Here is a 72,089-nt window from a genome sequence, read left to right on the forward strand (position 1 = left end):
TCTTTCAAAACACGCCCTCCTCGCCCGAAATCGCTCCCGCCCACTATTTGGGGAGAAGCAAAGTTACTCTACTACCCCCGACCCTCAGTACACACACCCAAGCCGAGAAGCCTAAAGGCAGGGGTAGAACTTTAAATCCCCCTCACATTACAGACAAATGCGTCCGTAAGACATGGTTCCCCTCCCCTCCCAATTCCCTCCCCATTCATACCTCGTGGGCGCCAAATAACCTTCTCCCCGGGAAGCTCCCTTCTCCCGAGACGCGAAACCTCAGGCCCTCCTCCATGGCGCCTCCACCGCACCAATTTCATAGCCGCCCTCCTCCCTAATGCCGGAGACAAAGTCCATTTGCCGTCGTGCACTCGCCCGTGTGCCTCTTACTCCGTGCTGCTGGAGCTGCCTTGATGACGGCCACGTGAACCGTACCAGAGCCGATTCACCCCCGCCATTGTTAACAGCACCAGAGCGGCTCCAACTTCGGATCCGTCCAGATTCCCGGCGCTGCTTCCCCGTAGCTGTCGACAATCACGACATCGCTATTTCTGCCACCGGTCGCCACCGCAACCGCGCCGGCCTCACCAACTCGGTAGCTGGACCTGCCTACTTCACCATGCCACCAGAGAGGTCGCACCCTCATCTCAAATCACTTTGTTTAGGCGTCCGTTGTCTGAATTTTTATTCTGGGCCAATCGATTCCCAATGGGAAGCAACACCCCTTGAGGCAGCGGAGCTCCTAGGCTGCCGGTTGGCTGGTGTCTAACGTAAGGGGGAGGGGCCGCAACTTCGTCGCGGAAGCAGCGCTTAGATGGCTATATTAGAGTTGCGTGGGTTGAAGGTACTGCCGCCGCCGGATCTAGATAACGAGGAGTCTTTGTGGATTGGCCCGGGGGCGGCGCAACCACGACAGTGCGGTGGGGTGGGGAGCGGGGTTTTGGCCGGGGCCACGGACAGTGGAGGCAGGCTGCTCTACCGTTGGTCGCTGGCTCTTTGGGGAAGATTCTGAACAGTGTTAGCCGGGAGGCACAAGACGACCATCAAGCCATCCGACGTAGATCGGACAGTACCAAAATAAAATAAAATCGTGTGACCCCAATTTTTTCTTCAGTCAACAGACGTGTGACCTCTCTCGTACCTTGCCGTTGATCTCTTAGTGTATTTCTTCAGATCAAAGAGATATGTCGTTCTTAACATGCGTTATCTGCATCACTGTCTTCTGACTCACCACAACTGCTCCAACAAGGGAAGCATACACCAGAAGGGAGCTATAGTCCACACTCAATAGTTCCCTGCATCGAATGTGCGTGCCCGACATGGACAACCACAACAACTGTAGGGCCATCGACAAGTCAGCACATGATGCTCACTCCTATGGATGGCGGCCAGATAGGTTGTACCCTCATCTTACTTGTGTGCAACATTTATGGCTTTGTTGTTCATCTAAGCATGGAAAATAGATTGTCTCATTTCACTATATATTCATGCTGATCTCTTACAGGTCTTGTTCAGGAGTTAACGTTGTACCATAGTTCAGCTAAGATACTTGTTCTTTAGGTAACGTTATTCCATAGTTATCATCCATCAGCTAATGCTATCCCACAGGCTGGTGATTATAGTATTATACCACTTCTTGTATTACCTATGTTGTTCTTTAATACTTTTGCGTGCCATCTAGTTAATCTCGAGTACAAATGATACATATTCTCTAGCTTCATCTGTGTTCTCACTTTAGTTTTTTAGACCTGTTGCTGCTAGTTAACCCCAGTCCTACTATTTATGTCGTCTCCTATAGGCACTCATTACATAAATCTAACTACTAGTTGTTGAGCGAGTCCTGGATAAGGGGGTATCCGGACAGCCGAAGTATATACTTTAGCCGGACTGTTGGACTATGAAGATATAAGATTGAAGACCTCGTCCCGTGTCCGGATGGGACTCTCCTTGGCGTGGAAGGCAAGCTTGGCGATCGGGATTCTAGATCTCCTTCTCTGTAACCGACTCTATGTAACCCTAGCCCCCTCCGCTGTCTATATAAACCGGAGGGTTTAGTCCGTAGAACAACAACAATCATACCATAGGCTAGCTTCTAGGGTTTAGCCTCTTTGATCTCGTGGTAGATCAACTCTTGTTATACTCATATCATCAAGATCAATCAAGCAGGAAGTAGGGTATTACCTCCATTGAGAGGGCCCGAACCTGGGTAAACATCGTGTCCCCAGCCTCCTGTTACCATTAGCCTTAGACGCACAGTTCGGGACCCCTACCCGAGATCCGCCGGTTTTGACACCGACATTGGTTCTTTCATTGAGAGTTCCTCTGTGTCATCGCTATAAGGCTCGATGGCTTCTCCAACCTTCAACAACGCCGTTCTGGGTAAGACTTTTCTCCCCAGACAGATCTTCGTGTTCGGCGGCTTCGCACTGCGGGCCAACTCGCTTGGCCATCTGGAGCAGATCGATAGCTACGCCCCCAGCCATCAGGTCAGGATTGGAAACCTAAACTACACTGTCGACATCCGCGGAGACTTGATCTTTGATGGATTCGGGCCCGTGTCAGGAGCGCTGAACGATCATGACTTGCATGACCTAGATCTGTAGTCGGACAGTATTTGGAACATCGCACCTGCTGCAGCTCCGGACTTTGCTCCAGAGCAGGTCGTGCCTTCCGAGGATGGGTGGATGGACCCCGCCCCAAAGGCCTCACACTCATCAGTGTTGGAGCCGAACACAGTCTCCTCTCCTAAGGAAATCTGTACCCACAGACCTCCAGACTCGTCTCCGGCCATATGTCCCGGACCGCGCGCATTCGTGCCCATCGAATCTAACTGGGCCCCGATTATGGAGTTCACCACCGCGGATATCTTTCAGCACTCACCCTTCGGAGACGTGCTAGATTCATTAAGGTTTCTCTCACTGTCAGGAGACTCTTGGCCGGACTATATCCGGCTCGTGTGGGATACGGATGACGAATAAAATCGCGTCCCACCCACCACCCACTTTGTAGCCACTGTCGATGACCTAACAAACATGCTTGACTTCAACCCCAATAACATCGACGGTATGGACGTTGATGCAGGGGACGATCTGGAACCGCCTCCCACGTGGCGCTGGACAGCCACTTCATCATATGACGTCTATATGGTGGACACGCCTAAAGAAGACAATGGTGACAAAAAGGACACAACGGAGGATAAACCCCCCCGACAAAAGCAAAAATGACGGCGCAGGCGCCGCTCTAAGTCTAGTCACAGTAAAAATAGCGATAACAACCCAAAACAAGATGACACTCTGGTTGACTCCAAAGGCGACAACGACCATAGGGACCCAGCGATGGAGCAGGATAAGCCAGGTCATGCCGAACACAGCCCGGAGCAGATGCCCGATCACAGCAATCCAGAGGGCCGAACTCATCATACTACCTCCAAAGAGGAGGATAGTCCGGTCGATGATGCATTCGTCATCCGGAAGAGCGTCGGGAGCAAGGTAATCTCCACAGAAGGGTCCTGGCCACGACGAGGAGCTTGAAGAAACAAAAGGAAAGGCTTAAAACTGTGCAGGATACGCTCAATCGAAGATGGAATAAGGTGCTGGACACCGAGGGAAAATGTGGCGATGATCGCCACACAAAGAGCTACCCAAAGCGCAAACTGCTACCCGAATTTGACGATGAAGCCGCAGCGCCCGTTCCACCAAGAAATAATACGACCACTCAGCCGGACCAACCACCTCATGGCCGCAATAGAACAGCCACCGACACCGCACACGATTTACGAGATCCCCTGGACAAGAAGGCCAGTGCAGCCAGATCCATCTACGGGTCCAGAGGACATGCTCCAACGCGGGATTATGGTCACCACAACGATCATAATGATCGAATACCAGTCCGGAATCAACACCAGGAGCAACAAAAGCCGATAGCATGTCGCAACACGGCCAGATACAGAGGGGCTGTGCACCCCCTATGCTTCATCGATGAGGTGCTGGATCACAAATTTCCACAGGGATTCAAACCCGTGAATATAGAGTCATACGACGGAACGACGGACCCTGGGGTCTGGATTGAAGATTTTATCCTTCACATTCACATGGCTCATGGGGATGACCTCCACGCCATCAAATACCTTCCCCTCAAGTTAAAAGGACAAGCTCGTTACTGGCTGAAAAGCCTCCCCGAAAACTCAATTGGAAGTTGGGAGGAACTTGAGGATGCTTTCAGGGCCAACTTTCAAGGAACCTATGTTCGGCCTGCGGATGCTGATGATTTAAGTCACATAATACAGCATCCCAGAAAGTTAGCCTACAAGCTTTGGAACAGATTCCTCACTAAGAAGAATCAAATTCTCGACTGTCCAGATGCCGAAGCCTTAGCGGCCTTCAAACACAGTATCCGAGACAAGTGGCTTGCCAGACACCTCGGCCAAGAAAAGCCGAGAACAATGGCATCCTTAACAAGCCTTATGACCCGATTTTGTGCGGGCGAGGATAGCTGGTTGGCCCGTAGAAGCACCAGCGACCCAGGTACATCCAAAATTCAAGATGGCAATGGGAAGCCACGACGCACTAGGCACAAACGTCGGAATAACGACAGTCCAGACAACACGGCGGTTAATGCCGGATTCAGGGGCTCTCGACCTGGTCAAGGAAAGAAGCCATTTAAGGGCAGTAAAGAGGGACCATCCGGCCTGAATAAAGTCCTGGACAGATTGTGCCAAATCCATGGCACTTCCGACAAACCTGCAAATCATACCCACCGAGAATGTTGGGTCTTCAAGCAGGCCGACAAGTTAAACACCGAACACAAGGGAAGCCAAACACCAAGAGAAGACGAGGATGAACCTCGCCAGCTGAACACCGGGGGCCAGAAAAAATTCCCACCGGAAGTCAAAATAGTAAACATGGTACACGTAACTCACGCAGAGTTCGTAGCCCCCCAATTCAATCCATGGGCGACTTGCCCGATCACTTTTGATCACTGGGACTACCTGACTAGTATCCGGCACGGAGGATCGGCTGCCTTGGTGCTTGACCCAATAATTGATGGATACCATCTTACTCATGTCCTAATGGACGGCGGCAGTAGTCTTAATCTGATATATCAAGACACCATCTACAAGATGGGGATAGACCCATCCAGAGTAAGTCAAAATAACGCCACCTTCAATGGAGTGATTCCAGGCGTCGCAGCCCATTGCTGGGGCTCCCTCGTATTAGAAGTGACATTCGGTTCTCCCGACAACTTCAGAAGCAAGAACTTACTCTTCAACATCGCTCCCTTCAGCAGCGATTATCATGCATTGCTTGGAAGGACGGCCTTCGCTTGCTTTAACGCAATACCGAACTACGCCTGCCTTAAACTCAAGATGCCCGGTCCATGCGGCGTCATAACGGTTAGCAGAAACACAGAGCAGCATGCGGCAGCTCCCGCTGCCGGACTCTAGGCAGCCTCTCCCACCAGAACGCATGACCGGTCATCAAGACCACGGGCACGGTTAGACGAGTCCAGTATACCATTTTTCACAATAGCTCGGATAAACCTGAGCTAGGTGTTGTACATGTGTCCCCATAAATAACACGAGGGGCTACAAACATGTAACAAAGCCCACAATTCGACTTGCCTCATTAATAGGCAAATATCTCGAACATCCATCGAGCATAACTAACTTTTCGCACACTTACTCTTTTTTTTGAGTTTTCGTTCCTACAGACACTACCAGTGTGACACCATTCCAGGGTACGGCACAACAGAGACAAAGGCGCAGACGTGCAGCAGGGCCCCGCCCACAGGTTTCTCTTTAGATTAAGCCCCTATGTAAACCTTGTTTACTGTCTTTTGTTGTTCGACATCCCATGGGTATTTCATACACCTATAAGGGATACTGGCGTTATAGGCTTTTTGCCACGACAGATCAAGGCACGTACCTGGAATTACAGGGTCAAGGGCGTTATTCAGCCCAATATATGTTATAAAGTCCGAATACCTTCGGGAGTGTTCGGCGTCATGAGTTTGGCCTTATATGCATCAGCTCCGAATCATGTCTTTGGTCAAATGTTGGGTTAGCCCGGCTCCTGGGTTTGCTGCCTTACGTTCCGTTCTATCGGATAAGGCGGCCAAAGGAGAACTACTACGATTGTGCCCTGGTTATTCTGGATGAGCACCTCGGTAGAGAAAGCCGAAAACTGACTGTCATGATACAGCGCGAGACTGGTCAACCACTCAAGGACTCATCGGAATCTATAGGATTCCTACGCATTAATGAAGGACCGGTTTCCCGGTCAAGTACGCGCACCGTTTCCGGACGTCGCAGAAGTACCAGGGGCTACATAGTAGCCCCACCTTTCAAACTCCTATGGCTAAGTGAAAAGTGTTACAGATATATAGTTCGGTTGCCTGGTCCGACGTGCGATCACCTCCTTAACAGACCAAGACGTTGGATCAAGTGTGTTCACGCATATTTTCTTGAATACCCCCGCATTATGTGCGTGGGGGCTGAAGCCAACGACTGCTAACTTTCACGTTATATGCATACATAAAACAGCCGCACAGGAGACATTATAATACTTTCAGGCAAAAGTATAAAAAAACAGCCTCTATAATCAAACACATAATTGTTTACAATTAATAGACTTGCCACTCGAACATGGCATTCTTTGAGCACTGAGCCTCTATTTTACGAGCACCTTCTATGACCTGCTCAAAATAGTGCTCGCCTGGGTCTTGGCTTTTCGTCGGACCCTGGGTTGCAACCTCGTGGCCTCCATATCTGCCCAATATGTCTTCACACGGGCCAGAGCCATCCGCGCACCCTCTATGCACGCCGACCTCTTCACGGCATCGGTTTGTGCTCTGGCGCCGAATAATTGTTGCACCAAACCAAAGTAACTGTCCGGCTTCAGTCCCTTTGGCCACAGATGGTCTATTACAGACCTCATTGCAAGGCCGGACAGCCTATGGAGCTTGGCTATAGCGGCCATCTTCTCACTCAAGGGTAAGGAGCGCGCCGCGGCATTAAATTGCGACCAGAACAACCTTTGTGTTTTGTTATCTTGATGGTCCTTGAACAACTTGGTCGCATCAGCCGCACTCTTTGCCAAGTCCGCATACTCATCTGCAGCACTCCATAGCTTATCCAATGGAGCATATTTTGGATCTAAAAACTTCATCCGCAACAAATAAGGATTTCTGGCCACGATTTCTCCGGCTTGTCGAAGTTCCTCCCGCGCGTCTCTAATTTCAGAGCGCGACTCCTTAGCCGAATCCAGCGCCTTCTTCAGGTCAGCTGCTTTTGCCTGATTCTCCTTCTCGAGAAGCTCATACCGGCCTACGGCGTCCCTCAGCTCCACAGCCATCTCGGCTATTTTTTCTTCACTTCGGAGATGAGCGGCCTGTTCGGCTTTCAAGTCTTCGGCCGCCTTTGGAGCAGCCGCATTGCTAGCCCGGGCTTGTTCCTTGGCTAGGGCAAGCTCCGCCGTCAAGGCCTGAATGGCAGCAGCTCCGCCTGCAGCCACATTGCATCATATTAATATTGCAACCTTCTTACAAATTCCTAAAGCAAATATGGATATAAGAGCGCATACTCTGCGACTCCTCGAATTGCTTGTTTACAAGTGTGACGTCAGCCTCCACCACGTCCATTTGCCACCTCAATTCGGCACATTCAGCGGTCTGGTCTATCACCGGACCCTTAGCAACCTACACATCAATACAAGTGCGATCATTACCTGGGAGTGTGATCCTCCGTTTGGCGCCATAGGTTGGCATCCGTAGTCTCATGGGCTATTATCTATACATAGCGCATTTATTGCGTGCGGCGCAACCAAAAGCTTCGTATTTTGTGGCTTACCTCAAAGCCTTTGAGCAAGCTCTTGAAAGCTTCGTTTAAACCGATTGTGGCGGAGGATATTTTCTCCAACACCGTACCCATTAGTGTATGATGATCCTCCAAGAGAGCAGCTAACTCCAGGAGGCCCGTCAGCGTGTTCCGCCGGACACCGGACTCTTCCAGACCCTTTTCATTGTCCGCCTCAGGAGCCGAATGCACTGGGCTCGGGGCGGCCAAAGTGTTAGCTTCCGGCCCCATTGGATCTGCACTCGTCCGTGATGATACCTCAGGGACGCCCGCCTCACGGGGCCGAGAGGTAGGTGGGGTTTCACTCTCCATCATCTCCGGAAGAAGATCCCCCGAAGACGAACTCTGTTGATAAGAACTGCTAGCCGGACTGCAAAAAATAGGTCCCTGTTATTACTCTCGGAGGAAAAAGCAATAGGCTTCTTGTTTATTAAACTTACAGCTCGGTGGAGGGCTGGCCCGTTAGCGGTCACAGTGCGGTAAGAACACCCTTCTGGGCAGGGCTCTTTGGTGAAGTTTTCTTCCCTTGTTTGGGCGCCCCCGTTTCCAAGTCTTCGGAAGCGGCCCTCATCTTCTCGCGGGGGGAGGAAACCTCATATTCTCCTCCCCGATTCTCCTCCTCCGTGGAGACGTTAATTCCCCCGGTTCAGATGCACAATGTGTGAGGCCCACTCCTGGCCTCCCCACTCTTCCCTTCATCTTTCTCTGGTAGCACTTGACCTAGCGTCCGTTTAAGAATCCTGGCCATTGCCGGACCAGGCGAGCCTTCGGGAAGCAGGGCCGGACACCTGATCCTCTCCACCTTACTATACCAATCCTGGTTGCGGATAGTATTCAGAACAATGCTACAACAAATATAAGCAAAGTGTTCAGTTATAGGATTACTTACTTGGGTATCTGGGCGATTGCAGCTCAGGCCCGCATCCTCGGTGGTGTCCGGACACTTTATTCATGGTCCGAAGAACAACTTATACATCCCTTCGGGCGTCATGGCGAAGAAGTGCTGAATGGTTCGCTAACCTTCTGGATTGAACTCCCACATCCGGAGAGGCCGACGTTTGCACGGCAGGGCCCGTCGAACTAGCATTACCTGGATTATTTTGACAAGGCTAATGTCCCTCTCGAGGAGCTCCCGAATGCGGCTTTGTAGCATCGGTACATCGTTCGCAGGCCCCCAGTTTAGTCCCACGTTGGCCCACGACGCCAGTTCAGGTGGAGGGCCCGAGCGGAAGGCGGGTGCGGCCGCCCACTTTGAGCCTCGAGGAGCTGTGACATAGAACCACCTCCGTTGCCATAAATCAGATACCTCTGGGAAGGAGCCTTCAGGCCACGGAGCATCGGAATTCCTGCTTATTATGGCGCTTACGCACTCTGCGTGTCGCCTCTCGATCATCTTCAGCTTCACATTGTAAGTCTTGAGCCATAAGCCGAAGTGGGGGTTAATGTGGAGGAAGGCTTCACACACGATGATAAACAAAGAGATGTGGAGGATGGAATCCGGAGCTAGATCATGGAAACCTAGCCCATAGTAGAACACGAGCCTCCTCACGAAGGGGTCAAGAGTAAGGCCTAAGCCTCGGAGGAAGTGGGATACAAATACGACGCTCTTATTGGGCTCGGGAGTGGGGATAACCTGTTCGGGAGCAGGAAGCCTGTGCTTGACATCGACGGTCAAATACATGGCCTCCTTGAGTTTGCAATATCCTCCTCTGTGACAGAGGAAGCCAACCACTGGCCTTGATGGTCGGATCCGGACATGATCGAAGATCTGGGGTGCTTAGGCTCGAGCTTTGGGTGTTGGAACTCAGGGTGCGAGATGCGCGAGCATGGAGATAGAGGGATAGGACTCAACTACTTTATAAAGGGGGGAAGAATATCAAGCGTCCCCAAACATGGTCGTCCGGGGCTTGCCTAAAAACACGAAGTCATGCCAACATGCACGGTTGGATTACCCGTACCCGTATTGATGAGGATCCCGTAGTAAGGGGGACACGATCTCTGCTTTGACAAGACATGCCAAGAAAACTGCCTCGTGATGTGTGCGGTAGCAAGTTGTAAAAATGGTTCGACTAAAAACCGGACCGTGGCGCGATGTCACTTTTCGAAGAGTTGTCAGCAGATTAGATTCGTGGATTATTATTCTCTCTACAGTGGTATATGGAATTTATCTTGCAGAGCCGGACACGGTCCTTGTGTTCGGAATTTATCTTGGAGTATTCGGAGATGGAACCCGCCTCGCAATTCCGAAGACAATCTACGCGCCGGACTCATCGTCATTGAAGCCTGATTTAGGGGCTACTGAGGGAGTCCTGGATAAGGGGGTATCCGGACAGCCGGACTATATACTTTAGCCGAACTGTTGGACTATGAAGATACAAGATTGAAGACTTCGTCCCGTGTCCGGGCGGGACTCTCCTTGGCGTGGAAGGCAAGCTTGGCGATCCGGATTGTAGATCTCCTTCTCTGTAACTGACTCTATGTGACCCTAGCCCCCTCCGGTGTCTATATAAACACGAGGGTTTAGTCCGTAGAACAACAACAATCATACCATAGGCTAGCTTCTAGGGTTTAGCCTCTCTGATCTCGTGGTAGATCAACTCTTGTAATACTCATATCATCAAGATCAATCAAGCAGGAAGTAGGGTATTACCTCCATCGAGAGGCCCCGAACCTGGGTAAACATCGTGTCCCCAGCCTCCTGTTACCATTAGCCTTAGACGCACAGTTCGGGACCCCCTACCCGAGATCCGCCGGTTTTGACACCGACAGTTGTCTTCCATGCATGTGAGATATAATTGCACACACTGATATATCCACAAGAACCTCACGGAGCAATGTAAAGGGCAATAAACATGATGTCAATGATACCCAATATGATGGAACATGTAAAGGCAGTTCTTCAGAAGACTTGCGGAAAGATGATGAATCCTCTTCACCCCACAAGGTCCTTGCTCTAACTTGGCATGTGATATGGGTACAACATGTGTATAATATCCTGGAGTGTATCTACTCTGTTGCAATGTCATGTGTTTAGCATGCTGATCATGCATGTAAATATGTCATGCCTTCCTGTTTTTCAGTACCTATTCCATTCATGATAACATGTTTTCAAATTCAAGTACTGTCATTCTACTCTATCGCAATGCCATCTGCTTAATTTGGGCATCATACTTCTGAATATCTTATGCATTGTTATTCATCAGTATGTACTTCATCTGTCTACCATACCATGTTTTCTTTACATTGAAGTGATGTTCTAGTGCTCTGTTGCAATGCCATCTTAGTTTCCCAATCATACACGTGTATGTTGCCTTAGTTTTTTCTGTACGTATTCTGCTAGCATACAATTTTACATTCAACTAGTGTTTTTTTGCCGTCTTGTCCTGTCGTATCCCTAGATCTTACACCATACTCCCTTCGTTTGGATTACATGTTGCCGAAATGGATAAAAAAGGATGTATCTAGAACTGAAATACGCCTAGACCCATCCATTTTTTTCCGGATGGAGGGAATACATGTCAATATGCCATGCCTTTCTATTCTTCAGTACCTATTCCATCTCTCTGGTGTAGCATGTTTTATAATTAAAGCATCATTCTTCTATACCAGGCATGCAAGGGGAAGACGACTATGTTAGAATATGAAGGGTTACAAACAAGGCCTTTGCAAAAGATCCAAATGCCAGGAGATAATAAACCAACTCCAGTTTTTATAGATACTGCTCCAGCACAGAGAAACCCAACTCCTACTGATAATAAGCAGATTCCAGTGGCCAAAGAACTAGTCCACTGCAGTCCAGCAAAAATATGTCAACTCCATTCTAAGAAGCTTGTGCATATCCTTGCATCATGAAATTTTATAGCATGTTGATCATATTTTCTACATGTTTCTTACCCATCTCTCTTTTAGAAAATAAGCTTAACAGATAGAAGAATTTCTGCACTGGTATCGTATGTGAGGAAAAATTCTTGCAGGAATTCTCTATGCTCCAATGCAGATGTAAGTACTTATTGTATATCACTATATTTTTACATCAGCATGTATTTTGTTAATCGGCGTGAATCCAACCTTTATCTGATCTAAATTTAATTGTAGCAAAATGTATGATTAAAGGCCACAATGTCGATTTTTGTAAGGAAAATTGCCTGGTAGTTTTGCATCCTGAGCTGCATGAGTGCACTATCTCATATCAGTGGGTTTGAATACTTTGGTTCTGCAAGGGGTTTTCAGTGTGTTTTTACTATGTTATCCTGTCGTATCCCTAGCTCTTACATCATACTCCCTCCGTCCGGATTACATGTCGCATAAATGGATAAAGAGGGATGTATCTAGAACTGAAATACGCCTAGACCCATCCATTTATTTCCAGATGGAGGGAATACATGTCAATATGTCATGCCTTTCTATTCTTCAGTACCTATTCCATCTCTGCTGTAGCATGTTTTATAATTGAAGCACCATTCTTCTATATAAGGCATGCAAGGGGAAGACGGCTATGTTAGAATCTGAAGGGTTACAAACCAGGTCTTTGCAAAAGATCCAAACGCCAGGAGATAATAAACCAACTCCATTTTTCATAGACTGCTCCAGCACAGAGAAACCCAACTCCCACTGATAATATGCAGATTCCAGTGGCCAAAGAACTAGTCTGCTCCAGTCCAGCAAAAGAATATCAACTCCATTCTAAGAAGCGTGTGTGTATCCTCACATCATGAAATTTTATAGCATTCTGATCATATTCTCTACATGTTTCTTACCCATATCTCTTTTAGAAAATAAGGTTAAACGATAGAAGACTTCCTCCATTGAGGTCGTATTCGAGGAAAATATCTTGCGGGAATTCTCTGTGCTCCAATGCTGATGTAAGTACCCGTTGTATATCACTATACTTTTACTTCAGCGTGTATTTTGTTAATCGGTGTGAATCTAACCTTTATTTGATCTAAAATTAGTTGTAGCAAAGTGTTAAAGGCGCCAATGTTGATCTTTGTAAGGAAAACTGCCTGGTAGTTTTGCATACTGAGCTGCATGAGTGTACTATCTCATATCATGCACATTACTGAATTGTAGTGCTTCTCTGGTTGTCCATTCATTCATTGTGTCAATGTTGCTTTCGTATTACCTTACCTGGCTGATGATAGCTGTGCCATATTGTGATAATTTGGTGTAGGCTAGTTGCCCAAACGTTCGTTGTGTCAATGTTTCTTTCCTATTATCTGACTTGGCCAATGATAGCAATGCTAGTGTGTTAATTTGGTGCAGGCTGCTGAAGATAAGAAGACGAACTCTGAAATCAGCAATGCAACATTGTTTCCTTCCAATAAATCTAGGTCAGGTAATATGTTAATAACTCATGATTAATCTATTTGGTTCCCCTCCTAATTTATGTTATGATGTAGTGGTCGAGACACTCTCCACTATTAATAATATAAGCCTGCCAAAATCGCCATCTGAAACTGTTCAGTATCCTCTGTCTCGAATGCAACGGAATAAATGTATGTTTGTGGGCCAATGAATGGGTGAAGCAATGATGTAAATTGTGGATGAATCAGAGGTGCAGAGTTGTGCGACACAACAACTGATCAATGTTTTCAGAGACAGTGTAGCAAAGCAGCAATAACTTGCCCACATGCTTATGGGCGTCATCAGTGCTGAGGTTGCAGATTGTGACATTGTAGATCGTTAGGTTCTGCTCATTTATTTGCACTGGCATCAATCTTTGATTGCCTACTGGATGTAATTTCCTATAATATATGCTGGATATGCAACCTTTTCCCTATATGTCGTACCTTTGCTTGATCGGTTTTGGTCCCGTGCATAATTGCTTGTCGTAATGGGCTCAAATTATCTAATTTGGCCTAAAGACATGTACGAACTTTAGTGGGCCCATTAAGTTCATGGGTCGTTACTAGGCCGAAAGTTAATGGTCATCCCTCTTACCTCCCGGCTTGTTAACAGGCCGACATCGAAGCGGGCAATAGGTGGGCCCAATTGATTTCACGGGTCATTAACAGGCTGTTACTAAGTTTGGGCTACATATGGCACAACTATCCTGTAGGCCTTTAGTAGGCCAAAAGAGACAGCGGGCTTGTACTGGACCATGAAGAGCATGGGCCGCTAAGAGGCCGAAAGTCAGGTCGTATTGCAAATGGCCCAACTATGTTGTGGGCCTTTAGCAGGCCGAAAGAGAAATCGGGCTTGTATTGGACCATGAAGGGCATGGACCGTTAAAAGGCAAAAACTAGGGTCCGACTACAAATGGCCCAAATCATTTATGGTATGTTAACAGGCCGAAAGGCACACATGGCCATGAATTGGCCCAACACTTAAATGGGTCGCTAAAAGGGCAAAAATCAGGTTTGACTACAAATGGCCCAACTGATTTATGGGCGGTCAACAGGCTGAAAGAGACACTGGGCCGGAAATTGGCCCAACACTTAAATGTGCCACCAAAAGGCCAAAACTCAGGTCCGACTACAAATGGCCCATCTGATTTATGGGTCGTCAACAGGCTAAAAGACACACCGGTCCGGAAATCAGCCCAACATTTAAATGGGTCGCTAAAAGGCCAAAAGATGTACATCCTGAAAATTTGCCCATCCATTGAATGAGCCGTTAACAGGCCGAAATATCATTGGGCTGATATTGAGCCCAAATATATAGCGGGTTGTTAATGGGCTCGAACTTACGATGGGCTGCGATTGTGTCAAATCTTTAACGGGCCGTTGACAGGCCGAATTGGCACATCTCGTATGGGCCGTGGGCTTAAATGGACCTGACACAAGTAGGCCTTATATGGGCCGGCCTGCTAATTTTTACAAGGCTGGCCTTTTTCATCGGAACGGGCCACTATTGGGCCGTGCCACGTGTTAACCTATCATAGGCGCCTCTTGTCCAGTGAGTGGATGACATATGTCCCAACGGCGAGGCAGCACGTGTTTCCTGCGGCCAATGATGATTTTACATGTGGAAAATCCCCATTGGTTCGGGCTGTTAACGGGTTATCGGATCCAAAACCGGACCCGATAGCTTAACAGTGTTCCATTACGGTGGATGTCACGTGTCGGTCACCCTTAACGAAAGCACTTCTGTGACGCGCGATTTATTGTCATGGAAGTGGACACTTCTGTGATGATAATTTTGGTAATGTCATGGAACACTTCTACAATAGCACATGTATGACTATATTGATTCTGTCATAAAACCGTCATGGATGTACATGCATGACAAAAAACGCGACCGACTATGACAAACACGTATCATCACAGAAGTGTATTTTTGTGTAGTGTTGAGACCTCCTCTTTCGCTTGGCTATCCGAGGAAAGATGTCTTACGAGGTGGGTTGGACAACGTACATAGTGAGCCTGCTGCTATCAGTGTGAAGATAAGCATTTATCTTTATTTTCAGGATTTAGTGTGTGTGTGCTTGTTCTTAAGGGAACGTGCAAATCACCCAATCATATCAGGATGGATCCAATGGGTGTGATTTTTGTCTGTATTGATCACTTACCCACGCTATAAGAAGAAGGGCATCATGGAAGAGTTTGGGGTCCAAAGCCACACCTTCTTTCCCCCATAGGAACAGAGGCCGGGAGCTGCCGGCAGGGCGATGCATTCAATCTGACTGATGGCTCAAGATAAGTACGAGACGTACTTGAGATAGATAATTTATGTATTTTGCTATTTCGAATACTTAAACTCCTGCGGTGCTAATTTGCTAATCCAAGCCTTATCAATAATACCAACATGCCGTCTGATCCAAGATTAGCAACCTCTCTTTCTCTCATAGAGGGAACCTCACTAACGCATTCAGGGCTCTGCAGTTGAAGCGTTCCTACCATCCATATATAGGGAATCCACACCGTCGGCTTGTCGACCAGGAATCGTCCAGGATCGGGTGGAAGGTCAGAGAAGCCAGTCTTTAGTGGTGCTTCCATGGCAGTTGGATAGTAGATCAGAGAGGCAGGCCAGTAGAATATGGAGTTGTTTTCATTCTCTTGTTATTCTTTTATGTCCATAAGTATTTCCGTCTTGGATTCATTTGGCCATTAGGTTTGAATTGCCTTCTCTTTCTATCTTCCATTTGAATTCCATGATTTATCCTGCTATTTGGAGAGTAGTTGATATGGTCTTTCTTGGGTTTGGCGTCCTTGTAAAACTTCAACTCTTCTGTTGCACAGACAGACTCAGCATCAGCAGCATCACCTTCTTCACACTCCAAAGCTATCTTCTGACTTCCATGCACTGTGATGGTCCCCTTGTAACCCGGCATCTTAAGCTGCAGATAAACATAACAAGGCCGTGCCATGAACTTGGCATAAGCTAGCCGTCCAAACAGAGCGTGGTATGGGCTTGTGATCTTGACCACTTCAAAGGTTAATTTCTCGGCCGTGGAATCATGTTCATCCCCAAAGGCTACTTCCAGCTCAATCTTGTCTATAGGGTATGCCAACTTACCGGGCACCACTCCATGGAAAATAGTATTGGACGGCTTAAGATTTTTGTCAGTCAACCCCATGCGACGGAAAGTATCATAATGAAGGATATTAATGCTACTACCCCCATCCATGAGTACCTTAGTAAATTTGTATCCACTAACTTGAGGCGCCACCACCAAAGCCAAGTGACCCGGATTATCAACCCGGGGTGGGTGATCCTCTCGACTCCACATAATGGGTTGCTCAGACCATCGCAAGTAATGGGGAACTGTCGGCTCAACGGCGTTCACAGCTCTCTTGTGGAGCTTCTGGTCCCGCTTGCATAGACTTGTGGTGAAGACGTGGTGCTTCCCGCTATTTAACTACTTCATATGACTTTGATATCCAGACTACTGCTGCTGCTGACCCCCTTGACCGGATTGTTGATTGTAACCACCCTGATTACCTTGATTGTAACCACCTTGATTACCTTGATGGTGTTGGTGACCCTGGAAGCCGGAATTAGAACCGCCACCTCCGTAACCCGGGCCATGAGAATCGCTACCACCAGAACCTGAGCCGCCGCCCGACCCATGATTGTTCTGAAAAAAATAGAATTTTTTAACTCCCGCATAATTTGACAATCTTTCCAAAGGTGAGTGCATGGCCTTTCCTTTGTGCCATGTTTTGGGGAGGGTTGATTTAGTAGGTGCTCAAGATTGACACCTGATCCACCTGTCCGAGGAGGTGGCTTCCCCTTACAATGTTGACCATTATTCTGAGTACTAGTACTGGCCACAAAATTTGAATTACCATCGGCCTTGCACTTACTGTTGTCCCCCTGACTCGCCGGGTTATGCTGCAAACCCTTTGTGTTGCCACTCTTCTTTCCCTTTCCCGGCTTTTCATCATCAGACTTGGGGTCCTTGGTACTATCAGAGTTGGCATATTTAACTAGAGCCGCCATCAGCTGCCCCATATCACTACACTCGCGCTTGAGCCGCCCTAGCTTCTGTTTGAGAGGCAATAAAACATCAATTCTTTTCTAACATTAGAACTGCTGAGCTGCCATTGATGTTATCTGATGAGTGCAGGATAGCCTTGACCTGGCGCACCCAATGGGTCGTTGACTCGCCCTCTTCTTTGGGGCAAGCATCCAAATCCACAATCTACAAGAGCTATTTGCACGTATCTTTGAAGTTCTGAATAAACCGGGCTTTTAGCTCATCCCATGACCCGATGGAATTTGTAGGCAGCCCTTTTAACCAAGTACTGGTCGTCCCATCCAGCATCCTGGCGAAGTATTTGGCACATGCAGCATCACTGACCTCCAATAGTTCCACGACCATCTCATAATTCTCAATCCACGCCTCTAGGGGTAAGTCGGCAATATAATTGGGCACTTTACGAGTTCCTTTAAAATCTTTGGGCAAACGCTCGTCCCGCAGAGCCGGCACCAGACATGGTACGCCCATGGTTTTAGAGGTCACACCTGTCGGTGTCAAAACCGGTGGATCTCAGGTAGGGGGTCCCAAGCTGTGCATCTTAGGATCGATGGTAACATGAACACGGGATTTTAACCAGCTTCGGGCTTTCTTGATGAGATAATACCCTACATGCTGCTTGATTGGCTTTAATTTGTATAGGGGTTACAAGAGTTGATCTACCCCGAGATCATATGTTGTGGTCTAAGCCCTAGAGGTATGATGAGTAATGTCATATTCATCTATCGACTAGCCTGGCCTCAGTTTATATAATGTACCAGAGGCCTAGGATAACAAGAGTCCTAGCCGAATACGCCAGTGGGGGAGGAGTCCTTGTCTTGATTAACAAGTCTTGTAGAATCTTCCTTGTGTATACTTTGGCTGTCCGAACTGGCCCATGAGTAAACGGCCATGGGGGTCCCCGGCCCAATCGAACTGATCGAATACAACGTGGTGAGTAGCCAGTAGTCCAGGACACCGTTAGTAGTCCCCTGAACCGGTTTTCAAGTTGGGGACGCTCCTCGATTCTTCCGCACTGTTCTTCATCTTCGGTCGTCGGTCTTGAAAACCGGTTCAACAAATCTTCTCATCTTCGATCTTGAGGATCACTTAAGTATATCCGAAGAGCTTACACGTCGGGCATCTGAGGAGCCCCTTTAAGTTATCTGCCTTTATCAATGCCTTGTTATTTTTTACGCCACACCTCGGGTTTAAAGTTATTCCCGAGCGGCAGTGTCCTCTTGCATCCGAGTTCCAACGCCGGATTGCATTCAAGGTATCTTTGGCAGCCAAGCACCAACGTCGGACTGCTTCCGAGCCCCAATGTCGGGATGTAACCGAGCTCCAACACCAAACTGTGTCCAAGCTCCAACACCGGACTGTATCCAAGCTCCAATGCCGGACTATATCCGAGATGTCATAGATCATCTTGGTTCATAAAACTTGAAGGAGTTTAGCTGAGCTTAGTGCCGGAAATTGCCTCTATGGAGCCAGCCACTTGCGCCCGAGCTTTATGCCGGACTGCTTCCGAGGTGGTGCACCACCCCTGACTGCGGGCTGATTTTTTGATTGGTGCAATTTATTCTCTGCCAAAACATATAGCCAATAGCCCTCAAGGTGTGTGTGTCGGTCTAAAACCCAAGATGCACCTGAAGGAAAACATGAAACCGCTGATCCTAGTAGCCCCTGAGACTTAGGTTGATGCGCGAAATCGGCCTGAGGATCAACTCCTAGCTCGGCAACATACATAGGAATAGAAACGCAGTGTAATATATTAGAAATAATGGTGATCGGCGAACGGGCACTTAAGAGAGGGTCTTGAGAAGTTACCGTAATATATTAGCTTGATGCCGGATAGGTCCATATGGTACCTATAGTTGTCCAAAGACACGTTTGCACATAGTTTGGTCAAGCCGAACCCTAAGCACTTTGAATTTTCTGCATTGAACAGGCAATGCAGTAGCCCCCGATACACTGGTCGGGTGGCAATACCAGATCAGGGGATTGATGTGCCCCTTTAATATTTGTAAATAATAAGCCCGAAGCCCAGAAGCCCCCGAGCCTTAATGCAGGCACGGGTGGCCGAATTAATGAGCGATATCCATAGTAAAATCACAAATTATGTGTAAAGACTCTATGTATCCAAGTACTTTACATCATTAATGCTCGGATCTGTATTGTACAAAACTTTGTTGACCGACCATCGGCTTCAACCTCTTTGGCTAATAGCCTAGGAGTGTTTTCCTACTTTATCAAGACGTTATAAGGGCAAAGATTTATGGAAAACAAGGCAATCCGGCCATACGGCTTTATAAACAAAGGTACACGGAGAGATATGTTATATTACGTAATTTAAAGAACATCTTCCAAGGAAAATAGTCCCGCTATCGGTTCCTTTCTTTGGGTCGTCATGCTTATCATGATCATGAAACCTCACCTCCTGTCAATGTGGGAGGAAAATATTGAGGATTTAGTTTCGGGAAAGTTCCCGAACTCTATTTTATTAATGCACCACAATTTTCACTTCCGTCGTTGCCGACCAATGTGATCCTTTAAGATTGCTAGCTTTCGACTTCACCCAGTCTGAGGTACTTAGATGACCCGGTAGTAACAATCACAGAGGTGCTCCACTTACTACCTAACCGAACAATCGGGAATGTAGGGGTAAGCACAGGAGCCAGGCAACCCAGCTTGGCCAAAGTCTTAAGTCAAATTGATGCATATTTATGGCTTTATAACGATGATTATGGAAGGCGGCCCTTGTATATTAAATACAAATGCCAATGATATGTTTATTTTGACTCCTTTGCGACCATTTATTAGTTGAAAGTGGCCCATCGTCGGCTTCTACTCCTTTGTAGATACTACATAGAGTGTTTTCCGCAATAACAAGACAACCCTTAGCCAACGTCTCGGTGCCGGAAGGCGGTTGTGTTAGCGGAAACGAGGCAATCAGATATGCGGGCTTTATAACTTTCACTTAGTCATAGGAGCTTTAAACTGGGGAAGCTAGTTATGAGCCCCCGGTTAGTGTTCGGTGACAGCAGAGGTCAAGCCGTAAACACTTCGGCCAATGTTATGAACGGCCCGTCATTTAACATTGTAACGCCCCGAGACCGGAGCTTCAGATGCCTTCCATGGTTTCCGAGATTCGTTGCGTGATTTGTTTCTGCCTGTTGCATTTTTGCATTGCATCATGTCATCATGCCATCATGCCATTTAATTTTTAAAACTCAACTAAATAAAATCGTATGGATCTTCGGTCCATTTAAATCGAGGGAAGGATGACTTCTCTTTATAACATACCCTCCCGATATTTAGGGAGCTATATTAAATATTTCTTTATTTCGGAATCACCCATAAACACACTTGCAAAATAAATCCCATGCCTTTTCTTCTCCGAGTTGACCTCAAAACCTTGCCACTAATTATTTTGTCATTTTCCGGAGCTCCACCAAAAATCCGAACATTTTTGGACCATCCTTTTATCTAGTCCTAGTTCAAACCCATTTGAATTAAATTCAAATGAGTTTGAATTTAAATCTTGCATTCGTGCCTCTTTTCTATTTTTCCTGGATCGAGCTCATTTTTGTGAGCTCGGGAAAATTACCCGCATGCCCAAATTATTCCTCTAAACCTTTTCTTCTCTCTTTTCCTTTCTTCCAGTTCTCTCTTAATAAAAGAGTAGAGAGAGAGCCCAGCCAGGCCTCTTAGGCCCGACCATCCAAACCGGCCTGCTTCCTCGCAGCCCACCTCTCCAGCCGCATCCCACTACCTAAGCCGGCCCAAGGCCCACCTAACGCCTCTCCTAACCCTAGCCCGATCCCCTCGATCCCTCCTCCTCATCCCCTCGCGCCGCCACCTTCGTTCAGCGATCCCCATCGCAGGCAGCCCCGCATCGCCAGGGAGTGCCGCCAGCGCTCGACCCCACTCCCTCCTCTCGATCCCCATCTCCACCTCGCGACGCCTCCCTTTCTCGAGCGCCCCCGCGCCCTGCCGTGCCCGAGCCGTCCCCGCGCCCTACCGTGCCCTGCTGCCGCTGCCTCCCCGCCGTCCAACCGTGTCGCGCCCTCAAGCGCGTCGCCTCCCGCAGCCGTCGACCGAGCCGACCCTCCTCGTAGCGCTGCCGCCTCGTCTCCCCATCGCCATGGCCATGTCGCCTCGCGCCTCCGTCTTCGCCTTCGCATCAGCGCCTCGTCGCCGGGAGCTCGTCCCCGAGCTCGGCCAACTCCGGCGGCCCCGGAGCCCGCGCCACGATGCCGTCAGGCCCGCATCGCCATCCAAGACCTCGAGCCGCTCCTTCCGTCGCCAGGGGAAGAGCCCCTCGTCCAGATCAGGATGGCCTCCGCCGCCCTTGCCGTTCTCCATCGTCGCAGGACCCGTGCCGTCCTCTGCTTCCTCTACGGTGACCAGGAGCCACCTCGCTCGTGCGTCTCCTCCACCATCAGCCTGCAACGCCCGAGCGGAGCCGAGCTCCTCCCGGTCCCCATGGTGCTGCGACCCCATCTCTATTCCTGCTGGCCATCGCCGAGTTACCCCAGGACCCGTGGAGTCTTGCACGGAAAAACCAAGTCTGAAGACTACCATGGACGTGTGCCTGGTGTCACCTGGATCGTCAAGTACCCTCTTCGTGGTTTTCGCCAAGTACCGCACCGGACGCCAAGTACCCCTTTGAGTTGACAAGACCGGCAAGCCCGACGACCTCGGACATCTACGAAAAACATGTACAACTACCATCGTCAAGACCGTCAAGTTCGACTGCCGCCGACGTGTACAACTTTAGTCGCGAGAACGTCCACTTCCACTACGACACGAGTACAACTACTTCCACTACGACCCGTGAACGACTACTTCCCTCGACGTTTTTGAACCGCCCGGAAACGCTCGCTTCAAAGGTATAACCACCGAGATGACCGACCATGAACGAATGCATGCTTGGTTGTATGAGATTCTCGTGTTTGCACCATGTCCGAGAGGTCTTTGCACGTTCCTCGTTTCCCATGCCATTGACCCGTGGGAACCCGGTAGTCGGGAGCACCCCACCATCTCTAGCATGTTGCACACATCCGCACGCCTCCTTTTGCACCGGTATCTCCGTGAGCTACCGGAACCGATATGTTGCCGTGGCATCATTTTTGGATATGTTGCCGTGGCACCATTTTTGTTTCGCCGCCCTGGCACCCTTTTCGTTCCGCCATGGTGACCAAATGCTTCCTAACATGCTCACGTCCACTTTTTCATAAATTGCATAAACTTGCATATGTCATCCGCATCATGATAACAACATTTAAAATGCTTAATATTGTGTTTGCATTAAACTACTAAATGACATGGGGACCTTCCGGAATTGTTGTTTGTTGTTTCCGGCCTCACTTAAACTTGCATAAATAGTTAGTTTAATTATGCTTCACCCCTTGCCATGTTTAACAACATTTAATATTGTTGTGTTCCTAACCGAGAGGAAAACTAAATAATTGATGTGGTGTTTCGTCAATATGCAACTCATTGCATATTGAGCTCCACTTAAATTGTAGTATTGTTTGCTTTACCTTGCCATGCCATGCCTCTTTAAATCGGACATGCATCATACTTGTTTGTGCATCATGCCATGATTATGCTTGTGTGTTTACCATGTTGTTTGCTTCTTTCCGGGTTGCTTCTCTCGTTAGCTTCGGTTTCGTTCCGGAGTTGTGAGGATTCGTTCGACTATGTCTGTTTGTCTTCTTCATGGACTCGTTCTTCTTCCTTGTGGGATTTCAGGCAAGATGACCATTACCTTCGATATCACTTCTATCTTTGCTTGCTAGTTGCTTCATTCTATCGCTATGTTGCGCTACCTATCACTTGTCTGCCATGCCTCCCATATTGCCATGTCAGCCTCTAACCTTTTCACCCCTCCTAGCAAACCGTTGCTTGGCTATGTTACCGCTTTGCTCAGCCCCTCTTATAGTGCTGTTAGTTGCAGGTGAAGTTGAAGATTTCTCCATGATGGACAAGATTATGTTGGGATATCACAATATCTCTTATTTAATTAATGCATCTATATACTTGGTAAAGGGTGGAAGACTCGGCCTTATGCCTAGTGTTTTGTTCCACTCTTGCCGCCCTAGTTTCCGTCATACCAGTGTTATGTTCCCGGATTTTGCGTTCCTTACGCGGTTGGGTGATTTATGGGACCCCCTTGACAGTTTGCTTTGAATAAAACTCCTCCAGCAAGGCCCAACATTGGTTTTAATATTTGCCACCTAAGCCTTTTTCCCTTGGGTTCTGTAGACTCAAGGGTCATCTTTATTTTACCCCCCGGGCCAGTGCTCCTCCGAGTGTTGGTCGAAACTAGAGCACCGTGCGGGACCATTCCTTGGCAACTTGGATTATGTTGATACCTGTACGCTTCGCTTATCCGGTGTGCCCTGAGAACGAGATATGTGCAGCTCCTATCGAGATTTGTCGGCACAGTCGGGTGGTCTTGCTGGTCTTGTTTTACCATTGTCGAAATGTTTTGTAAACCGGGATTCCGAGTCTGATCGGGTCTTCCTGGGAGAAGGTCTATTCCTTCGTTGATCGCGAGAGCTTGTCATGTGCTAAGTTGGGACACCCCTGCAGGGTATATTATCTTTCGAAAGCCGTGCCTGCGGTTATAGGCAGATGGGAATTTGTTAATGTCCGGTTGTAGATAACTTGACACCAGATACGAATTAAAATGCATCAACCGCTTGTGTAGCCGTGATGGTCTCTTTTCGGCGGAGTCCGGGAAGTGAACACGGTTTTGGGTTACGTTTGACGTAAGTAGGAGTTCAGGATCACTTCTTGATCATTGCTAGTTCAGGACCGTTCCATTTGCTCTCTTCTCGCTCCTATTTGCGCATGTTAGCCACCATATATGCTTAGTCGCTGCTGCAACCTCACCACTTTACCCCCTTCCTTTCCCATAAGCTTAAATAGTCTTGATCTCGTGGGTTTTGAGATTGCTGAGTCCTCGTGACTCACCAGGTACTATGACAACAGTTGCAGGTGCCGATGATACCAGTGCAGGTGATGCAACCGAGCTCAGATGGGAGCTCAACGAAGACCTTGGTCGTTGCTATGTTTCGTTTCATGTTGATCAGTAGTGGAGCCCAGTTGGGACGATCGGGGATCTAGCAGTTGGGTTATCTTCTTTTCTTTTGGCTTCGTCCGTAGTCGGACTATGTGTGTACTCTGAATGATGTATGATTTATTTAAGTACTTGTGTGAAGTGGCGATTGTAAGCCAACTCTTTATCCCATTCTTGTTCATTACATGGGATTGTGTGAAGATGACCCTTCTTGCGACAAAACCACAATGCGGTTATACCTCTAAGTCGTGCTTAGACACGTGGGAGATATAGCCGCATCGTGGATGTTACAAGTTGGTAATCAGAGCCATCCCCGACTTAGGAGCCCCCTGGTTGATTGTTTGCTGGCGTTGTTGAGTCTAGAACAAAAATGTTTTGAGTCTTAGGATTATATATATCGGAGAGTAGGATTCTTTTTACTCCTCAGTCCCTTCGTCGCTCTGGTGAGGTCTCCTAACGTAGATGTTTTGACTTTCCTCTCCTCAAATTTCACTAAATTTTTTTAGGATCACGCGGGTATCTTGGAATCGTTCCGATGGTTTTGTGACAAGAACATTGTTCTTGGTTCCTCCTGTCTATTATGTGGCTTTGACCCGGGGAGTTGAGCTCCGAGGTGTTGTCGTCATAATTTTATCGTTGCAGTTCTGGAATACCTGAGTTTTGCCGACATCGAAAATCTCTTTTATGCAGTTGTTGGTGAGATAACCTCGATAACCCAGTACTGGGGAGAGCTCGAGAGTATTGCCATAACTCATATAACGGATGCTTTTCGAAGGTTGAGGTACATGATTTCCAAAGGTTTCTTGGTTACGTCTTGACGGATGGATACAGCTTGGATGTAGGAATTGTTAGTTTTGGGTGAGATATATATTGCTTCCCCTGTATCCCAACACCTGATTGCATAACCAGAAAGTTTCGGGAGTTTTATAGGTGGGAATTCAAGTAGCTCCTAGAATATCTTTTCGACAGATGCATGATATGAGATTGGGGTTCGACGTCTAGTGGTCCGCCTTTCCACGGTCGTTTTTACAGTGGTCTCGTTGTGTCTTAATGAACCCTTGGCTATGCTGGTTCGGGGACACTTCGTATGTCATGTGCACTGCCTTGTACATGATGGTGCTGTACACTCGAGCCCGTGTGGGCCCCACCACGAAAACTTCGGACGGAATCTCTATCATATGTTTGTTCCGGCTTATTCTGCAAGCCAAATCCTTTGTTTTGTTTTATTTGGGGTATTCGAGTTGCTTCGAAGTCAAATGTTGAATCCATACCTTTCCTAAACGTTGTTCTCATATGGCTATGTGAATACTAATCCTTCTTGATCATCGAGATCCTCATGTTAATTCTTTTTCTAACCGGCGTGCTTCTCTTCAAGTGAATCCGAACATTTCAACATTCGCAAGATCAATTCTAAGTTTTCTCAATAGTGTTTGTTTCATCTGTCCCAAGTTGCCTTTGTTTTCCCGCCCTCCCACCCTTTTACTTCAAGGACTCAGATTTGTTAATCAAGTATCCATTTATTCATGTGAAGCCTCTTCACTCCTTGCAATCAATGTTCTTACCCAGTGATTTTCATGAAGTTGGCCAGGAGTTTCAAGTTCATCATCCTTCATTGTTGTTTCTTCTCCGGTGGATCCAATTCAAGCTTTCGGTGGTGATCATATCCCTTTCCTCATGTCAAATGCTTTCTCATGCCGGTGCACCTCTTAATCATTCACTTCTCGCTATTCATTTGTCCTGGAGTTTTGAAGACATCTCAGAAGACTCGTCTTTTCTTCCAAGATCAGTTCAAGCTATTTGGAGATTATTATCACATTCAAGTCATTTAATTCAACCAGTGCAATCCCCCCCTTTCAATCAATTGTTCAACGGTGTTTCTTTTGAGTGGGCCCTAACCCACAGGTCTTTTCCCAGGATCTTACCTGACTCTTCTAATTTTCCCGGAGCTATTCCCGATTTCTTTTCAAAGTTTGACGTAAGAATGAATTATCATCAGTCAAATGTCTTTCTCCAAGATCTTTCAAATTCTTTCATCATTGGTTCAACCTTTCTAATTTTCATCCCTGAGTATCTCAACAATTCATGGTGGTGTTTCTCGTCGTCATTCTCGGATTTTGAAGACCGAAGAATGATTTCTCTTAAATCTTGCTCCATTGTCTTCAAGATTCATAGTTCTAGCTTTTTACCATCCTCTCATAATTTTTTTTTGATTATGAGAATCCTTTTCACCCATCCGGGGCATTTCAGGAGTCTTTTCAGTTTCATTCTCCGGAGCCAATTGTCTCAGAATTATTCATTCTCAGCTTTCAGCTCCCGTTCTCCAAATCTTACCGGTGCATCGTTCAAATATCCTCCAATCAGTTCATGGCCTCTTCGTTCTCATGTATCTAAATCCCCTCAAGTATCTTCATTCGTTTTCCAATTCTTCCCGGTGAATTGTGCCTTCGCTACTTTCATTTTTCAATTCTTACGGTGGTTCGTTCAAGATTTCACTTCCTTCATTATCATATCAATTCATTCGTTGTTTCCAAATCCCACCGGTGGTTCCATCAATACCTTTTGAAGTTTACACTATATCTCTCTTAATCCTTTTCTACGAGAATAAGTAGTATGCCAAATCCGTTGCTTGTCATCAATTTAAATTGGTGAAGGACAGGCATGACATAATTCTTATTCTTGTTTCATCCAAGTGATTAATTCCTTCTTCCGGAGTTTGTTCACCAAGAAGTAATTCTCAGTTCCAAGTTATTCATCTTTATTTCCGGAGTTCCAAGTTTTTTCGCATTATCTTGTCGCGAAGCTCCATCCAAATCATCGCAAGGCGTCACCTTGTGTTTTCAACTTCCCTTTCTTTCTATCATCCTTTTATTACCGGAGTTCTTCATGGAGGCTCAACATGGTGGTTCGTCAAGGATTCCTTTCATTCTTCAATTGTTCTTCAAGATTTCTCTCGAAGTTATGACCCGCCAAGCTTTACTCAAAAATTAAACATGGTGCTCAACACATGTTTTGTTTTGAAGAGCTCAAGTATTCTTCATCTTTCATTCCAAAGTGCAATTCTTTATACCTTATCTTTTCGGGTGGTGTTATATCATTCTTGACAATTTTCCTTCATGTTTCATGATTCATATGTTGTCAAGAATGAGGTATTTTAAATCCATGAATCCCTCCATTGGAGTTATCTTGGTAAAGATTTCACCTAAAGCCTTCCCTAAGGAATGTTACTATTATGGTGCTTATCAATGACCCAAGTTTTCTCCTATCCTCTCGGCAAAAGAAGTTTTCATCTCTTCGTTGATCTCAAGCAATCAATTGTTTCTGTTAGTGGCCGGTTGTCACCTCATCATTTTGAGAGGTTTGCCATAAGCCCACAACAAGCTTGTGCTTTTCGTTGTTGATTTTCCAACGACTCCATCATAACCTTCTTGGAAGGGTGCTTTCCAAGCTCATTTGTGGCAGAAGTTGGCATTTTCTTCTCCATTATGTTATTCCAATGATCTATCTTCTATTCTTCTTCCGGAGGCATTGTGATGTTGCTCTCTTCACCCATCTCCTCGTTTTGTCAAGATCATGTTTCTTTTCGTGCTTATCCATTTAACCCGAGTGTTGTGTTCTCATTCAAGTTCTTTTCATCTTATCAAGTTTTGCCTCCCTTCTCAACCGGCGTGCTGTCTGAAATCCTTCTTACCCCTTGTGCCATTCTTTCAATAGTTCCGGAGGCAGTATGGTGTTGATTTCATCACGTATCATCCCATCTTCTCAAGTTCATGTTCAATTCCTTCCATTTACAGTCGGAGTGCTGTCCGAATTTGTTCTTCCTTGTTCCTTGTTTATCTCGTTTCAACGAGAGTGGTTTCGAATTCTATCTTGTCCATTAAACTCTTGATTCATGTCTTTGCAACCTTCAAGTTCTAATGTTCTTTGTTCCTCTTTTCTAACGAATTGTTCGCAATCTCGGTCATCTCTGTTGTACTCTTTCTTTTAAATTGTTCAACCTCTCAAGGTTCTTTGGTTTCACTCTTTTGTCGAAGAAGCAACTTAGTTTTACCTCCTCTCTTCCTCTTCCGTTTCTCTCCGGTGCCATTCTAGATCTCAGGACGAGATCCTCTTGTAGTGGTGGAGTGTTGTAACGCCCCGAGACTGGAGCTTCAGATGCCTTCCAGGGTTTACGAGATTCGTTGTGTGATTTGTTTCTGCTTGTTGCATTTTTGCATTGCATCATGTCATCATGCCATCATGCCATTTAATTTTTAAAACTCAACTAAATAAAATCTTATGGATCTTCGGTCCATTTAAATCGAGGGAAGGATGACTTCTCTTTATAACATACCCTCCCGATATTTAGGGAGCTATATTAAATATTTCTTTATTTCGGAATCACCCATAAAAACACTTGCAAAATAAATCCCATGCCTTTTCTGCTCCGAGTTGACCTCAAAACCTTGCCAATAATTATTTCATCATTTTCCGGAGCTCCACCAAAAATCCGAACATTTTTGGACCTTCCTTTTATCAAGTCCTAGTTCAAACCCATTTGAATTAAATTCAAATGAGTTTGAATTTAAATCTTGCATTCGTGCCTCTTTTCTATTTTTCCTGGATCGAGCTCATTTTTGTGAGCTCGGGAAAACTACCCGCATGCCCAAATTATTCCTCTAAACCTTTTCTTCTCTCTTTTCCTTTCTTCCAGTTCTCTCTTAATAAAAGAGTAGAGAGAGAGCCCAGCCAGGCCTCTTAGGCCCGACCATCCAAACCGGCATGCTTCCTCGCAGCCCACCTCTCCAGCCGCATCCCACTACCTAAGCCGGCCCAAGGCCCACCTAACGCCCCTCCTAACCCTAGCCCGATCCCCTCGATCCCTCCTCCTCATCCCCTCGCGCCGCCACCTTCGTTCAGCGATCCCCATCGCACGCAGCCCCGCATCGCCAGGGAGCGCCGCCAGCGCTCGACCCCACTCCCTCCTCTCGATCCCCATCTCCACCTCGCGACGCCTCCCTTTCTCGAGCGCCCCCGCGCCCTGCCGTGCCCGAGCCGTCCCCGCGCCCTACCGTGCCCTGCTGCCGCTGCCTCCCCGCCGTCCAACCGTGCCGCGCCCTCAAGCGCGTCGCCTCCCGCAGCCGTCGACCGAGCCGACCCTCCTCATAGCGCTGCCGCCTCGTCTCCCCATCGCCATGGCCATGTCGCCTCGCGCCTCCGTCTTCGCCTTCGCGTCAGCGCCTCGTCGCCGGGAGCTCGTCCCCGAGCTCGGCCAACTCCGGCGGCCCCGGAGCTCGCGCCAAGATGTCGTCAGGCCCGCGTCGCCATCCAAGACCCCGAGCCGCTCCTTCCGTCGCCAGGGGAGGAGCCCCTCGTCCAGATCAGGATGGCCTCCGCCGCCCTTGCCGTTCTCCGTCGTCGCAGCACCTGTGCCGTCCTCTGCTTCCTCTACGGTGACCAGGATCCACCTCGCCCGCGCGTCTCCTCCACCATCAGCCTGCAACGCCCGAGCAGAGCCGAGCTCCTCCCGGTCCCCATGGTGCTGCGACCCCATCTCTATTCCTGCTGGCCATCACCGAGTTACCCCAGGACCCGTGGAGTCTTGCACGGAAAAACCAAGTCTGAAGACTACCGTGGACGTGTGTCTGGTGTCACCTGGATCGTCAAGTACCCTCTTCGTGGTTTTCGCCAAGTACCACACCGGACGCCAAGTACCCCTTCGAGTTCACAAGACCGTCAAGCCCGACGACCTCGGACATCTACGAAAAACATGTACAACTACCATCGTCAAGACCGTCAAGTTCGACTACCACCGACGTGTACAACTTCAGTCTCGAGAACGTCCACTTCCACTACGACACGAGTACAACTACTTCCACTACGACCCGCGAACGACTACTTCCCTCGACGTTTTTGAACCGCCCGGAAACGCTCGCTTCAAAGGTATAACCACCGAGATGACCGACCATGAACGAATGCATGCTTGGTTGTATGAGATTCTCGTGTTTGCACCGTGTCCGAGAGGTCTTTGCACGTTCCTCGTTTCCCATGCCATTGACCCGTGGGAACCCGGTAGTCGGGAGCACCCTACCATCTCTAGCATGTTGCGCACATCCGCACGCCTCCTTTTGCACCGGTATCTCCGTGAGCTACCGCAACCGATATGTTGCCGTGGCATCATTTTCGGATATGTTGCCGTGGCACCATTTTTGTTTCGCCGCCCTGGCACCCTTTTCGTTCCGCCATGGTGACCAAATGCTTCCTAACATGCTCATGTCCACTTTTTCATAAATTGCATAAACTTGCATATGTCATCCGCATCATGATAACAACATTTAAAATGCTTAATATTGTGTTTGCATTAAACTACTAAATGACATGGGGACTTTCCATTGTTGTTTGTTGTTTCCGGCCTCTCTTAAACTTGCCTAAATAGTTAGTTTAATTATGCTTCATCCCTTGCCATGTTTAACAACATTTAATATTTTTGTGTTCCTAACCGAGAGAGAAACTAAATAATTGATGTGGTGTTTCGTCAATATGCAACTCGTTGCATATTGAGCTCCACTTAAATTGTAGTGTTGTTTGCTTTACCTTGCCATGCCATGCCTCTTTAAACCGGACATGCATCATACTTGTTTGTGCATCATGCCATGATTATGCTTGTGTGTTTACCATGTTGTTTGCTTCTTTCCGGGTAGCTTCTCCCGTTAGCTTCGGTTTCGTTCCGGAGTTGTGAGGATTTGTTCGACTACGTCTGTTTGTCTTCTTCATGGACTCGTTCTTCTTCCTTGCGGGATTTCAAGCAAGATGACCATTACCTTCGATATCACTTCTATCTTTGCTTGCTAGTTGCTTCGTTCTATCGCTATGTTGCGCTACCTATCACTTGTCTGCCATGCCTCCCATATTGCCATGTCAGCCTCTAACCTTTTCACCCCTCCTAGCAAACCGTTGCTTGGCTATGTTACCGCTTTGCTCAGCCCCTCTTATAGCGCTGTTAGTTGCAGGTGAAGTTGAAGATTGCTCCATGATGGACAAGATTATGTTGGGATATCACAATATCTCTTATTTAATTAATGCATCTATATACTTGGTAAAGGGTGGAAGACTCGGCCTTATGCCTGGTGTTTTGTTCCACTCTTGCCGCCCTAGTTTTCGTCATAGCGGTGTTATGTTCCCGGATTTTGCGTTCCTTATGCGGTTGGGTGATTTATGGGACCCCCTTGACAGTTCGCTTTGAATAAAACTCCTCCAGCAAGGCCCAACATTGGTTTTAATATTTGCCACCTAAGCCTTTTTCCCTTGGGTTCTGTAGACTCAAGGGTCATCTTTATTTTACCCCCCGGGCCAGTGCTCCTCCGAGTGTTGGTCCAAACTAGAGCACCATGCGGGACCATTCCTTGGCAACTTGGATTACGTCGGTACCTGTACGCTTCGCTTATCCGGTGTGCCCTGAGAACGAGATATGTGCAGCTCCTATCGGGATTTGTCGGCACAGTCGGGTGGTCTTGCTGGTCTTGTTTTACCATTGTCAAAATGTTTTGTAAACCGGGATTCCGAGTCTGATTGGGTCTTCCTGGGAGAAGGTCTATTCCTTCGTTGATCGCGAGAGCTTGTCATGGGCTAAGTTGGGACACCCCTGTAGGGTATATTATCTTTCGAAAGCCATGCTTGCGGTTATAGGCAGATGGGAATTTGTTAATGTCCGGTTGTAGATAACTTGACACCAGATACGAATTAAAACGCATCAACCGCGTGTGTAGCCGTGATGGTCTCTTTTCAGCGGAGTCCGAGAAGTGAACACGGTTTTGGGTTATGTTTGACGTAAGTAGGAGTTCAGGATCACTTCTTGATCATTGCTAGTTCACGACCATTCCATTTGCTCTCTTCTCGCTCCTATTTGCGCATGTTAGCCACCATATATGCTTAGTCGCTGCTGCAACCTCACCACTTTACCCCCTTCCTTTCCCATAAGCTTAAATAGTCTTGATCTCACGGGTTTTGAGATTGCTGAGTCCTCGTGACTCACCAGATACTATCACAACAGTTGCAGGTGCCGATGATACCAGTGCAGGTGATGCAACCGAGCTCAGATGGGAGCTCAACGAAGACCTTGGTTGTTGCTATGTTTCGTTTCATGTTGATCAGTAGTGGAGCCCAGTTGGGACGATCGGGGATCTAGCAGTTGGGTTATCTTCTTTTCTTTTGGCTTCGTCCGTAGTCGGACTATGTGTGTACTCTGAATGATGTATGATTTATTTAAGTACTTGTGTGAAGTGGCGATTGTAAGCCAACTCTTTATCCCATTCTTGTTCATTACATGGGATTGTGTGAAGATGACCCTTCTTGCGACAAAACCACAATGCGGTTATACCTCTAAGTCGTGCTTCGACACGTGGGAGATATAGCCGCATCGTGGATGTTACAAACATAGTCATCGGATCGCTGACCAGTTTACGCTTATTGTGACAGTTAGTCTCCGGCTTTCTCCACTAATGTGCTTAACCATGTGAGCTGGAAGCACAATCACAGTGGTTCTCCCGTTGCACACCTAGCTGAGCAAAGCGGAACATAGGAGGCAAGCACAGGAGCCGGGTAACCCAACTATTGACCAAAGACACAATTCGAAACCGATGCATATATAGCAACATCCGAGAATGTTTTTGCCAAATCTCTAAAGATGTCCGACGTTGCACTGGGAGACTTATGCGAAAAACACACAAATAGTTTAAAAGTGACATAAGCTTGGAAAAACCAAAAAACAACGTCAGTGAAAACTTGACGTCCGAACCAGATCAAGTGTTCGGTGCGAATCCGAAAATTGGAAAAAAAAATTGTGCTTCTGTCGTGTTTTGACACCGACCAAGACGAAAACACATTTACAACTCATATATAAATTTTAAGAGCCCCCAAGTGACTTGGGTTAAAGAATTTTATGTATAATTATTGTATGTACCGAAGTACTTATATCATATATGTGTCCACCTGAACTTTATACACGTCTTAACCGACTGTCGGCTTCTCCCTCTTCGGTCAAGGACCGAAAAGTGTTATGTACTCCCCTGTCGAGAATATCGACGGTGTTTCCGATAACCAGGCAATCGGGCCATAAGGCTATAACAGAAAAAGCACGCTCAGGGAACTTATGCTATATTACTGACAAAGTGTAAGAAGCATCTTCGAAGAAAATAGTACCCCCACCGATACCTTTCTTCGGTTGCTCATTATTATTATGAGACTTGTGCAATAGATTTTTTGTACTCATGAGTTCCGTTGTGTGTCGACCATTGTTGAAAATAGTAAGAGTGCTAGCTTTCGGCTTCACCCAGTCTGAGGTCCGGCTTGGATTACCCGATCGTGACAATCGCAGAGGTGCTCCCTTTACTCCCTAGCCGAACAATCAGGAACGTAGGGGTAAACACAGGAGCAAGGCAACCCAGCTTGCAAATCGCTTAAGTCAACATGGTGCATGTTGTGGCATAATACACGAATAAGGAACAAAGCCGTACAAGTATAATCATACGCAAGAGGAAAAACTCCATCAAGGGAGCCCCCAAATAAATGGGGTATTTGAATGTGTGTGTCACAAACAAAGTTATGACAAGGAATTTTCTCAAACAACTTTTTGCCAAAAAAGTATAATGCTTGGTCGAACCGAACAAAATTTAAAACTGAAAGTTTCTGAGCATGAAAGAGACTTAGCTAGTTAATGTGTTCGGCATTGATGACGTGGTCCGAGCTTGATGTGGGACAAGGTTCTAGCCCCCAGGCTGGTCCCAAGGTGGCCGAGTAGAGAGTTCGGCACTCAGAGAAGATGAAGCCCCCAGTCCGGGCGCGGTAATGGAGTAGGTCGGCGTGCCAAGGCGACAACACAATTTGGTCGACGGAGGCGACAACGCGGCTCAGTCTGAGTCGATTAGCTGTACAGATGAAATAGTGCAAACCAAAAGTAATGACAAATAAAGATAATAATGTATATTAAAAAAATTCTTCTACTTATTAGTACAAGTGAGGTAAATAATGAAAGAGATATGGCCTGAGCATCGAGGTCAATGTCGATGCAGGGCGTCGACGTGATGTGATAAAGGCGTGGCAAAGCCCGAATTCACAGGTTGGTCGAAGTTCCAGATACGGCATTCGCCGAACTATGTACGGAAATTGACCGAACCACCATGCGACCGTCGTTAATGCGGCCACCATTTGATAGGCCTGTGTATAGATGATGGAACAAAGCAGAGTAATAATTCCTTGGGAAAAATAAACCCAAACAAGAAAAAATTGCTGGGATTAATAGCACCTGGTTCATTTGTTGTAGCGGTCCGAGGAAAGGTTACTCCAAAAATTGGGGCTCATTTCGCACACCCATTGCCGGATGGGTGCTGAAGCGAAGGCATGACGATCCTGGCAAAGGTTGGCCCGCTGAGGCAAAACTCGTGGTCCAGCTAATGTGATGAAGCTGGTCGGGCGGTGACGCCGAAGTCTCTGAAGTAAGTCGATGAAGGGATGACGAGGCCCCCAGTCCAGGCGAGGAGACTGAGCAGGTCAGTGAGGAGATGTTGCAGCTGCCATGTCAGCCGAGGTGTTGAAGTAGTTCGGCGTGATGGACATCGGCTCAATGAAGCAACGGTTCGGCCATGCCGATGCAGGTCGTAGCTTGTGACATGGTCAATGCTGGCTTGATGAGGTGACGATGCTGCGATGCCGGTGTGCCCGCTCCGTGTAATCCGGCGATGTTGGTTACGATTTATCCTTCGCGATGCCGAACTATTGTTCGGCTGGCCGAGATGATGATCCGAAGAAGTTGAGCTCGGCTCAACAAAGCGACGACATGTCTAGCGCAGGTCGGCCGCTGGGGAGTGATGTTGCCGGGCTCGTTTGACACCGGCGCGATGGTGACGATCGTATTATAAAATACTTTTAATGCTAGTGGGATGTGTTTAAGAATAAAACACAATACCCCATATGAAAAATTCCTTCAAGGATGTCCGACATCCCGTTCATAAAGAAGATGAACTCGGGTCGGATTCGTTCTCGCGCAGAAAACAGATCCGAAAAGTGATGCACTAATAGGAATGTTCCCGGAGTTTGGACGGTCAGATCGAGCTGAATTTTTGACAAGTGGTAGATATAGGAATTACGCATCCGATCAAGGATTGGATCTTCCAAAGGACATCCGAGCTAGATGCTGGACACCACACTCCAAACTCGTCCGAATTCTCGACCAGACTCAACAGGGCTCCGGTATATCAGAGATTGCCGGAGATTCCTCCATCGGAACTCGACGAAATTTTGCCGGGTTGTTGAAGACTCAATTCCGCACAATTCCACCGAAGCAATCGTTTAAGCGACACTCGAGGAAGTGGTGGCAGCGGATACAAGTTCGTTGTCCAGAAAAACAGCACAGCCGCCCGAGGGCAATGTTGACGTTGAGCCCCCGTGCTCCATGGATGATTCCTCCATGATCTTGATGGAGATCGGAGTTGATGTTGATGAAGGCCCTCATCCGAACATGATGATTGGAGGTAGGGCGCAGTCCTCGGTCAAGCCAAGGTGACCAGTCGAGCTGGTGATGAAGAAGTCGAAGTTGCAGTTGATCTGTAGTCGAGCCATTGACCCTTTTTGCCGATCACACAACGGAACTCTCAATGAAAGCACCAATGTTGGTGTCAAAACTGGCGGATCTCGGGTAGGGGGTCCCAAGCTGTGCATCTTAGGATCGATGGTAACATGAACATAGGATTTTACCCAGCTTCGGGCTCTCTTGATGAGATAATACCCTACATGTTGCTTGATTGACTTTAATTAGTATAGGGGTTACAAGAGTTGATCTACCCCGAGATCATATGTTGTGGTCTAAGCCCTAGAGGTATGATGAGTAATGTCATCATCATCTATCGACTAGCCTGGCCTCGGTTTATATAATGTACCAGAGGCCTAGGATAACAAGAGTCCTAGCCGAATACGCCGGTGGGGGAGGAGTCCTTGTCTTGATTACGAAGTCTTGTAGAATCTTCCTTGTGTATACTTCGGTTGTTCGAACTGGCCCATGAGTAAACGGCGATGGGGGTCCTCGGCCCAATACAACTGATCGGGAGACGACGTGGTGAGTACCCCGTAGTCCAGGACACTGTCAACACCTGCCTCCACCGAAGCCGTCGGATAAACTAGAAAATGTTGATGAGCTGCCCGTTGAGCCGCCTGCTCAGCTTCACGACATGCCTTGTCCTGATCGGCCAAACCATGTGCACCATCACGCGGCGGGTCATGCCCACGCGGCTGGTTACGACGCTGGTTATTGCTTGAAATGGCTGGTGAGTCCATATGTCTGCTATAACTCTGGCTTGGGCGAGGGGTCGAATGAATCCTATCTCGACTGTAAGAATATGCCTCCTACTACACCAATGCTGTTTGAAGAAGCTCCCTAGCTCTCCGTGTTTCAACTGCCGTTGGAGAATCGCCTTCCACTGGGAGAGCCGCCAATCGTGTTGCCGCAACGATCATATTATCCAAAGGGTTGGAATAATGACCAGGTGGTGTTGGCACATGCTGAGGCGGAGTATCATTCAAACGGGGTGGCTCCGTCATGCGCAGCTGAGCCGGTGCTCCGGCCCCAGGCGCCCCGGCCCGGTTTATCTCTGGTTGGTTACTGGTCCCTGCTCCAGCCGTGCCAAAGAGGTTCCCCGCCTCGTATACCGACGGCAGACGACTCTGGTGCCTCCTTCTCATGATTTCATTTGAAGCGTTCTGATCCAATGAGAGCCGAAAGGTACTAGCCTGTATCTGTTGTGCCTGAGCATCCAAACCAGCTCGCTCCGCAGTTATCCTAGCATCCTCCGCCGCCAAGTCTTCCTTGGCTTGTGCTACCTCGTCACGCAGCTTTGCAATTTCTGCATTATGCTGAGCTTGATTCGTCAGGCTAACCTCCGCTGTTAACAAAGTTGTTAGCTTATCCAGCAGATCTGTCAAAACCTGAGCCGGTGGGCGCACAAGGCCTCCTGCCCCGGCTGCCATCACCGCTGCTGACCCGGAGATCATTGCTGCCACAGTTGAAGAATTCTTCCCAGGCTGTGTACGGGCCATGAAGATTGCGACCCTGTTCGGCGGCTCATAGGGGTCCGGCATACTGTCGCCATCGGAACAGCCCCCAAGCCTGCCATCTTGCAATTGGTACAATGAGGTAGTCTCACGTGTGGACGACTCACCATCAGAATAGATGACCGTCTCAGTGCCAGACATGGATCCTTCATCAAACTCCGCCCCATGGATGAATCCCATGAAGGCACGTTTCATGGTGGGCTAAGGTCGGGCGGGTCTCGCGCGCTGAGCCGTCTCGATGATATCGGTGCAGATGTCCGGCTCAGGGTCCGACTCGTCGATCTTGCCAACGAAGACGTGAATTTCACCGAAGGGGACCCGGTACCCGTACTAAATTGAGTCGGCCTCGGGGCCCCAGCCTCCATCGTCGATGTAGAGCTTGCCACGATGACTCTTGGTCATCCAGCCCACAGCGTATCCCTTGATCCCTTCGAAGCTGCCCTTTAAGAACTCGAAACCACCGCACCCTGGCCCCACGGTGGGCGCCAACTGTCATGGAATATTCACGGCAGATGTCCTAGTGTGAGGACTTAGCCGTGGAGCCATCGCAACTAGGTTAACTTAAAGGGGTTAAGGGGGACAAAGGACACAGGAGTTTATACTGGTTCGGCCCCTTGCAGTGAAGGTAAAGGCCTAATCCAGTTTGAGGTTGTATTGCTTATGTCTCGATTACCAGGGAGAGAATACGCTTGGCCTAGCTTTCGATCTCTTGTTTCTTGCCCTGAATTGCCACCTGGTCGTCCCTTTATATACGTAAGTTGACGTCCAGTGGCTCACGAAGTCCTGGCCGGCTCATAGACAACGTGTCTGGCTCGGTGACTAACCATACTTGCTTTACAATATAAGTTACGCATATATAGCGGTTTCCCCTTATGGGCCTTAAGTCGCCTTTGGGCCTTGGGCCCTTCATGAACCGCCATCTTCAATGTCTTCACGGGCTTCATACTGATGAACCGCCATAGGTATAACCCGGCCCCTCCTAAGCGGGTCATACCTAGTAGTCATATCCCCAACACATATGATGATCTATGCATAACATCCAAATTGAAAATTGGGAAGTTACACAGGAATCCTAATCCACACTTTCCTTGCCCTCCCCTCTTTCCTTCTCCTCCTCATAGGGCTGACCTCCATAGGGGTGCACAAGCCCCTTGTGGGCTGGTGTGTTCCCTCACTTGGCCCATAAGGCTCATATCTTTGTCGGGGGTGCCCGAAACTCCTTTCCGGTGACCCGATAAGTACCCGGTACCCTTTGAAACACTTCCTGTGTCGAAATACCATCGTCTTATATATCAATCTTTACATCTTGACCATTTTGAGACTCCTCATCATGTCTGTGATCTCATCCGAGACTCCGAATAACATTAGGTTGCCAAATCATATAACTCAAATAACACTATATCGTCAGTGAACGTTAAGCGTGTGGACCCGACGAGTTCGAGAACTATGCAGACATGACCGAGACACCTCTCCAGTTAATAACCAATAGGGGAACCTGGATGCCCATATTGGCTCCTACATATTCTACGAAGATCTTTATCAGTCGAACCGTTATGACAACATACATAATTCCCTTTGTCCATCGGTATGTTACTTGCCCGTGATTCGATCGTCGGTATCTCTATACCTAGTTCAATCTCGTTACCGGTAAGTCTCTTTACTCATTCCGTAATACATCACCTCGTGAATAACTCCTTAGTCATTTGCTTGCAAGCTTATGATGTTTATTACCGAGAGGGCCTAGAGATACCTCTCCGATACTCAGAGTGACAAATCCTAATCTCGATCTATGCCAACTCAACAAACACCTTCGGAGCCCAGTTATGTTGTGAAATTTGATAGCACAGAAGGCAATCCTCCGGTATCCGGGAGTTGCATAATCTCATAGTCGAAGGAATATGTATTTGACATGAAGAAAGCAATAGCAAAAAATCTGAACGATCATTATGCTAAGCTAACGGATGGGCCTTGTCCATCACATCATTCTCCTAATGACGTGATCTCATTATCAAATGACAACTCACGTCCATGGTTAGGAAACCTTAACCATCTTTGATCAACGAGCTAGTCTAGTAGAGGCTCACTAGGGACACGGTGTTTGTTTATGTATCCACACATGTATTTAAGTTTTTGATCAATACAATTCTAGCATGAATAATAAACCTTTATCATGAATAAGGGAACATAAAATAACAACTTTATTATGTCCTAGGGCATATTTTCTTCAATGGGAGCACCTGGGCGTCGGTAGCACAAGATATTCTCCCGTATGTTTGTTTCCTTAATATTGTGAATCAACAGAGACATTTATTTCCTTAATATTGTGAATCAACAGAGACAGAGGAATGGACCAGAGTAGACGCCAACTCTGAAGAATCTTATACTATATGTGCGGCGGCTGTTTTTTAGGGAATCTTTGACCGCTGGCTAGGCGTAGAACGCGGAGTCACCGTAGGTGTCCTCCCAATCATGTCATAGTGTGACATGGACAGAATGAATATGGACAAGAATAAAGTGGCAGATGAGTATTAGGGAATCTCCAACCCGAACCCTCAAACCCTGTATCCATCCAGACACGGCTCTCCGGACCCCACAAGCTATCCAACACCGACCCATCGGTCCATAGAGCAGTATGGGTCATGATTTTTCTGCGAAGTCGAAACAAACCGAGGGGCTTTTCCAGAGTGCGGAGATGAGCCATGTAGGACTAATACGACATCCCCAACCCACCAAAAACTAAGGTGGAGCCTGCGCTTGTAGCTGGTCGCATTGTTTGCACGGCGTAATCCCCCACTCTCTTCATCCATCCTATCGCTCTTCACCAAATTCCCGCCCTTTTTACCCACTCTCTTCCTTCCTCCCACGGCTGATGCATGGACCCGGAGGAGACCCTGCCGGAGATGAAGGTGGTAGAGGATCTGAGCATCACGCTCGCTCGCATGATCAACTCGGCGACGAGGCAAAGTCAAAGGCAAAAACGCTCAGGAAGCAGATGGCTGGTGGAGGGCGTGCTGGTGGCGGACGAGGCTGTGTGCATGCTAGTCGTGGATGTGGTGGAGGTCGGGGCCAGGGTCGGGGGGGGGGGTCGCCCTTGCGGAACATGCAGAAGTGGCTAGGGCATTACAAGGCTACATACTACTATGCCGCCAAGTAGCTGGGTAGGCAGTCCCCAGCATCCCTCGTCAGCCTGTTCATCGTCGACGTCAACGCAATGCCTCTGTTTTTCTCTAAGTGTTCATCGCGGTCGCTTATCCAGACGTGGACAACGGGTGTGGAGCAGATGGGTTCCTGCATGATGCTCAATGGTATGCCTAAAGCAGGAGAGCAGACGTACGATGATGCGGACAGGGAGATTTACAAGATCATCCATGAGGGGGATGGGGGAGGAGGTTCCTATGAGGACGAGCATGTGGATAACTCGGAGCTCACCTAGTCCAGCACCTACAACTAGCCGGGCACACAATAGCCAGTCTGACACCTACACCCAGTCGGGCACGTAGCAGTAGCACTACACCCAGCTAGGCATGGACACACAACAGCAGGACCAGGCCTTCGGGCAGCAGGAGGAGGAGGACATCAAGGATGATGATCTGTTTGATTTCAGGCAATTCAAAGAGGAGGGCCAGAGCAGGAAGCTTTAACATGAGGGAGAATGAGATGTTGTGGGATGCATGGTTGGTTGCTAGCCTCGATCCGATCCATGGCACTAAGCAAAATGGCACAACATTTTGGCCCAACATTCATACTTGATTCCATGAATACCAGAATCTAAGTCCCTTAACCATCGATGGGACACCATCCAAGAGGCCATGTCGAAGTATTGCGGCCACTTGAGGCAAATCATCGCTCGGTGGCCTAGTGGTGCACAAATCACCGAGCAAGTAAGTTGTTAATATTTGTACATCACTTATGGGATATGCATTGTTGTGTATATCATTTGTAGCCGGATATGCATAGTTTTGTAGGCGGATATGTATGCATTATTTTGTACGTCATAGCTAGCCGTATATGCATAGTTCTGTAGCTGGATATGTATGCATTGTTGTGTAGATCATTGGTAGCCATCTATGCATGCTTTGTTGTCTAGATCATTTGTAGGCGGATATGCATAGTTTTGTAGCTGGATCTATATGTATTGTTGTGTATATCATTGATAGTCGAATATGCATAGTTTTAAAGCCAGATATGTATGCATTATTGTCTATATCATTTCTAGCCGGATAAGCATAGTTTTTATTCTCGATATACATAGTTGACAATGTTTTATTTTATAGTCTTCTCGTGCATGTATTGTGTTCAATAAGTTGGAGAAGCAAAACTTCACCATCATGCATTATTGATTGAAGTTGAATGGAGAACCCAAGTGAAACCTATATGTTGTCAAGACCGTTGCCTCAGGCACCAAGGAACAAACTGATGACCCAACGGATAGAACAAATGAACGGCCCAAGAAGGTTAGAAGAGGGTTCCAGGTAAAGAAACATGAGGAGAAGAAGGTGTGACGACCAAGATGACTCATAGATTCAAAGACATCTTAATGAAGAAGGAGGATGCATGCGTCAAGCGCTCTTACATCAAGGATGAAAAAGGCAGAGAGGTTTGACTTCCTGATGAAGGCGACCGAGAAGAAGCTCCAGCTCGAAGAGAAGAGGACCATGATCGAGGAGAAAATGGTGATGCTCAAGGAGAATAAAGTTGAGATCACATCTGCTTCAGAGGAAGCAAAGATGCTCACCTTGAAGGTGGCGGAGTTGGATGACGATGCAAGAATGCTCATGCAAGTTGTCCGTTTCAAGATGTTGTAGTAGGAGAAGAATGAGCGAGAGAGGGCGGAGTAGGAGAAGATTGAGGCGCCGGATAAGGAGGCGGAGGCGGACAACACAGGACAACGCTAGATTGAGCATGCCAGATTGCATGTAGTACCTGACTAATATTCTTTTATGATCGGGTATGTAAAAACTAAGCAAACTTGCTTTTTGTTGCGATCGGGCTACCATGTGATTTGGCGTTGATGTGATCTGGCACACGCTATGCATCTTACATATTTGAATTTCAATTGGCTTTTTATATGCAGACATCTGATGACCCACAAGTATATGGATTCAATTGTAGCCTTTTCAATAAGTAAGAGTGTCGAACCCAACGAGGAGCAGAAGGTAATGACAAGTGGTTTTCGGCAAGGTAATGTCTGAAAGTGCTAAAATTGGAAGGAGCGGAGTAGTTTGATAGCAAGATAATTCGTAACGAGCAAGTAACGATAGTAGTAAAAAGAGTGCAGAAAGGTAGCCCAATCCTTTTGAGGCAAAGGACAGGCCAAAACGGTTTCTTATTATAAGCAAAGTGTTCTTGAGGGTACACGGGAATTTCATCTAGTCACTTTCATCATGTTGGCTTAATTCGTGTTGGGTACTTTGATAATTTGTTATGTGGGTGGACCGATGCTTAGGTGCTGTTCTTACTTGAACAAACCACGTACTTATGGTTAACCCTCTCGCAAGCATCTGCAACTACGAGAAAAATATTAACAAAAAATTCTAACCATAGCGTTAAACTTTTGGATCCAATCGGTCCCTTACGGAATAGCGCATAAACTGGGGTTTAAGCTTCTGTCGCTCTTGCAACCCACCATCTAATATCTACTCCACAATACATTCCCTTAGGCCCAAATATGGTGAAGTTTCATGTAGTCGACGTTCACATGACACCACTAAGAGAATGGCAACATACATATCATCAAAATATCGAACACATATTAAGTTCACATGATTACTTGCAACACGATTTCTCCCGTGACCTCCAGAACGAAAGTAACTACTCACAAATGATAAACATGCTCAAGATCAGAGGGGTATTAAATAGCATAATGGATCTGGACATATAATCTTCCACCAAATAAACCATATAGTAATCAACTACCAGATGTAATCAACACTACTAGTCACCCACAAGCACCAATCTATAGTTTTGATACAAAGATTGAACACAAGAGATGAACTAGGGTTTGAGAGGAGTTGGTGTTGTTGAAGATGTTGATGAAGATAGCCCTCCCCAAGATGGGAGAGTTGTTGCTGATGATGATGACGATGATTTCCCCCTCCGGGAGGGAAGCTCCGTCGGAGAGCAAAAGTGCTCCTGCCCAAGTTCCGCCTCGAGGCGGCGACGCTTAGTCTCGAATGTCATCCCCTTATTTTTAGGTCAAAATGACTTATATACCAGAAGATGGGCACCAGAGGTGGGACGAGGAGGGCAGCACCCACCAGGGCGCGCCTGGGCCTCCTGGCACGCCCAGGTGGGTTGTTCCCACCTCGTGCCCCTCTGGTACTTATTTGATCCAATAATTCTTAAATATTCCATAAAAAATCCTCGGGAAGTTTCAGCTCATTTGGAGTTGTGCAAAATAGGTAGCTTGATGTAGCTTTTTCAGGTCCAGCTTTCCAGCTGCCAGAATTCTCCCGCTTTGTGCATAACTTGCATATTATGAGAGAAAAGGCATTAGAATTACCTCAAAAAGCATTATTATGCAACAAAACAACATAAATAACAGCAGTAAAACATGATGTGAAATGGATGTATCAACTCCCCCAACCTTAGACCTCGCTTGTCCTCAAGCGAAAACCGAAATCGAAAAACATGTCCACATGCTTAGAGAGAGAGGTGTCGATAAAAACAGAAATACAAACATAGCAGCATCATGTGACTTATTATAACAGGAACAAACTTTAACATTATACTTTTATCACAAAACTTTTATCATAAACGTCTCATGAACAAGTGACAATTCATCACAACATCGAAGTATAAAGCATAAACTCTATTGGAAACCAACAAACTATGTTCTCAGTCAACTTTGCAACTACAATTCATCATCTTTTCAGGAAGGGTCATGTATCGGAGCCTTTAGGCAAGTACACATACTCAACCATCATTTAGTCTCCTATGATTGCTAACACTCACCGCATACACATGAGCAAAATGTTTCAACCAGACACATAGAAAGATAGGGGCTTATAGTTTCGCCTCCCAACGCACTCACCTCGAGGGTGATGTCAACATAATAACTCATGCTACCCATATTCAACTGGATATATGTGCCTAGATCTTTCCTCACCACATGATGCTTGCCAAAGGAGAAAAATAAAAGGAATAGAGAGAAAAACTTTGACTCTTGCATAAAAGTAAATACATTGAAGTAAAAGATAGGCCCTTCGCTGAGGGAAGTAGAGGTTGCCATGTGCTTTTTGTTTGTATGCTCCAGAACGTCACGTTATATTTCCCCTTGTGATGGCAAACTTTATTATGCAGTCTGTCGCTTTTATTCTTGACCATCAAAAGTTCGTACAATGCTCAATTTTCCCTTACACTAAATGATCTCACACTTTTAGAAGCAATTTTTAGTGCCCTTTTTGCACTGATGACAACTTACTTGAAGGATCTTACTCAATCCATAGGTAGGTATGGTGGACTCTCAAACAAGATTTGGGTTTAAGGGTTTTGGATGCACAAGTAGCATCTCTACTTAGTGCGGAGTTTTTGTCTAGCAAAGATAGGGGCAAGCACCACTTGTTGAAGGATCTATGACAATATAGCTTCTATGTGAATATGAACAAACATAAATCATTAAGTTGTCTTCCTTGTCCAACGTCAACAATTTTGGCATATTATATTTTGATGGGTGCTCACAATCATAAAAGATTTCCATGATAGTGTATTTGTGTGTGAATCTTCTCTTCCCTTCTTAATTCTTTCATGAGTTGCATCATTGACCCATGCTATGTTTGTCAATCTACAATAAAATTTTCTACTTATACTTTTCCTTGTGTATTTTCATTACTTACCATAACATTAGCATATGATCTTTTTCTTTTATTTCCTTTCTTTTTATTGCAACAAGAAAGTAAAGAAGGCAAAACTCAAACTAAACTTTATTATATATCTCGCACACGATTACAAGGATTGATCAGTAAGCAAACTCACAAAAAGAGGGGATCGAACAAAACTTTTATTCATCTAAAAGCAAAAGATAACCATGGATCGAACTAAGAAAGTATAGGAAAAAGATAGTGGGGATGATACGATATCGGGGCACCTCCCCCAAGCTTGGCGAAAGCCAAGGGGAGTGCCCATAGCCAATACTCAGTTTTCTTTTGGTGGTGAAGAAGGAGGTGATGGTGATGAAGTAGAAGGTTTCTTGTCCTTGGGTTTCCACGGCAGAGGCTCGCCATCATAAGAAGAGGAGTGAGTCTCCCAGATCCTGCAACTGGCATCCAAACTCATACCTTTAAACCTTGCCTCATATTCAAAGACTTGGCTTTGAAGGTCGTGGATCTGGCTATGGAGGAAGTTGATTTGCCCGTTAAGGGAGAAGAGGATGTCCTTTATGGGCTTGCCATCCACCTTGAGATCACGGGTGTAGTCCATGATCATGAGGTGATTGGCATTAAGCCCAGGTTCCACCATCCCCTTGCACCTGAAGATGTCCTGCTCCATAGCTTCAAGCCTGGCCTCCATGGATTTAGTCCCCTTGGGTCCTTTCACATCACGGATGTGCAGCACCCCATCGCACATCTAGATAGCTTGAGGGTGCTACATCACCTCCCGCAGATATGGGTTGATGACGTTGTCAAAGAACTTGTCCTTGGAGGAGCTTGAAGCAGCCATGATGGATTGGATCTGATAGAAAACAACAAGAAAACAAAACAAGAGATTTCTCTGTGATACGGAGGTTAATAGTTTTGGGAGGTATATATAGATTTTTATCTTGGGGAACAGGTAGAACGGAAGAAAAATGGAGTCCGGAAAGTACCCAAGGTGGGAACAACCCACCTGGGCACGCCAGGCTGGTGTATTGTGCCCACCAGGGTCACTTTCCTAGAAGTTTCTTATTTTCCTAATTTTCTAAATATTCCAAAACTGACAAAAAATATTTTTGCAGATTTTTTGGAGTCCGTTTACTTACCGTATCAGCTGGTCGATAGCCTAGTGTTGAAGCGAGCTGAGCCAATGTGCCGTGTTTTGCACAACTGCTTACAAGTGGGGTAGCACCAACAGTGTTTACAAGTACTTATGTATACATCGGTGCACGGTTCTCGAACGAGTGCTCTATTTCATCAAAACACACACTGCTCGTATGATAAACCGTGACAACTAATGTCTTACCATGCCATATTCATGAAAAAAACTAGTGAGGACGCACCTGTTTCGGCAACAACTATGATTGTTCTCACATGATTCACGGGCACACAAAAGTAGCAGTAGTTCCCATAGACGGATTCAAACAGAGTACTAGCCCCAGAGGGGTCGATAACATGCAAGGTTTGGATAATTAGACACAATCCAAACTACTATTAAACACTAGCTGGGGCAACTATTTCATGCCTCGATCTAATTTGGGCTGGACACAAGACGGACCTTGCCATGAACATCATCGAGGACGTTCCGCAGCAGCTCAATCCTGTGAACCTTCATGAAGACAACCTTGTGGCCTTGCCACTGATAAACTTGTTTGTGGAGGCATGCCACGTCATCTTCCCGCGTAAGCTTGACAAGAACAGTATGACTCACAAATGAAGGAGTAGCTTTGAACTTCTTGTGCTTCAGTACACCCTGGACAACACGCCTGACAATAGTGAGGCTAGAATACACCTCTTCATTGGTATAACCGCAAATGGCTTCCAGGATCCAACGCCCTAAGAACTCTGTTTTCCCAGTGCGTATATTCAGGTCGTCCGCCTCATAGCAAGTGACATGCACAACCACACAATCCTTGTCTGCATCATGGCTCTAATTGAAACAGAAACAAATTTTGAATTACTTTTCGGTATAAGAAACACAAGTTATTTAAACCACTATGTATAGCATGGCATCAAAGCTAATAAAATTTTGCATTATTAATCACCACATACTTCCTTTTCTAAAAAAATCACCACATACTTAGATGAAAAACCACAATCGAGATCGGCAAAGAAGGAAATCACCTTGGGTAGCTCAGGGGGGGGGGACACATCCTTGAAGGGGGAAAACTGCTCCTGCAGTGCCACGGGGGCTGTAACCTCAAACGGGGCGTTGACCATCTCAGTAGTGGCCGTGAGCGTATCTGGGGTCGGCTTAGTGGTTGCCTCCATCTTCTTGGAGCTCTTTGTCTCGTGGGGATCAGCCTCCCGCGTCTGCTCCAATATCTGGAGATCTTTGCCTGGTTCTCCTTGGTCCATCATGAGACTGACGAATACTAGGAGACCACTGAAAGGAAAACACAATCGCAATGACAATGAAACAAAAAAGAGAGTGTGGATCGGTTGCTGCTTTGCAAAAGTTCTTTTTTTCTCTGAACGAAAGTATACCAACATCACGAATCCGCTTACCTTCCCTTCGTTGGGAGAGAAGAACAGTGGCAGACGCGAGTGTTGCCTTGCTTGAAGATGGTGAGGGAGAAGGGGATTCAGTGAAGAGTGAAATGATGGTTGCTTCGTCCATCAAACTTAGACTGGGGGGAGGTGGGGTTTTGTGATACGACGGCTCGTTATTGCCGCGCTACGACCGGGTTGACTCTCCGCCTGCATACTGCCTTCTAATTTGGTGGATGGCATTTGGACCCGCACGCTGCATGGCCCGCATGTCGGTGAACAAAAGTATAACGGCATTCAGTAGAGGGAGACATTTCAGTGACCTAGGAGGAGCCAGAAGCGGTAGAGTGTCTCCACTGTACTAGTAGTAATTGTTTTTCTGGTTAGCTGTAGAGTGTCTCCACTGTACTAGTAGTACTTGTTTCTCTAGGCCCAAGACAAAACAGCCAATCCACACTAGTAAATAGTAAAATCAATTCAAAAGGCGCTACCCACACCCAGCACACCGCCCCCCCCCCAAAAAAACCTGGGTGCTCTTCTTCCTCCTTGCTCCCACCAACCTCAAGTCAGCTCGCTCCACTCGTACCCCCAAATTCTTCACCTCACTCCTATAGAAAACCCCAGCTCCCCTTCTTCCTCACTCCTACAGAAAACCCCCATCTCCCCTTCTTCTTCGCTCACACTACAACTAGGCTCGTCATTCGTTACTCTGCTCAAATCCGTGAGCGCGACACGACGCCCTCGAGGAAAATGGAGTCAGCTGACCCCAGCGCCAAGAAGATGAGGCTCCCACAAGCGGCGACGCCTATTGTAGATCCTGCACCCAGCAGCGCGGGGAGAAGCGGCGACCCCGCCCCCACCGGATCCCAGGAACCCATAGAATCTCGGGTGGACCGCATCAGCGATCTCCCGGACGCCGTCCATGGGGAGATCATCTCGCTTCTCCCCACCAATGATTGCTGCCGCACCCAAGTCCTCTCAATTCGGTGGCGCCCTCTATGGCGCGCCGTGCCCCTTAATCTCGACCGTCGTCAGCTATCTCTCTTCAATGATTTTGAAATCCCCAAAGCCATCATCTCCTCCCACCAGGGCTCCGTTCAAAGCCTCTGCATCGCCTCATGTTACCTGAGCAAGCATACCATGCCCTGAACGATGGACGCCTGGCTAAAATCCCCTGAATTCATAGAACTACAGCTGCTTGAGTTCTACTATTCCCATGGAAATCACATACCACATACCGAATGCCGTGAACTTTTCCCTCAGCACTGATGTCCATCTCACGGTTTTCCTCCTCTCTCCACACCGCCACCTTTGCGCTATGCTACCTACCAGACAATCTGGTACTAAACCTTTGACTCCCATTTCTCAAGAAACTTTCACTTGTGCGGGTTCGTATATCGAAGGCCTCATTGCACATCATCATCCACTCCAGTTGCCCTGCGCTGGAGTGCTTGGTGCTTGTTTTCACAGTTAGAATCGGTTGTCTCCAAATAAAGTTGCCTAACCTTGTAAGAATTGGAATTTCTTTTGACGGAAGGCAGCTCATCATCCAAGATGCCCCTTCACTTCAAAGGTTGATCCTTGATTCTAGTTATTCACCGTTGCAAATAACTGTCCTCTCTGCGCCTAAACTGGAGACCTTGGGTGTAATACATGATCTCTGTGCTCATATAAATATGGTGTTTGGCTCCACAGTTCTTCAGGTACTTTATATTATCATCTACACTTGTAACCATAAGCTGCATTTTAAATTTCTGTGCATAATTTATATATCATCTTGAAGCACACATTTTGTACTAATATTATGTTCTATGCTCAATGAAGAGTTTCTCCATGGATGGCCTGTCAATGGTGCTGGATTCTGTCAAGATCTTATATATCCAAATGAATAGTTTTGATCTAAACAAGATTATTGGCTTGCTGCAATGCTTTCCATGTCTGGAGAAGTTGTATATAAAGGTGATAATTTCACGCACACTGGAAGCCCGCATATAGTGTACTAGAATTAACCATTCAGCTATTGCTCTTTCGACACTCTTCTTTTAGACCTTAACTGTTTTCAATCTTCATGTCTATTTAGGCAACAGGACGGGGTAAGAAAGTTATAACCAATCGGTGTATTCGTAAGCATTGGGATTTTCTCACTTCTCATGAGATTCGATTGAAGACAATAACGCTAGAACGATATGTAGCCAACCGTGCAAACACAAGATTTGTCACATTCTTCCTGCTGAATGTGAGGTTACTATTGTCCATCAAGCTTAAGTTTATCAACAGCATGGTTTTGACGGATGGGTATGTCGAAGAGCAAAAAAGGATTTTCAGGTGGGCAAAAGAGCTTCTAAATGTGCCGGGCTTCTATTTACAACATATTGTGGTCATAGTCCAGTAAATTTTACGACCCAGGATGTTCATTCTATGGACCTGACCGATCCATTTGACTGTGACTGCCGAAAACAGTGCTGGAGTTAGATGTTGTTGCCCTTTTCAATCTGGGTTTTTTTGTAAACCTGATGAACAATCAACCCTTGTGCTTTTGTACAGTTTGTAAGCTGGAGTTAGATGTTCCTGCCCTTTTCAACTCGGATGTGACTGTCATATTTTCTTTGAAACAAGGCAAATGGCTTGCCATCCGTTTAATTTAGAGTGAAGTATTGTAACAAATCACAACCAAAGGAAATAACATCACTCACGTCGGCTGCTTGAGCTCACTGTGCATTACAGAAGCCAAGTGATTAGCCCCCACCAGCACCCACAAACTTATTTCGAACTAGCACATCAAATGGGCTGTAAATTTTCATAGGAAAGGCTGCATGACTGTGACAGATTTGGATTCTGACATTTGGGACCGGCGAGGAAATAGCCTATCCAAGGTGGCGTTGACTTACTAGCAAGTCAACAAATGATTATGCCTACCAGCCGTTGGATTGCCATCCAACATCTGTCGTGTATCTTCTATCTATTGTCTTCTTCTTCCTCTAGCCGCCCAAACCAAACCACCCCGTCGGCTCCGCCTGCTCCCGCCTCCCATGGCTGGCTGCGCCTCCGCCGCCCGACCGTACGTACCCTCCAACGTTGGCCAGTCCCTCCCTCTATTCCCCCACACGTCCTGTTATTCTCCGGTGATGTCAGCCCCAACATGCACCCGTGCCCGAACCAGTCAACCCTCATACTCCCCTTCTCCTGCGACTGGACCGACGCATCTTCAACGGCTCCTGTTTGTTCCGTCTGAGGCCTCGCCGTCGTCCTCCGCCTTGCGGCCTTGGTTCGCTCGCCGTGCGCGGTGCGCCGCCCTCTTGCGTTGTCAACATCGTCAACAACCGAGAGGAACAAGGAGATGACTGTACATGGAGAGGATGACAGTAGGGACCCACCAGCGTCATGGAAGTACGCAAGCAAGTGCCTCTATAGTGCAAGCCCAAAAATATGGTTCCTCCTAGTCCTAATGGTTGGACATCTGGGGCTCACGCCATTGTCAACATAGTCAATAAACGAGAGAATTACACTATGAGCGGCTGACACCAGGGACCTAGCAAGTCGCGCAGTTTTTTTTAGGAACAAGCAGTTGTTATTTATACTAGTTTTAGCGACGGATCAGGGTAACAACAGGGCTGTGCGGGGGCTGTGGCCCGTCTAGCCAGGGTTTTATTTATGTTTACCACATCATGAGCCCAGTTGTGTTTTTTTCTTGCTAAAAATGGCTAGCCCAGTTCTATTTTTTTAAAGAAATACCCAAACAAGGCCTACTTGCTTTATCGGCCCTGCTGGGCTGCAAATCTTTCAAGACGACGAGAGTTTCATTCGGTTTGCCCAGAAATGGCATGTACATTTTTAAAACACATCAAACCGGGAATTAGTTTCAAATTTTTTTCATTATAAGATCTTAAATTCCATTGATTTTTATGCGTGGACAATTATTTGGATTTTATATTTATATAAATTATTTTTCAAAATAGTTTGAATGTGAATCAATATTTCTGGATTAAAAATAGTTGACCGCACCGAAATATGCAAAATTTCGTATACTTTTTAACCGTGGCCAAAATATGGGGTGTAATGCTAACAAAAAGAAGATGGGCTCCAAAAAAAATCTTAAGAATTAGCAAATGGGTTGTACATTATTAGAAATAATGGCAGATGGGTTGTATGTTGTTTTCCACAGATTTGAGGCTGACTTGTGCGCCTACTACGGGTTGACGCGTATGCTTTCATAAAAAAAAAGGTTGACGCACACGCTACGCCCTGTCAACTTAGTCAACACACAAGAGCAGTGATTGTTGGATGTCCATCCAACGGCTGTCGTGCTTCTTCAATCTCTGCTCTTCATGCTCCAGCCGCTCAAACAAGCACCAGTGGGACTGCCGACTCCCTCCTCCCGCGGCCGGCTATGCTGTCGTGCAGGCCTCACGGCCCCATCGTACTCCCATCGCTGGCCTAGCCATCCCTCTACTCACCCACACATGTTGTTATTCTCCGGCGACGGCAGACGAACCAGTAAACCCTCGTACTCCTCCGCGTGGGAAACAACTACCGAGTATTCCCTGGCTCCGTGTCGTTCCCTTCCTAGGCCTCGCCGTCGTCCACCGCCCTGGTGCTCTTGGCACGGCCTGGTCAACATGGTCAATGAACGACATCCATCGGAAGTGGATTGTACGTGGACAAGATGACAGCTGGGTCCACGGCCGCACACAAGGAAATGCCTCCTTGTTACGCACAAAATAATGATTCCTCCACCTGACAACTAGGACCCACATGAAGGGCCTCTGTATTTCGCGAAAAAAATGTTCCCCCCACTGACAGGTCGGACCCACCAGCTATATCTTCGCACGCAAGGAAGTGCCTCCTTATTACGCCCAAAAAATGAATACCCCCTTGCTAGCTGGGACCCACCATATTGTTGGGCTGACTTGTGGGCCTACTAAGTTGATGGGGACGGAGGGCTTTGTCAACTTAGTCAATACTCCAGTGACCGTATGATGTCCATCCAACGGCCATAGTGCTTCTTCAACCTCTGCTCTTCTTGCTCCAGCCGCCCAAAGCAGCGCCGGTCGTGCCGCTTGCTCACGCCTCCCGTGGCCGGCTGTAGTACCTCCTGCTCCTGCCTCCTGTGGCCCGGCTCCGCGTCGTCCCCTTCCTAGGCCTCGCCATCGTCCACCGTCGTGGTGCTCTCAGCGCGGCGTGGTCAATGTGGTCCACGACTGACTTCCATCGGAAGAGTACTGTACGTGGAGAGGCTGACAGCTGGGTCCACGGCAGCCGCAAGGAAGTGCCTCTTTATTACGCGGAAAATAATTATTCCTCCACCTGACAGCGGGGACCCACCGGACGGGCCACCAGTATTTTGCGAAAAAAATCATTCCCCCCTGACTGCTGGGACCCACCGGACGGGCCACCGTATTTCATGAAAAAAATGATCCCCCCGCTGTCAGCTCGGACCCACCGGAAGTGCCTCCTTATTACGCACAAAAAAATGAATACTCCCCCGGCTAGCTGGGACCCACCTTGGTGGGAGGCTGTCTTGTGGGCCTACTAAGTTGACAGGGATGAAGGGCTTTCTCAACTTAGTCAATATGAACGATTCTAGCTCTAGTGACCGTATGATGTCCACCCAAAGGCCGTAGTGCTTCTTCAACCTCTGGTCTTCTTGCTCTAGCCGCCCAAAGCAGCGCCGGTCGTGCCGCATGCTCCTGCCTCCCATGGCCGGCTCTGCTGCCGCGGAGGCCTCACTGCCCCCTACTATTCCCACCGCTGGCCAGGCCCTGCGGCGACGGCAGCCTCATACCGCAGCCGAACCAGTGAACCCTCGTACTCCTCTCCGCGCGGGCTTCCACTGTCGCATCTTCTCCGGCTCTGCGTCATCCCCTTCCTAGGCCTCGTCGTCGTCCACTGCCGTGGTGCTCTGCGCGCGGCATGGTCAACGTGGTCAAGGAATGACTTCCATCGGAAGAGTATTGTACGTGGAGAGGCTGACAGCTGGGTCCATGGCCACAGCCAGTTTTTTTGTGATTTTCCAAGTAAGTCGCTTTGTCAGGCCTGTTGGGTTGTAAATCTTTCAAGACAAGGAGAGCTTTCATTCGGCTGGCCGAGAAAATGGCCCATCAGTAATGAGAAATGGGATGTACATTTTTAAAACACATCAAACCGGCAATTAGTTTCAAATATATTTTTTTCATTCCAAGATTTTATATTACATTAATTTTTATGCATGGAGAATTTGTTGGATTTTATATTGATATACATTTATTTTTAAAATCAGTTTGAATGTGATTCGAAATTTTGGGATTAAAAATAGTTCAGACCGCACCGAAATATGCAAAATTTCATATAATTTTTTAACCATGGCCACAATATGGGCTGTAATCCTAACAAAAAGAATATGGGCTCCAAAAAACCTTAAGAATTAGCAAATGGGCTGTAAATTATTAGAAATAATGGCAGATGGGATGTATGTTGTTTTCCACAGATTTGAGGCTATCCTAAAAAAAGGTTGACGCACAAGAAGTGACGGTTGGATGTCCATCCAACGGCCGTCGTGCTTCTTTAATCTCTGCTCTTCCTGCTCCAGCCGCTCAAACAAGCATCGGCGGGACTGCCTGCTCCCTCCTCCCCGCGGCCGGCTATGCTGCCGCGCAGGCCTCACCACCCCACCGTACTCCCATCGCTGGCCTAGCCATCCATCTACTCACCCACACCTATTGTTATTCTCCGGCGACGGCAGACGAACCAGTAAACCCTCGTACAGTCGTACTCCCCTCCGTGTGGGAAACAACTGCCGAGTCTTCCCTGCCTCCGTGTCGTCCCCTTCCTCGGCCTCGCCGTCGTCCACCGCCGTGGTGCTCTCGGCGCGGCGTGGTCAATGTGGTCAACGACCGACTTCCATTGGAAGAGTACTGAGGGAGTCCTGGATTAGGGGGTGTCCGGATGGCCGGACTATGACCTTTGGCTGGACACCCGGACTATGAAGATACAAGATTGAAGACTTCGTCCCGTGTCCGGATAGGACTTTCCTTGGCATGGAAGGCAAGCTTGGCGATATAATATGAAGATCTCCTCCCATTGTAACCGACTCTGTGTAACCCTAGCCCTCTCCGGTGTCTATATAAACCGGAGAGTTTTAGTCCGTAGGACGAACGACAATCATACCATAGGCTAGCTTCTAGGGTTTTGCCTCTCTGATCTCGTGGTAGATCAACTCTTGTACTACCGATATCATCAATATTAATCAAGCAGGAGTAGGGTTTTACCTCCATCAAGAGGGCCCGAACCTGGGTAAAAACATCGTGTCCCTTGTCTCCTGTTACCATCCGCCTAGACGCATAGTTTGGGACCACCTACCCGAGATCCGCCAGTTTTGATACCGACATTGGTGCTTTCATTGAGAGTTCCTCTGTGTCGTCACCCTTAGGCCCGATGGCTTCTTCGATCTCAACCACGACGCGGTCCAGGGTGAGACTTTTCTCCCCGGACAGATCTTCGTATTTGGCGGCTTCGCACTGCGGGCCAATTCGCTTGGCCATCTGGAGCAGATCGAAAGCTACGCCCATGGCCATCAGGTCAGGTTTGGAAGCTTAAACTACACGACCGACATCCGCGGGGACTTGATCTTTGACGGATTCGAGCCACAGCTGAGCGCGCCGCACTGTCACGATGGGCATGATCTAGCTCTGCCGCCGGATATCGCCCAGAGCGCCGCTCACGTGTCCGCTCCGACCACTAGCTCGGAGCCGACTGCGCCAGTCAGGGACAGTCAGTTGGACGACGCCCCAGGAGCCACAATCTCTATGGCGATAGAGCCGAGTACCAGCCTAGTCCTTTCTGAGGCCCGTGACTCCAAGGTGCCGGACTCCGTTCCGGACTCCGAATCTTCCACACCCCTTCTGATCGAACCCAATTGGGCTCCGATCATGGAGTTCACCGCCGCAGACGTCTTTCAGCACTCGCCCTTCGGCGATATCCTGAACTCACTAAAGTCTCTCTCTTTGCCAGGAGAGCCCTGGCCGGACTATGGTCAGCAGGGTTGGGATGCGGACGATGAAGAAATTCGAAACCCACCCACCACCCACTTTGTAGCCACTGTCGACAATCTAACCGACAAGCTCGACTTCGACTCCGAAGACATCGACGGTATGGACGCCGATGAAGGAGACGACCAAGAACCAGCACCTATAGGGCACTGGAAAGCCACCTCGTCGTATGACATATACATGGTGGACACCCCCAAAGTAGGGGATGGCGATGAAAAACGGAGCACGACCCATCCAAGAAGCAACCCAAGCGCCGACATCAGTGGCGCCGCTCTAAATCCCGCCAAAGCAAAAACGGCGAGTCCGGCACTGGAGACAACAACACCCCGGACAGTGCCGAAGACAACCCCCTCCAGCAGGATTCAGCGCAGGAGGACGAAGGAGCCAGCCCTCATGAGAGAGCGGCAGATAGGAAGGTCGAGGACGACAATTATATGCCTCCCTCCGAAGACGAGGCAAGCCTCGACGATGATGAATTCGTCGTGCCAGATGATCCCGTCGAACAAGAGCGTTTCAAACGCAGGCTTATGGCCACGGCGAGCAGCCTCAAGAAAAAACAGCAGCAGCTTAGAGCTGACCAAGACCTGGTAGCTGACAGATGGACTGAAGTCCTGGCGGCCGAAGAGTATAAACTTGAACGCCCCTCCAAGAGTTACCCAAAGCGCAGGCTGCTACCCCAACTAGAGGAGGAAGCAACTAAACCTACATCACCAGCGTACGATACACCCAATCAGCCACCCCGTGGCCGCGACAGAGAGGCCTTTCGGCCCTCAACCCAAGCCGCACCCTGGCGCCACTCCAAGAATACCAGAGCACGGGGAAACACAATAGACCTGCGAGACATATTGGAGGATAAGGCAAGGCAAACAAGATCGATCTACGGATCGCGTGGGCGCCCCACGTCACGTGACGATAACCGTCACGCCGGATATGATAAATACGGCCAGGCCGAACACAACAGACAAAGCTCATCCGAGCTACGTCGCGATATAGCCCAGTATAGGGGCGCCGCACACCCACTATGCTTCACAGACGAAGTAATGGATCATCAAATCCTCGAGGGTTTTAAACCCGTAAACATCGAATCATACGATGGCACAACAGATCCCGCTGTATGGATCGAGTATTATCTCCTTCATATCCACATGGCCCGTGGTGATGATCTACACGCCATCAAATACCTCCCGCTCAAGCTTAAAGGACCAGCTCGGCATTGGCTTAACAGCGTGCCAGCAGAGTCAATTAGTTGCTGGGAGGACCTGGAATCCGCATTCCTTGACAACTTCCAGGGCACTTATGTGCGACCACCAGACGCCGATGACCTAAGCCACATAATCCAGCAGCCAGAGGAATCGGCCAGACAATTCTGGACACGGTTCCTAACCAAGAAAAAACAAATAGTCGACTATCCGGACGCAGAGGCCCTTGCAGCCTTCAGGCACAACATCCGAGACGAATGGCTCGCCCAGCACCTAGGACAAGAAAGGCTCAAATCTATGGCAGCCCTCACGACACTCATGACCCACTTTTGCGTGGGAGAAGAAAACTGGCTATCTCGTAGCAATAACATAACCGAGAGCCCTGGCAATTCGGATACCAAGGACAACAATGGCAGGTCATGTTACAATAAGCACAAGCGCCGCATTAACGGCGACAATACTGAGGATACGGCAGTTAATGCCGGATTCAAAGGCTCTAAACCCAGTCAACGGAAGAAGCCATTCAGAAGAAACCCTCCGGGCCCATCCAGTTTAGACCGGATACTCGATCGCTCATGCCAGATACACGGCACCCCCGAACAACCAGCCAACCACACCAACAGGGATTGTTGGGTGTTCAAGCAGGCAGGCAAGTTAAGTGCCGAAACCAGAGACAAGGGGCTGCATAGTGATGACGAGGAGGAGCCCCGGCCGCGGAACAATAGAGGACAGAAGGGCTTCCCCCCGCAAGTGTGGACGGTGAACATGATATACGCAACCCATATCCCCAAAAGGGAGCGGAAGCGTGCTCTCAAGGACGTCTATGCGTTGGAGCCAGTCGCCCCAAAGTTCAACCCATGGTCCTCCTACCCGATCACTTTTGATCGAAGGGACCACCCCACTAGCATTCGTCACGGCGGATTCGCCGCATTGGTCCTAGACCCAATCATTGACGGATTTCACCTCACTAGAGTCCTCATGGATGGCGGTAGCAGCCTGACCTGCTTTATCAGGATACAGTGCGAAAAATGGTTATCGATCCGTCAAGGATTAAACCCACAAAGACAACCTTTAAAGGCGTCATACCAGGTGTAGAAGCCAGCTGTACAGGCTCGGTTACACTCGAAGTGGTCTTCGGATCCCCGGATAATTTCCGAAGCAAAGAGTTAATCTTCGACATAGTCCCATTCCGCAGTGGCTATCACGCCCTGCTCGGACGAACCGCATTCGCAAAATTCAATGCGGTGCCGCACTACGCATATCTCAAGCTCAAGATGCCAGGCCCTCGCGGAGTCATTACGGTAAATGGAAACACCGAACGCTCTCTCTGAACGGAGGAACACATGGCGGCCCTGGCGGCGGAAGTACAGAGTAGCCTCTCAAGGCAATTCTCCAATCCGGGTATTAAACGTCCGGACAACGTCAAGCGCGCCCGATGTAACCTACAACAAAACCGGCTGGCACGTTCCAAGCAAGCATAGCAGTGCGGCCCCAACCCCAGCCCTCGCCAGATGGCAATATCGGTACCACGCGTACATAATCACGCTTTGGAAATACCATGGGCATAAGGGAAGGGGCACAACTACGGCACGCCCAGAATGCGGCTCAACCGCACTTAGGGGCTCCCTATTCTGCCGTTTCCTTTTTTTATACTTTCAGGACCCAACTATTCGGAAGGCCTGTCCGGCAATACACTCGCCGAACACACAATGCAACAGCCAAGGAGAGAACAAGCCACGTCAAAATGTCCAGGTGGTCTTTATAACGAGCTAAATACCTATTTTACTTAAAGTCCCGCGGCTTGCCCCTGGAGGGGGACATGTCAAATAATCACATCTCTTGCTTATCGCACTATTTGTATCGTTCTGCTTTCATAGCAGCCCTTTTTAATAAACAATACATAGCTCTTATCTATTATTGTATTCGTCTATTTTTATACAAATATGTTCAGTCATGACATTATGCAACCGTACACTTTGGTACGGCCAATACACCAGGGGCTTAAGCACCCCATAACATGGTGTGAGAAGACCGAACACTCTCACGAGTGCGGCACCCCGAACTTATAGCACTATATGCATCGGCTCTGAATCATGTCTTGGGTCAATAGTTGGGTTTGCCCGGCTCCCATGTTTTGGTACCTTACGTTCCGCAATGTTGGCTAAGGTAGCGCTGGGAGAACTACTGCGATTGTGCCCCAGTTGAGCTGGGTTAACACCTCAGTAGAGAAAGCTAAAATTGACCGTCATGATAGTGCGAGAGACCGGTCGCTGTTCGCGAGGTTTTTTGAGTCCCTAAATACTTATGCCGCTTAGAGCGAGGAGCCGGATTTATCTGGCCTAGGCGTGGATAGCGCCCCGAACTCGGTCTTCCGAATACTAGGGGCTTCGCCGAAATTTAAAATTATAGAATTCTATGGCTAAGTGAGAGTGATAAAGCATTATAAGTCTGATGGCCTCGTTCGTTGTGCCGAGCGCCTCCCTAGATGGACCCAAGAATGGGAACAAGAGCGCTCAGGTTTATCCCGAACACCCCAGCACACGTGGCATGGGGGTAGAAGCCGACGATTTGCATCTCTCAGGTTTGATAAACGGCCGTACAGAAGGTAATATTTTAAATTAACAAGCGTTGCTTAGCGCATATGAACAAAGTTTTTAGCGTACAGGATAACAGATGCGAGTCTACTCAAAAATTACATCTTTGGAGAATTCACCCGCTATAAGGCGGGCACCCTTTAGGACGCCCTTATAATACATCTCGGGCGTGTGATACTCCTTACCCGGCGAAGGCGCGTCCATCAAAAGCTTCTCAGCATCCAACTTGCCCAAGTGCACTTTAGCACGGGCAAGGGCCCGACGGGCACCTTCAATACAGACGGAGCGCTTGATGACTTCAATCCATGGACAAGCGTCCACCAACCGCCGCAGCAAACCGAAGTAGCTCACAGGCATGGCTTCTCTAGGCCACAGCCGAACTATGAGGGCCTTCATGGCCTGTTCGGCAACCTTGTGGAGCTCGACCAGCTGCTTCAGCTGGTCGCTCAGGGGCACCGGATGTCCGGCCTCAGCATATTGAGACCAGAACACCTTTTCCGTCGAGATCCCCTCCTCGGCTCGGTAGAACGCGGCAGCATCAGACACACTACAGGGCAGATCGGCGAACGCTCCTAGAGAGCTCCGGATTCGGGTAAGTAATAGATAATTTACTTTTATATTCTTGCTTTGCATAAAGAATTCCTTACCCGCCACTATGATCTTTATCGCCTCGATCTCCTGGAGGGCCTTCTGGGCTTCGACCTTAGCGGTTTTGGCACTCTCAAGAGCCAAGGAGAGCTCGGACTCTCGAGTCTTCGAGTCACGCTCCAAACTCTCGTGTTTCTCCAAGAGAGCCTGGAGCTCTTGCCACACCTCCGCCACCCGCGCCTCCTGCTTCTCTCGCTCGGTGCGCTCCAAGGCCGCACTATTTTCGGCCTTGGACACCGCTTCCTTCAGAGTCGCCACCTCGGTCATGGCCCCTGCAACATTCACGTTGGTCCTGTCATTATTTGCAACCAAGTATTTCTATATACATTTACATACGGTATTACATACCCTCCTTGTCCTCGAGCTGCTTCTTGGCATGGCCGAGCTCGCTCTCGGACCGCTCGAGGCTCTCCTTCAATGCATTGACCTCCGCCGTCAGTGCGGCAGATGTCAGTAGCGCAGCCTGCATTCCCATATTGACATATTTATGTTAGACTCCTACGTATATCTTTTTAGATCCTCAGCTCGGCTTTTCTTTCCGAACACCAAACTGAGCATCAGGGGCTACTGTCTATGTGGTAACATTTTTATATGTTTTGAATACATACCTCAAAGCCTGTTAACAGGCTTGTACAGGCTTCTGTCAGCCTGCTCTTGGCAGACTGAACCTTCTGAATCACCGCACTCATAACAGTGCGGTGTTCCTCGTTGATGGAGGCGCCGTTAAGCGCCTCCAGCAAATCGTCCGGTGCCTCCGGTTGGACGGAGGCTGCCGGCATCGTAGGCGTGCCCTTCTTGCGAAGGTGCCGCCTACCGGTCTCTGGAACCGTTGATGGTTCCGGAGCAGTGCCCGGCCCAGAGCCGGACTTAGATCCCCCTCGGGCTTTACCCCCTTTGGGCTTGGAGTCCGAGAGGTTGCCTTGCGGCGCCTCCAGGACGACCTCCTCCTAGTTTAGTCCCTTTTGGGACTCCACCTCGGCATCGTCCGCAGGGAGCGGGGAGGAGGCCGTCGGAAGTAAAGCGCTATTCACATCCGACAAATCCAGGGAGCCACTCGACGAATCGTCGAGCTGAGCCTTGGGCGGACTGCGTGATTGAATTCAGCGTCAGAAAATACCGAATAATAGAGGAGCGCCATAAGTTATTCGGGTATCCGGATGCTTACGATTTTGCCAGGGGCTTGACCCTGGATGGCCATTCCTCCCCGCCGTCTTCGGCATCGGAGTCGAAGTACGGTAGAAGGGTCTTCCCCTTCTTGGACCCTCCGGCCTCCCCAGTTGGGGCGGCCTTCCTTTTCTTTCCTCCTCCCGCTGGAGGGGGAGAGGCTTCTTCTTCCTCCTCATCATCCTCAGAGGCGGAGGGCGCTTCGGGGTTGTCAGGCGAGGAATCCGACACCACCAGGCGCCGAGAACTCTTTCGGGTCCCCGTGACCTTCTTCTTGGCCTTCTTCGCCGGCACCACGTGAGGTGCCGGAACCAGCAGCTTCATTAAGCGGGCGTCCGCTGGGTCTTCGGGCAAGGGAGCCGGACAGTTGATCTATCCGGCCTTCTTCTGCCAGTCCTGTTAAAGGGATGGGGGTTTAGATCCCGCATAGAATCAAATCTATGGAAAACAAATACCCTGTAATGGGAAAATTAAGCTCACCGCGCTGGCTTGGCGCTTGGCTCAGAATCCGTGATCCTCGGTGATGGGAGGGGAGACCTCGGAGCTCTTGAAAAGCACCTTCCAGGCATCCTCGTGCTTTGTGTCGAAGAGCCGGGACAAAGTCTGGTGCTGGGCTGGGTCGAACTCCCACAAGTTGAAAGCCCATCGTTGACACGGGAGAATCCGGCGGAAGAGCATGACCTGGACTACGGTGACAAGTTTAACCTTCCTGCTAATCAGGTCTTTGATGCAGGTTTGATGTCCGGTCACTTCTGCCGAATTACCCCACAACAGGCCCGTCTCTTTCCAAGATGTGAGCCGTGTGGGGATGCTAGATCGGAATTCGGGGGCCGCTGCCCATTCAGGTCACGCGGCTCGGTGATATAGAACCACCCCGATTGCCACCCTTTGATGGTCTCTACGAAGGCACCCTCGAGCCATGTAACGTTGGCTATCTTGCCCACCATGGTGCCTCCGCACTCCGCTTGGAGGCCTCCCACGACATTCGGCTTGACGCTGAAGATCTTCAGCCATAGGCCAAAGTGAGGCTGGATGCGGAGGAAGGCCTCGCACACGACGATAAACGCTGAGATGTTGAGGATGAAGTTCAAGGCCAGATCGTGGAAGTCCAGGCCGTAGTAGAACATGATCCCCCGGACGAACGGGTGAAGAGGAAAGCCTAGTCCGTGGAGGAAATGGGGGAGAAACACGACCCTCTCATGAGGCCTACGGGTGGGGATGAGTTGCCCCTCATCTGGAAGCCGGTGCGCGATGTCGTCAGACAAGTATCCGGCCTTCCTCAACTTTTTGATTTGTCCCTCCGTTACGGAGGAGGCCATCCATCTACCGCCCGCTCCGGACATGATTGGAGAAGGTTGAGGTGGGAAGTGCGGACTTGGGTGTTGGAGCTCGAGTGCGCAGGGATGGATAAGCAAAGGAGGAAGAAGGCGTAAATGGAAAGAGTAGATCCTTATCCCCTTATATGGGCGGCCGAAACTACAAGCCCCCACCAGCCTAATAAAACTCGCTTATCTCCCAAGCGTTGCGGTTAATGGCGCGGTTGGGTTACCCATGCCCGTATTGATGAGAATCCCGGAATAAGGGGACACGATCTCTGCTTTGACAAGACGTGCCAAGGAAACCGCCTCGCTAAACGCGTTGAGGTGGAACAGTAAAATGATTCGAATAAAGGCTTTGTCGTGGTGTGATGTCATGCTGCGGAATACGTCAGCAGATTAGATTTGTGCAAATATTATTCTCTCTACGGTGGTATGTGGAACTTATTTTGCAGAGCTGGACACTATCCTGTGTTCAACATCTTATATGAAGTATTCAGAGGAGGAACCCGCCTTGCAATGCCGAAGACAATTTGCACGCCGGACTCGTCGTCATTGAAGCCTGGTTCAGGGGCTACTGAGGGAGTCCTGGACTAGGGGGTGTCCGGATGGCCGGACTATGACCTTTGGTCGGACTCCCGAACTATGAAGATACAAGATTGAAGACTTCGTCCCGTGTCCGGATAGGACTTACCTTGGCGTGGAAGGCAAGCTTGGCGATATAATATGAAGATCTCCTCCCATTGTAACCAACTCTGTGTAACCCTAGCCCTCTCTGGTGTCTATATAAACCGGAGAGTTTTAGTCTGTAGGACGAACGACAATCATACCATAGGCTAGCTTCTAGGGTTTCGCCTCTCTGATCTCGTGGTAGATCAACTCTTGTACTACCCATATCATCAATATTAATCAAGCAGGACTAGGGTTTTACCTCCATCGAGAGGGCCCGAACCTGGGTAAAAACATCATGTCCCTTGTCTCCTGTTACCATCCGCCTAGACGCACAGTTCGGGACCCCCTACCCGAGATCCGCCGGTTTTGACACCGACAAGTACTGTGCGTGGAGAGGCTCACAGCTGGGTCCACGGCCGCAGCAAGGAAGTGCCTCCTTATTACGCGCAAAATAATTATTCCTCCACCTGACAGCGGACACCCATTGGACGGGCCATCGTATTTTGCCAAAAAAATGTTTCCTCCCTGACTGCTGGGACCCACCAGCTACACCTTCGCATGCAAGGAAGTGCGTCCGGGCAAAAAAAACGATTCGCCCCCCTGACTGCTAGGACCCACCAGCTACATCTTCGCACGCAAGGAAGTGCGTCCGGGCAAAAAAAACGATTTGCCCCCCTGACTGCTGGGATCCACCAGCTACATCTTTGTAGGCAAGGAAGTGCCTGACAATCGGGACCCACCTGGTCGAAGCGTACGTAGCATTGTCATTCAGGTTGCGAACGTGTACATACATATATATTGGTGGATGTAGAGGCACGCACGTGTCGTAGTAGAGGCGGGCACGTAGCATGTACACGTACGTACATCCGCCAGGGTGCAAGAAAGAAAATATGGCCACGTATGTGTACATACGGGTGGGGTCTCGAACGCCTACTCACGCATACGTATGGCGAGGGCTCGTGTACATGGTAGGGTCAGAACGGAGAAACAACATTGTCGTCGTCTTCATGGGGAGGCAACTGAATGCGTCGTGTTCATGTGGAGGCAACGGAATGCGTCGTGTTCATCGGGAGGCAACGGAACGCATGGGAGCCAACCGGCTTGGACGGAACAGGCAATGGAAACGAGGCCTGGCGTACCGCACAACGGAGGAAACGGACCCCCTACGTTTGGAACGGGGTCCTGTTGATCGGGAGGGGTGTGGCGTACCGCAAAACGGAGGAAATGGACCTCCTACGGTCGAAACGGAGGTCCTGATGATCGGGAGGGGTGTGGCGTACCGCAAAACGGATGAAACGGACTTGTGTTGGAGCACTACGGTCGAAACGGGGGTCCTGTTCATCGGGAGGGGTGTGGCGTACCGCAAAACGGACAAAACGGACTTGTGTTGGAGCGCTACGGTCGAAATGGGGGTCCTCTTCATCGGGAGGGGTGTGGCGTACCGCAAAACGGGACTCCACGGGATACTGTTCGTCTCCACCGTCGACCTCCTCCAGCCTCCACGGGCTACCATCGACCTCCTCCAGCCTCCACGGGCTCCTGTTCATCCAGCCTCCACCGCGCGCTACTCCACCGGCTACTGTTCAACCACCCCTCCACCGTCTACTATTCACAGCCCTCCACCATCTACTGTTCATCCAGCCCTCCACACCACGGGGTCATGTTCAACCACCCCTCCACGGCCACCCCTCCACCGTCTACTGTTCATCCAACCCTCCACACCACGGGGTCATGTTCATCCAGAGGCAACGCCACCGCTCACTGTTCATCCACCCCCCCCCCTGCAACGCTCACTGTTCATCCAATCGATCGGCTTCACTTAGCAGCAGTAGCGAAGGAATCGCTCCATCGGGTTCAGTTAACAGCCATCGATCGATCGCTCAGGTTCAGTAACGCGTAGCCTGCAGTGCAATCTCTCGGGTTCAGTTAGAGCCCAACGCCTCGCTCGGGTTCAGCTAGAGCCAACGCCTCGCACACACGCGCGTACATGTACGAGAGAAACGCGCATCGCTCGGCCCCCGACCTCCCACCGTAACCGGCAACTCCCCGAAATTTTCCTCCCCCTCGCTTCTACCATGGTTTTTTCCGTCATGGACGGCCCAAAGAATGTCATGCAGCTGCGTCTCCGGCCCGCCCGGGACGAAAAGCCCATTTTCTGTCATGATTTTTTGTCATAGAAGTAGGAGCCCACCACATCTATGATGATACCAGGTTTTTTCACAATTATCGTCATAGATGTGTCATATGTATGACAGAAAAAAAAATTCATTCGGCCCAAAATGTCACGGATGTGTCTTTTTTTTGTAGTGATGGTGTGGAGGGAGATCGGACCTAGAGCCACAGAGGCGGAGCAATTCCTCTCCAAGCACACCACCACAAGAACACCCCTCGTGAGGATGTTCTCCCTCTGTACTGTTCATCATCAGCCCGTGAGGCAATCCACCACACCACAAACTAGAGTAGGGTATTACACCACAACGGTGGCCCGAACTAGTATAAACCTTGCGTCCCTTGTGTTGTTCATCGGGTAGCTTAGATTCTCAGCGAGGCGTTGGGGCGTGGATCGGTAGGGGAAAGATCTTCGCGCGCACCCTAGAGTTCGAACCTTAAGGGTTTTGCCGTAACCCGATATCTGACATTTGGCATGCCAGGTAGGGGTGTGTCGGAGCTCTCCCTACCGTTGACCCGCTCTCCATCAATACCGTGCTTCGCCCTCATGGCAGGCAACGCGCCGCCCGCTCTGGCTGCCAGAGCCGGCACTGGGCCCTGGGGGCTCCGAGCTCTGGCCCCCGCCTTGCGATAGGTGCGGTGCCTGAACAAGTTCAAGCCAGAGATGCCGTCGCGCTACGACGGCACGGCGGATCCGCTGGCTTTCCTGCTAGCGTATGAGGAGGCCGTCCTCAAGGCCGGGGGCGATGACCAGGTCATGGCCAACTGGCTGCCCATGGCCCTCGTCGACGTCCCACGCATGTGGCTGCTCCACTTGCCAGTGTCTTCGGTGATTTCCTGGGAGGAGCTGCGCAGCCTCTTCCTCGCCCACCATGTTGCGCCGGCACTCCCAGTCGTCGTGGCTCTCCTGGGCGGCTCGCAATCCCCACCCACTAGCCACGACGTCAAGCCGTTCGTCCGCCCGATCGGTGCTTCCCTCACGCACCGTGAAGCTCCTCCGGGTCGGGTAGCACCCAAGACCGACGTGACATTCAGCTTGGATGATCACCCTGCCAACACCGCCTGCTCTGGTGCGCTCCCGATGTTGTGCACTCCTACCATCTGCTAGGTGGCCGTCACCAGGACCCTCGTCGATGGTGGAGCCGGCCTCAATGTGCTCTCGGTCGAGGCCTTCAGCCTCCTCCACGTGCCTTTGGAGCAACTCCGACCCAGTAAGCCCTTCTCGGGCGTCGGGGGCCGTTCCACCGGCTCCCTGGGGCAGATCGGCCTCACGGTGACCTTTGGCACCCAAGCCAACTTTCGCACGGAGCTGGTCGACTTCGACGTTGCCCCCATCGGCCTCCCGTACAACGCCATCCTCAGCTACCCAGCCTTGGCCCAATTCATGGCAGCGACTCACCCGGCCTACAACCTCATGAAAATGCCCGGGTGCAGCGGCGTGCTCACCGTAGTCGGAGATGCAAAAGATGTCATGTAGGTGCTCAAGCTCTCCTTCAAAACGGCCGCAGTAGAGCAGCCCACCAGCGCTGCCACCCTCAAGGCCAAGGGGGCAACCAAGAAGAAGCAGTTGTTCACCCAAGACAAGGCGGAGACCAAGAAGGTACCAGTCGATGAGGATGGATCCTCCAGCGCCACCTTCACCATAGGCGCCAATCTCGACCCCTAACAAGAGGAGGCTGTAGTGAAATTCCTACGCGCAAACAAGGAAGTGTTCGCGTGGGAACCCAAGCAGCTGGTAGGGGTCCCCCGGCAGGTGATCGAGCATCACCTGAACGTATGCCCCAATGTACGCCTCGCGAAGCAGAAAGCAAGGCGGCAGTCCACCGAGAAGCAGGCCTTCATCGTCCAAGAAACCCACAAGCTAGAAGCCGCGGGAGTCATTCGCGAGCTTCGCTATCTAGAATGGCTGGCTAACCCTGTTGTTGTGCCGAAGAAGGGAGGGAAGGAGCGCATGTGCGTCGATTTTACCAACCTCAACAAGGCTTTCCCTCAAGATCTGTTCCTGCTCCCCCGCATCGATCAAATCGTCGACTCCACCGCTGAGTGTGACCTGCTGTGCTTCCTAGATGCCTTCTCGGGCTATCACCAAATCAAGATGGCGGTAGAAGATGTGGAAAAAACGGCTTTCCTGACCCAGTGTGGGGTGTACTGCTACACCTGCATGCCGTTCGGCTTGCGCAATGCAGGCGCAACCTTTCAGCGACTGATGCATATCGCCTTGGGCTGGCAGCTCGGGATAAACGCCGAGGCCTATGTCGACGATATCGTGGTGAAGTCTCTGGAGGCAAAGACCCTGATACAGGACCTGGAAGAAACCTTCGCGAGCCTTCATGAAGTGGACCTGCGGCTCAACCCGGAAAAGTGCGTGTTCGGTGTTCCTTCTGGCAAGCTTCTGGGCTTCCTCATGTCCCACAGAGGAATCAAGGCTAACCCGGAGAAGGTCAAGGCGATCGAAGACATGAGTCCACCACAGACCCTCAGAGAAATGCAGAAGCTCACCGGGCGAGTAACTGCATTAGGGCGTTTTATCTCGAAGCTAGGGGAGCGAGCCCTGCCCTTCTTCAAGCTGATGAAGAAGAAGGGCCCGTTCGAATGGACTCAAGAGGCTGATGAAGCGTTCCAGGATCTCAAGAAATACCTGACCAGCTGAGGGAGTCCTGGATTAGGGGGTGTCCGGATAGCCGGACTACCATCATCAGCCGAACTATCATCGGCCGGACTATCATCATCGACCGGACTCCAGGACTATGAAGGTACAAGATTGAAGACTTCGTCCCGTGTCCAGATGGGAGTTTCCTTGGCGTGGAAGGCAAGCTTGGCGATACGGATATGTAGATCTCCTACCATTGTAACCGACTCTATGTAACCCTAGCCCTCTCCGGTGTCTATATAAACCGGATGGCTCTAGTCTGTAGGACACAACAACAACCCTTACAATCATACCATAGGCTAGCTTCTAGGGTTTAGCCTCCTTGATATCATGGTAGATCCACTCTTGTAAACATCCACAATATCAATATCAATCAAGCAGGACATAGGGTTTTACCTCCATCAAGAGGGCCCGAACCTGGGTAAAACATCGTGTCCCTTGTCTCCTGTTACCATCCGCCTAGACGCACAGTTCGGGACCCCCTACCCGAGATCCGCCGGTTTTGACACCGACATTGGTGCTTTCATTGTGAGCTCCTCTGTGTCGTCACCGATAGGCTTGATGGCCTCTTCAATCGACAACGACGCAGTCTTGGGTGAGACTTTTCTCCCCGGACAGATCTTCGTATTCGGCGGCTTCGCACTGTGGGCCAACTCACTTGGCCATCTGGAGCAGATCGAAAGCTACACCCCTGGCTGTCAGGTCAGGTTTGGAAGCCTAAACTTCACGGCCGATATCCGCGGGGACTTGATCTTTGATGGATTTGAGCCACAGCCGAGCGTGCCACACTGTCACGGTGGGCACGACCTAACTCTTCCGCCGGACAGCACCTTGGAGGCCGCACACGAATCCGCTCCGACCCATAGTCCGGAGCCGATCGCTCAGATCGAGGACGGATGGCTGGACACCGCCTCGGGAGCTCCAACTTCTACGGCGATGGAGCCGAACACTTACCTTGTCCCGCATAAAGCTCATGACTCCGAGATGCCGGACTCTCTGCCGGACTCCGAACCTCCTGCGCCCGTGCCGGTCGAATCCGACTGGGCGCCGATCATGGAATTCACCGCTGCGGACATCTTTCAGCACTCACCCTTTGGCGATATCTTAAATTCGCTGAAGCATCTCTCGCTATCCGGAGAGCCCTGGCCGAATTATGGCCAGGATGGTTGGGATGCGGACGACGAAGAAATTCAGGGCCCACCCACCACCCACTTCGTAGCCACCATCGACGATCTAACCGACGTACTCGACTACGACTCCGAAGACATCGACGGTATGGACGACGATGCCGGAGACTATCAAGAACCAGTGCCTACAGGACACTGGAAGACCACCTCGTCATATGACATATATATGGTGGACACCCCAAAAGATGGGGACGGCGAAGAAGCAACGGAGGCCGATTCCTTAAAGAAATAGCCCAAGCGCCGGCATCAGCGGCGCCGCTCTAAATCCCGCCACAGCAAGAATAGAGATTCCGGCATAGGAGACAATAACACCCCAGAAAGTGCCGAAGACAACCCCCCCCCAGCACGATCAAGCGGAGGAGGAAGCAGAAGCAAGCCCTCACGAGAGGGCGGCAGACGAAGAGGTCGAGGATGATAATTACTTACCTCCCTCCAGAGACGAGGCAAGCCTCGACGACGATGAATTCGTCGTGCCTGAGGATCCCGTCGAACAAGAGCGTTTCAGACGCAGGCTAATGGCCACGGAAAACAGCCTAAAGAAAAAGCAGCAACAGCTTCAAGCTGATCAAGACCTACTGGCCGACAGATGGACCGAGGTCCTCGTGGCCGAAGAGTATGAACTCGAACGCCCCTCCAAAAGTTAACCAAGACGCAAGTTGCTCCCCCGACTAGAGGAGGAAGCATACAAACCTGCATCACCAGCGCACAATACGGCAGGCCGACCACCTCGTGGCCGCGACAGAGAGGCGTGCAAGCCCTCCACCAAAACCGTACCCCGGCATTGCTCAAAAAGCATGAAGCCACGGGGGAACGCGCCGGACTTGCGGGATATATTGAAGGACAAGGCAAGACAATCCAGATCTATCTATGGATCACGTGGGCGCCCCAAGACCCACGACGAATACCGTCGCGCCGGATACAACTACTCCGGCCGGGCCGAACACAGCAGACAACGCTCTCTCGAGCTACGTCGCGATATTGCTCAATACAGAGGCACCGCACACCCACTATGCTTCACTGACGAAGTAATGGATCATCAAATCCCTGAAGGGTTTAAACCCGTTAATACCGAACCCTACGATGGCACAACAGACCCCGCGGTTTGGATTGAGGATTATCTCGTCCATATACATATGGCCCACGGCGACGATCTTCACGCCATCAAATATCTCCCGCTCAAGCTTAAAGGACCAGCTCGGCATTGGCTTAATAGCCTGCCCGCAGAGTCAATTGGATGCTGGGAAGACCTGGAAGCCGCATTCTCGACAACTTCCAGGGCACGTATGTGCGACCACCGGACGTAGATGACCTAAGCCACATAATCCAGCAGCCAGACGAATCATCCAAGAAATTTTGGACACGGTTCTTAACAAAGAAAAATAAAATCATCGACTGTCCGGATGCAGAGGCCCTCGCTGCCTTCAAACATAACATCCGCGACGAGTGGCTGGCCCGGCACCTAGGACAGGAAAAGCTGAAATCCATGGCAGCCCTCACATCACTCATGACCCGCTTCTGTGCGGGAGAGGATAGCTGGCCAGCTCGCAGCAACAACCTCAGCAAAAACGCTGGCAGTCCGGATACCAAGGACCGCAACGGCAGGTTGCGTCGAAACAAAAACAAACGCCGCATTAATGGCGACAGCAATGAGGATACGGCAGTCAACGCCGGATTCCGAGGCTCCAAGCCCGATCAACGGAAGAAGCCATTCAAAAGAACCACTCCGGGCCCGTCCAATTTGGACCGAATACTCGACCGCTCCTGTCAAATACATGGAACCCCCGAAAAGCCAGCTAACCACACCAACAGAGATTGTTGGGTATTCAAGCAGGCAGGCAAATTAATCGCCGAATACAATGACAAGGGGCTACACAGCGATGACGAGGAAGAGACCCGGCCGCCGAACAACAGAGGACAAAAGGGATTCCCCCCTCAAGTTCGGACGGTAAACATGATATACACAATGCATATACCCAAGAGGGAGCGGAAGCATGCACTAAGGGACGTATACGCGATGGAGCCAGTCGCCCCAAAATTCAACCCGTGGTCCTCCTGCCCGATCACTTTCGATCGAAGAGACCATCCGACCAGTATCCGCCATGCGGATTCGCCGCATTGGTTTTAGACCCAATCGTCGATGGATTTCACCTCACAAGAGTCCTGATGGACGGCGGCAGTAGCCTGAACCTGCTTTATCAGGATACAGTGTGCAAGATGGGCATAGACCCTTCAAGGATTAAACCTACAAAGACAACCTTCAAAGGCGTCATACCAGGTGTCGAGGCAAGTTGTACAATCTCAGTCACACTGGAAGTGGTCTTCGGATCCCCGGATAATTTCCGAAGCGAGGAGTTAATCTTCGACATAGTCCCGTTCCGCAGTGGCTATCATGCTCTGCTCGGACGAACCGCGTTCGCAAAATTCAACGCAGTGCCGCATTATGCATACCTTAAGCTCAAGATGCCAGGCCCTCGTGGAGTAATCACGGTCAATGGAAACACGGAACGCTCCCTCCGAACGGAGGAACATACAGCGGCTCTCGCGGCCGAAGTGCAGAGCAGCCTTTTAAGGCAATTTTCGAGTCCGGTCGTTAAACGACCGGACACGGCCAAACGCGCCCGGAGCAACATCAACCAAGACCAGCTGGCACGTTCCGAGCACGCATAGCAATGCGGCCTCAACCCCAGCCCTCGCACAATTGTAAGACAAACTCTCC

This window comes from Triticum dicoccoides, chromosome 6B, assembly GCF_002162155.2.
Source record: "Triticum dicoccoides isolate Atlit2015 ecotype Zavitan chromosome 6B, WEW_v2.0, whole genome shotgun sequence".
Lineage (NCBI taxonomy): Eukaryota > Viridiplantae > Streptophyta > Magnoliopsida > Poales > Poaceae > Triticum > Triticum dicoccoides.